At 44.1% G+C, this 67,901-nt stretch overlaps 7 protein-coding genes and 1 long non-coding RNA gene across 12 annotated transcripts in view; 4 read left to right on the top strand and 4 right to left on the bottom strand.

The window, feature by feature from the left end:
• Positions 1–23,345, bottom strand: part of exoc6b (exocyst complex component 6B) — a 76,543-nt gene extending 53,198 nt beyond the window's left edge. The window contains 8 exon segments of the mRNA XM_034568830.1: positions 3,775–3,843; positions 6,162–6,350; positions 13,438–13,642; positions 15,091–15,136; positions 15,398–15,488; positions 15,566–15,613; positions 15,743–15,908; positions 23,122–23,345. Coding sequence (XP_034424721.1) covers positions 3,775–3,843; positions 6,162–6,350; positions 13,438–13,642; positions 15,091–15,136; positions 15,398–15,488; positions 15,566–15,613; positions 15,743–15,908; positions 23,122–23,210 — 903 coding nt within the window. The 5' untranslated portion in view covers positions 23,211–23,345.
• A 569-nt stretch (positions 23,346–23,914) lies between these two features.
• On the top strand, positions 23,915–28,240 carry tkfc (triokinase/FMN cyclase). Its single transcript, XM_034568866.1, has 18 exons — positions 23,915–23,995; positions 24,472–24,661; positions 24,732–24,836; positions 25,034–25,221; positions 25,303–25,381; positions 25,471–25,560; positions 25,753–25,787; positions 25,884–25,968; positions 26,152–26,241; positions 26,360–26,476; positions 26,566–26,685; positions 26,789–26,926; positions 27,026–27,132; positions 27,208–27,314; positions 27,559–27,592; positions 27,738–27,830; positions 27,931–28,140; positions 28,223–28,240. Exons 1-17 carry the CDS (start codon positions 23,990–23,992, stop codon positions 28,087–28,089), a joined length of 1,743 nt encoding a protein of 580 aa, XP_034424757.1. The 5' UTR covers positions 23,915–23,989; the 3' UTR covers positions 28,090–28,140; positions 28,223–28,240.
• On the bottom strand, positions 25,071–28,515 carry LOC117751941. Its single transcript, XR_004611941.1, has 3 exons — positions 28,388–28,515; positions 28,160–28,175; positions 25,071–25,080 (listed from the first exon to the last, which is right to left on the bottom strand). It is a non-coding gene; the product is annotated as an uncharacterized LOC117751941 (long non-coding RNA).
• A 423-nt stretch (positions 28,516–28,938) lies between these two features.
• si:dkey-9k7.3 (circularly permutated Ras protein 1) lies at positions 28,939–36,384 on the top strand. 3 transcript variants are annotated; one of them, XM_034568862.1, is made up of 19 exons: positions 28,939–29,034; positions 29,974–30,025; positions 30,248–30,301; positions 30,875–31,006; positions 31,079–31,251; positions 31,414–31,611; positions 32,052–32,096; positions 32,187–32,276; positions 32,738–32,889; positions 32,988–33,069; positions 33,290–33,417; positions 33,498–33,582; positions 34,224–34,330; positions 34,484–34,596; positions 34,827–34,938; positions 35,174–35,314; positions 35,416–35,509; positions 35,961–36,131; positions 36,192–36,384. In XM_034568862.1, exons 2-18 carry the CDS (start codon positions 29,974–29,976, stop codon positions 36,087–36,089), a joined length of 1,887 nt encoding a protein of 628 aa, XP_034424753.1. In that variant the 5' UTR covers positions 28,939–29,034; the 3' UTR covers positions 36,090–36,131; positions 36,192–36,384. The 3 variants fall into 3 exon arrangements, with proteins under 3 accessions (XP_034424753.1, XP_034424751.1, XP_034424752.1); XM_034568860.1 differs by lacking the exon at positions 36,192–36,384 and adding an exon at positions 29,274–29,482 and having other exon boundaries at positions 28,954–29,034; XM_034568861.1 differs by lacking the exon at positions 36,192–36,384 and adding an exon at positions 29,274–29,355 and having other exon boundaries at positions 28,961–29,034.
• A 372-nt stretch (positions 36,385–36,756) lies between these two features.
• Positions 36,757–38,026, bottom strand: LOC117751923 (ladderlectin-like). Its single transcript, XM_034568976.1, has 4 exons — positions 37,918–38,026; positions 37,708–37,838; positions 37,511–37,616; positions 36,757–37,116 (listed from the first exon to the last, which is right to left on the bottom strand). The coding sequence occupies exons 1-4, from the start codon at positions 38,009–38,011 to the stop codon at positions 37,031–37,033; spliced, it is 417 nt and encodes a 138-aa protein (XP_034424867.1). The 5' UTR covers positions 38,012–38,026; the 3' UTR covers positions 36,757–37,030.
• A 1,792-nt stretch (positions 38,027–39,818) lies between these two features.
• Positions 39,819–46,382, top strand: LOC117751861 (E3 ubiquitin-protein ligase TRIM68). Of its 2 annotated transcripts, XM_034568863.1 has the most exons (16): positions 39,819–39,980; positions 40,975–41,116; positions 41,427–41,676; positions 42,323–42,471; positions 42,595–42,699; positions 42,818–42,913; positions 43,075–43,308; positions 43,413–43,560; positions 43,766–43,813; positions 43,981–44,007; positions 44,085–44,149; positions 44,316–44,426; positions 44,917–45,035; positions 45,588–45,684; positions 45,805–46,033; positions 46,066–46,382. In XM_034568863.1, exons 2-15 carry the CDS (start codon positions 40,976–40,978, stop codon positions 45,955–45,957), a joined length of 1,743 nt encoding a protein of 580 aa, XP_034424754.1. In that variant the 5' UTR covers positions 39,819–39,980; position 40,975; the 3' UTR covers positions 45,958–46,033; positions 46,066–46,382. The 2 variants fall into 2 exon arrangements, with proteins under 2 accessions (XP_034424754.1, XP_034424755.1); XM_034568864.1 differs by lacking the exons at positions 44,917–45,035; positions 45,588–45,684; positions 45,805–46,033; positions 46,066–46,382 and adding an exon at positions 44,510–44,658 and having other exon boundaries at positions 44,316–44,453.
• A 2,496-nt stretch (positions 46,383–48,878) lies between these two features.
• On the bottom strand, positions 48,879–52,616 carry cmasa (cytidine monophosphate N-acetylneuraminic acid synthetase a). Of its 2 annotated transcripts, XM_034568892.1 has the most exons (8): positions 52,291–52,616; positions 51,339–51,481; positions 51,034–51,189; positions 50,668–50,804; positions 50,377–50,471; positions 49,980–50,151; positions 49,498–49,663; positions 48,879–49,212 (listed from the first exon to the last, which is right to left on the bottom strand). In XM_034568892.1, the coding sequence occupies exons 1-8, from the start codon at positions 52,518–52,520 to the stop codon at positions 48,998–49,000; spliced, it is 1,314 nt and encodes a 437-aa protein (XP_034424783.1). In that variant the 5' UTR covers positions 52,521–52,616; the 3' UTR covers positions 48,879–48,997. The 2 variants fall into 2 exon arrangements, with proteins under 2 accessions (XP_034424783.1, XP_034424784.1); XM_034568893.1 differs by lacking the exons at positions 48,879–49,212; positions 49,498–49,663 and adding an exon at positions 49,792–49,892 and having other exon boundaries at positions 49,937–50,151; positions 52,291–52,608.
• Positions 52,617–59,462: 6,846 nt separating this feature from the next.
• On the top strand, positions 59,463–66,068 carry ovol1a (ovo-like zinc finger 1a). The gene is made up of 6 exons (XM_034568975.1): positions 59,463–59,506; positions 59,551–59,697; positions 64,064–64,305; positions 64,406–64,612; positions 65,108–65,252; positions 65,341–66,068. Exons 2-6 carry the CDS (start codon positions 59,598–59,600, stop codon positions 65,673–65,675), a joined length of 1,029 nt encoding a protein of 342 aa, XP_034424866.1. The 5' UTR covers positions 59,463–59,506; positions 59,551–59,597; the 3' UTR covers positions 65,676–66,068.
• Positions 66,069–67,901: the final 1,833 nt, after the last annotated feature.

A 67,901-nucleotide genomic window follows, 5' to 3' on the forward strand; every position in this document is an offset into this window, starting at 1 on the left:
TATCTAGTTGTAGAGTTGTAGGCGACAAAACCTGCATTAATTAAAAGAATCGAAAACTGAATAATCACTGAAACAATCTCTCAAAGGTTTTGATTAATCCATAATGAATTTTAAAACCTTTATTTTCATTATGTAGGTTCATTCTAGGGTCAACATCCTTATTCCTGCAGTGCTTCTCACAAACTACGCCTCTTTGCAAACTCTGCATTTGCCACAAATACAATCAAACAAAGAATAACTATTCATACAAAATAATTACAAACATACAAAGAACAGTGTGTCAAAAAATAAGCATCCGGAGGGATGTTTTTGTATCAGAGTTCAACTCCACTCTTTAATATTTTTAATCGTACCCTTGGCCGAACAATGTGCATTGAAAACCCATCAATAAAATGTTAAAATGTGAGCTACGCAGTGTTTTTAGAGCAGCGTGGAGTTTGTTGTTGTGAGGCGACAAAACCTGTGTTCTTTAATTCCCAGTTTGACCCTCAGCTGAACAATGTGTATTCAACAAACGAGCTGCATCAAACGGCCATGAACTCTTCATTACACAGAGCTCACTCTCCCCGAGAGCCTCTCACAGAGGTGAAACTCAGGACTGTGTGTGTGTGTCTGTGTGTGTGTTGTGTGTGTGTGTGTTGTGCGAGAGAGCGATCTCGGCAACGCCACATAAACGGCGGAGGAACGGGGACATGAAGAAAGAGAGAGAAACACAGACGAAGCCGAGAAGAGGCAGAAACAGAAAAACATGCAGCCCAAAAATAAAAGAAACGAAGGGATGGAAATAAAGAAACAAATGACCGCACTGTGGTTGTACGCCTCCGCCAACCAGTGCAGTCTGTGTATATGATTCTACATAAGTTTTTTTCCAGATTCATATAAAGTTCGCTGTGACCTTTGACAACTGAAACATATTCACTTTATCTTTGAGCTCAAGTGACGACTGATCAAAAGTTGAAGAAACTCCAAATTCAAGAGGTCAACATGTTTTTGAAGCCACCGTGACTTTGACCTTTGACGACTGAAATCGAATCAATTTATCAGCGAGTCCAAGTGAATTGAGCCAGATGTAATGGAATTCCCCACGGGCAGTTCTAATATGTCATAATCACAGGAACATGAGGTCACTGTGATCTTGACCTTTGACCTCCAGGCCCCCAAATTCTAATCAGTTCATCATTGAGTCCAAGCGAAAGTTGAATTTGAAGACATTCCCTCAAGCTGATCTTAAGATATCATGTTCAAGGAAAACATAAGCATACGTTGTGAGGTCACAGTGACCTTGACCTTTGACCTTTGACCACCAAATTCTACTCAGCTCATCCTTGAGTCCGGGTGAATATTTGAACCAAATTTCAGGGAATTCCATCACAGCATTGTTGAGATATTGCGTTCACGAGAATGGGACGGACGGGCAACCCCAAAAACATAGTGCCTCCATGTCCCTCTTAATATGAGGTCTGTGGTCAGACCAGTGCGATGAACCAGCTGCTGTTTCCCTCCTCGGCTCAGCAGGCCGGGCCTCGAGCCCGTGTTTACACTCATAACATCTCCGTCCACACATCAGCGTGCCGTCCGTGTGCCGGCAACACAAAGGGGTATTGTTCGGGCCCCGAAAGCCGCTCGACTACGGCTGGAAAACTGTGGACTTTAAACATGGAAAAAGAGAAGGATCCACAGAGGCAGAGATGGAGGAGGAGAAGAAAACGAGGAGGCCTTGATTGCAAATGCGATTCCACATCCAGGTTCACGAGAAAAATAAATGGAGCCGGTACGTGCACGTGCCAATGTGAGTACGAGTCATTCTCGACATTTAACAATCCCACTGTGTCGGACTGGGATTTTCCAGTCGTACCCTCGGATCAGTGCAGACGACGGCGGTGGACTTTTCTTTCTAATGGTAAATCACGTTCTCTGCCCAATGAGCTGTCAATCACACCGCCGCTGCAACACTCTAATGGATAAAACAGTTCTGTGTGCGTGTGTGTGTGTAGGCATACATGTTAGTGTGTGTATGTGTGTATTAGCATGTATGTTTGGTTGTGTGTGTGTGTGTGGGTAATCTCGCCTGTCTGTGTCTGTGCATGTTTGTGTAAGTGTGTGTCTGACCTCAGAGTTCAGACCTTTCAACACCTTACTGAGACAGAACACACTCCTTTCCCTTCTCCTCCGTCTCTCATCCTTTCTTCTTCCTCCCTCCCTTTCATTTCTCCCTCACCCTCTCTCTCTCTCTCTCTCTCCGTGTTGTTTTCATCCTCTTCTTCCTGTTTTTGCCCCTTTAACCTCCCTGTGACCTCCCCCACCCTCACCCCTCTACTCCTTATCGCGCTCTCTCTCTCCCTCCCCCCCCCGAACGCCAAACGTTACACTTTTGTCCTCAAGTAATCTCTCTCACATCTTTGTGAGCGATTGCACTGAGCAACGATAGTAAAACGTCTCTTATAGCCAGTCGACTTAAACTGCAATTTTCTCATCTTCTCATAATCATCTGACAGTGTAACAGTGTTTTGGCTGCAGAACAAAATCTCAGTTTGTTTGGTCGTCTGCGAGTCCGCTCACTGACTCACTCTCTTTCCTCTTGCATAATTATTTTCCCTGACATTTAGTAAAAAGACATTTTTAACTTGTCACGATTTCAGAAAGTCCTGCAGGTTAAACTGAAATAACCTTAGACTGCATTTTCGAGGAGGCTAAACGTGTGCGGAACCACGTGAAGCACATACAGAGATTCTCAGACTCACTTCAAAATCACTGCGTGCAATCTGCAGACGTACACGAGGAATCTTCAAAAGAGTTTAGTTTTCGTCGACGACAAAATCTGTGTGTGCGATCTAGACACCTGCACAGCGGAAAATCTTTTAAAAATCTTTTCTGTTGAGGTATGACGGGTGGAAACGTTAAATATCAAACATCCCTCAGAACTTCAGAACCATCTGATAAGAAGCCAAGGAAACGTTCTTTAGCACTTCATCTGAAACCAAAGGCATGAAACTCGTCGCTTTTCTTCTGCCTCTCGTCTTAACTTTATTTCTCGACCTTCGTGGTTGTTCCCCACCATGAAATGTTCCCTGTTGTCGCCCGTCTAAACCTTTTCTGACCCGTCTCTTCTCCTCCATCATTAACGCCTTGCTCTCTTTTCCCCTCCTCCCTCCCTTCGCTCTCTCCATCATATCACCCCCTTTTACCCTTTCTGTAACCCTCCCTCCCTCTATCGCTCTTATGCCGTTCACTTTCTCCTTCCTGTCAAAGTTCATGCACTTCCTGTCCCAACCCCCTCAGACACACACACACACTGAACAGACACAGTCGACCCTTTGGCCGCATTGGCCCGGTCACAACCTGGACATGCCTGCAGGCACACGCACACGCACACGCGCACACACACACACACACACACACACCCCATATGTGCAACTAACCCAGTCATGGCCCAGTCAACACTTACACCCATGTCGCTTTCGCTCCATCTGAGATGAGACACGCACACGTTCCCCTCATTCTCTCTCTCAAACGCAGACACACACACGCACACACACACATATACACACACATACACACACAGTCCCGGTTGGAGTGAAGCCAGTCTCAGGCTGGAGGCCTCTTCTTACAGCATCAGGTACCTCTACTCGTTGTATTTACCGGGGCTGGTTACTATGGAGACATACCGCTGCGTGTGCGCGGTGGGAGCGGCGGTATTAAGACGTGATCACAGTTTAATACGGAGGAAAGTTAAAGGAGGTGAGGAGGAGAAAGAAAGAGAAGTGATTTACTCACCAGCACAGTGTAGATATGCAGACAGCTGTAAACTGGAGAGAAATCCACCAAGTCCTGAGCTCCTGGGACCTGAAGACACAATTTATACAGTTACAAACATACGAGAGAGAGAGAGAGAGAGAAAGAGAGAGAGAGAAAGGAGAAGAGAGCTTGTCCCAAAACTTTCTGGGACAAATTTTATAGATATAGACATGCCAACTCTCGTGAAAGGTTCACTGTTGGTGGTACGATGTCATAATGATATTCCACAGATCGTTTTCTCTGTGTGTTTTACTGTGAAACTCTCGCGGAGACAATAGACGAGACCCCCGTGTCTCTAGAGGAGCAGCTGTTTACATGGTTCATGGTAATATCAGGCATGAAATTCAAAATGGAATTATAGAGGAAGATGATGATGCTTCGGTCACGATGTTTCGAGGTCAAAATGTTTGACCAAACAAAGCTTTACTGAAGTCAGGTGGTCAGAGAAGTGGTGAGTGAGGTGAAAGAACCAGATAAAAACATCCGAACCTTTTCACACCGACTGTTTTTTGGCGTAGATTTTAAACACATGACGAATGTTACGAATCCAAAACTAAACTGAGCTGTAATCGACATCCATCCATCCCTGAATCCATTCCTTTCTCCTTACCCGTTTCCTCTAACTTCCACAGAACAACAGTGGCAATTTAACACACACACACACACACACACACACACACACACACACACACACACACACACACACACACACACACACACACACACTAACACACAAAGCAACAACAACCATGTGCCCTCTTGCCCTCTGGAAAGTTTTCTTTCTGTAAAAATCATCGGAGGCACAACACAATGCCAGCTTTGATGTGTGACCTCACACAGACACGGTCCTGAAAAACAATAAGCGCAAACAAAGGGTCGTATCACTGACAGACAGGGGTGGAGGGAGAGCAGGGGTGGAGGGAGGAAGAGAGAGAGCTGGAGGTACGCGGGGTCTGAACTTTAGAAGAGAGGCGGGGAAGGGATGAGAGCGCAACAGGAAGTGGAAGAGAACCAGATGAGGAAGAAACCAACAATAAATGGACGTATAGACGACAAAAATGTTTGGAAAAGAAACACAAACAGGAGGGAAACAGGAAGTGTGAAGAAGAGGAGGAGGAGGAGAAGTCAAAAATAAATGGATTTAAAGAAAAGGGAAAAGAAAACCAAAAGATGGAAAGCACAGGGAGGGAGAAGAGGAAGAAGACGAGGAGGTGTAGGTCAGGTAAGAAAAGAGGAGAACAAAGGGAGCAGAGAAAAATAGGATGCAGTGGCACAGGGGAGACAACTGTAAATGAAGGGAAGGGGAAGAGTGGGAGAGACGTGGCAGAGGCAGGATGGCGTGAGGAGACGGGACGCCGATGGTTGGCAACGCCGCGGCCATGGGCGCCAACGCGGTCGTAACCCTGCCGACCGCCGGGTCAGGCCTTTGTTCGAGCCAAGGTCTTCCCGTGAAGAAGGTTGAGTTGAGTTTACAGGACGTAAATAAGCCAAAGGGACGACAGGGACCTGAAAACAGAATGGTGGCACGGGACGAGGCAGGGCGGTGTGACAAGTTCAGCTCTATTCTCTTCCACTTCATTGTGCTGCGCTTTTCCTTGAGCGCGAAACAACAAAGAGGAACTTTGATCCCGCGAGGGACGACTCGAGGAGTTCAATGTCATGTGACGACAGACGAGTTCATCTTCTGGACAGACTGTGACTGACGGAGATAAATCCATCTCCTGTTCTTCACACTGCGCTCAAGGTCATTTCATTGACAATGCTGCGCGAGACAACTTCAAACAAAGGACGTGTTGATTCCTCAAGTTCCAGCAACAGTCTGTCAAACTGTGAAGACGGTGGAGCTCACACCTCCGCCAACAATCACGTGACTCTCTAGTTCTGACACGAGAAATATTAAAGAAAGAATTATGACTTAGAGTTCAGGAAACACAGTCCTTTTCTTTTTACTCTGTTTGTGACTTTCCCACTGGTTGTTGTCCGTTACTTGCATTGAAAAGTGCTCTACCAATAAAGGTATTATTATTATTATTGAAAACGCTCCATGTTGTTAAAGAAAGTGACAAAAGGTTCCTGGATCTGTCTCTTAATCCGCATCAAACTTGAGGAAGTTCTTCCCAGACCAAGGCCCCGATCCCGCCACCAGGTTTGGTGGAAATCGGTTTAATAGTTTTTGCGTAATCAAGCTTACAAACAAACCAACTAGAAAGTCCCTCAGTGGAGCACATGCCTCCACAGTCCCCCTCTGAAACCACGTCTTAAATTACACACGCTCAAAAATATCAGTTCCTTTAAATCAGAGAAAGTTTTTTATGAATGTTCTGTTTAATTTTCACGTGTCTTGTGTGTGTTTGTGTTTTCCTCACTTCATCCTCCTCCCCTTCCTCCTCCACATCCAGAATACCCGAGTCCTGTTCCGACGCCGGACTGCCACCTGGTCCCCCGCTGTCGGTCCCCGCTCCTGTCAACGCCGCCGCCTCCTTCCTTCCACGTCGGCCAATCAGGGCCCTCGGCTGTGTGGAGATGGAGCTGTCCAGCGAGCGCTGGAGCTGGGCCTGAAGCACAAAACAGAAATATACATCAGAAATTCATCCAGGTCAAATTCAAACCTTTTTAGATTTCCCAGAACAGCTTCGAGGAGATTTTTATTTAATTGATAATACTTTTACAGAGCAGCAGCGCCCTCTGCAGCCACACGTGGTAAATAATTCGATGAAGTGGTTTTTATGCGGAGAAAAAACCCAACTGAACGGTGGATATTACCCATGATCCTCTGCTTCCTGAAGCAGAAGAGCTGCTGCTGTAACAAATCCACCAAACTCTGTTCAGGATTCTTCATATTTTAACAGTTTCCTGCTGAATATTGGAGATAAACTCTGGTTTTTTAATAACTTCTGAGTCTTTTTAACTGATCTACACTCTTCAACTTGCTGGAGCTGATTGTGTCAGTTGAAGCTGTGACTCTCAGTCAGTTCTTCTCACAGGAGATCGAACCCACTCACCAGAGTTACACAGAACAGACGTTCAGGGAGCGAAGGAGGAAACTTTCTCCTGCTTCACAGCCACTGAACCATCAAACTCAGTTTAATGAAGCTGCTGCTTTGAGGTAAAGGTTGCGTAGTGTTGCTTTAATCCTTGTAGTCGCGCGTGAGCAACAATGCCTCACATTTGTGTGATTTTTCGGGGAGTTTCAGGAAAAGCTTAAAATCTGCTTCTGTTGTGACGAGGTTGAGCCCTTTGACTGAGACCTGCCACACCTCGTCCCATGATGGTGGAAATGAGCTAATAAAAGTGATTTACCACAGAGCAGCTAAGAATAAAGCAGAGGGGACAGGAAGGGTAGAACAGGAAGGATGAAGAGTCAATGAAACCAAAAAACAACGGGCAGAAAATAAGTGGTAAAGACCTGAAAGCAGAGAAAGGGACGACTTCACTGTTTGATCTATAGTTCTGCTTGGTAGAAACTTCATTTTAGTCGCATTAGAAGCAATTAGGCAAAGTTAAACATTGATTATCAAATCCAATATGAGACTAATGTTACAGTAGGTTTCTTATTTGCTCTTTGGGTGATGCAGCAACGATCCTACGAGGAACAATTCCCAAAATAATCAGACATAAATGAGGTGGAGCAAAGACAGAAGGAAATGGAAAAGATTCACAGAACAATGGAATGTGCAATATGTCCTGTCTGGGTCTATATTTTGGGGGGGGGGGGGTGTCAAGGGACATGATGCTTTTTTTTCCTGCCACTGCATTGGATGAAGAATACTAAAAATAAAAATAATCAAACAGCAGGAAGTCTTGGTTAGAAAAGTAATGGAAGCTTGTATCCAAAACAAAATGAAAACAAAGTCTGGAGACGACCAGGCACACGTCTGAACCTCCATTTGTACGAATGAGTCGTTTTTTCTCCTGTTGCACACGACACAGTTCACGTTTGCCTCCGTAATGTGACAGCATTTTTAGTTTTGTAATGTTTTTCAAAAAGCTGCAAATATCAGATAATGGAAATGGCCGTTGCTTGGGGACATACATCCATCAATCTTTATTCCCACGCTGAGTGTTCTGTGGGAAAACCTTGTTGTGTCGGACTGCATCTTTCCATCCACTCCCAAAAAAGGGCTGAGAACGCCACGGCTTCCTTTGCTCGCCGGCGCCAGCACGTTCCCTACCTCTGCCGCTTAAATCTGTCGATAAGGACGTCAGAGGCTCGGAGTGGCTCGATTTCAGCGGTTAATGACGACGATAATGAGAAAAGCTGGTGTTCTGGAGAGGGTGGATATGCACAAATACGGAAGCTGACAATATCAGTGATGTTGGGAGAATACAATGCCATCTTTGATCTGATGCCCACACATGCACTCGCGCACACATGAGTCATAGCGGACAATACAAAATTAGTGGAAAGGCCCATTCCTCTGCAAACGAGATGAGGGGAAAGCCAGCGGGGACAGAATTGAACCAACACGGGCCCTCGCTAACAAACAATCTCCCAAAATATTCTCACCACATCACGAGTGTTTTCACCGCTACTCTTCAAAAGTACCTGGAAGAGGCTAGAGCGGCCGACCACTTCCAGAAGTCTCCGTTCATCTTATCGGCTTCACAACTTTCGCGTGTGTGTTGTTAAGGGACCAAAGAAATGCAGTGTGGAATTTGGTGTGATTTGTACATGTGATACATTCAATATTAATTAAATTTGAATAAACGGGCAAATGGCCCCTTGCTGCGATGTTAGAAAACACAAAGTTTTCTAAGATCGCTCTGCACCAAAGAGTGTTTTATAAAAAGCTCTTGACACAAAGTCCAGCACAAAAATAACAAAAAGTGACGCTATATCGTAGAAGTGTTGGAGGAGGACTCACTAATGACACGGACGTAGCTCCAGAGCATCAACGCATGACAAGAGAACACACACACGTTTACAACGCACACTGCACTAGTTGCTAAAAGGATGGGCATAGACCTTCCAAAACGAGAAGAGCGCCGCTTTTCCCTGCATGGCATTCCTTTCCGATCTTTCAAAGGCTTGTTTTTTTCTTTCTTTCCACGTATAAATGGACGGGGGCATTACGCCGCCGATACGGACGTCAGCACCTACGTCAAATAATTCCACTTTAGCATTCGTCAACAGGTGTGCGTGTGTCTCGGGGGCATCTACGGGCGTACTCTATACACACTCACCCCGCCATTCACTCTCACTCGTCGCACAATATCACCTTCTGTTGGGAACAGGAGCCTTTTTAACTCCCGTCTTTTGTCGGGGTCGAAATTCCATGCGGCACTTGGACCTCAAGTGCGGGAACGTGCGTCATATCCTGCGCAAGTGACCCGTGAGAAAAGAGGGAGCGGAGGATGAAGGGAGGGAATAGAGGATGAGAAGGAAGAAGAAGAAAGTGATGATGATGAAATGGGAGGGAGAAGATGGAAGGAGAGCGAGAACAAACTGCTGGAGGATAAGAATCAGAATCTATTAGGAAATTAGAACCAAAAAGTACTTTTGAAATTTGTTTATTCTTTAAACTAACAATGTTTATATCTGCAATGCTCGATTCAAAATGTTCGTGAAAGGCTCGTATCGACTTTGTTTTGTCGTTAATTAAGTATTAAAAATGTTATTGTTTTAGATCTGGAACCAAGGTTCAAGTATAAGATTTGCACCTCTACTGAAAAACAATCTGCCGTTTACTTAAAGTACATCTTACTGCACTTTACTGCTGGATTATGTCGTATGACTCGGATCAGGATCAGGGGGGAACCTGACCGGACATCCCTTCTGTGGATCACTTTTTGGCAGCCAGACCACAAGCCAGAAATAATGGTGCGCATTGCCAGTGAGCTGTGGAGCCTTATTCTGCAGACACACACAGACACACACATGCAGAGTGACTGACACAACGACCTATAACCGTCTATTTTGGTTTTCACCGTGATGGTTCCATACACGGACGCAGCGTGCGCCCTGTGCCACCCTCGCAGCACGCGCACGCATGTGTGTGTTCAGTAACTAGATACAGGTAATCAATCTTCTTCCACTTCACAGGCCCAGCAATCTGTTTCCCATTAGTGTGTGTGGGTGGGTGTGTGTGTGTGTGTGTGTGTGTGTGTGTGTGTGTGGGTCTGAGTGTGTGTAGTAACTACTGAATACACATCAGAAGCTCTGAGCTCGTCCTTTGCGGGGCATTAATAGAAGAAACGGGAGGGGAAAAAAAGAGGTGGAAAGATGAGGAGATGGAAAGAGGGAGAGGAGACGGACGTCTTGAGAGAGAGGGGGGGGGGGGGGAAATGTGATGTGACAGAGCGAGAGAACGAGGGAAATGACAAATGACAGAGGAGAGTCCCGAAACAATGACAGAGACATTTGGACCAAGTCTGGTTCAAGATTCCTCCACTATTTCCTTTTTTTTTTTTTTAATCCTTCTACTGTTTCTTCAGCCACTGATCCATGTTTTCATCGGTTCTTCTTCTGCTCCCTCTCTCTCTTTCGTCCCCCTCTTTTCAACAGTGGTTGCTTTGGGTACGATTTGGATGAAATACGATCCAGGACAGCCAGTCGGAGTAATAAAATCAGTTTGAAGGAGTTAAAGGGCTTAGTAGATGCCAGAACTCTTTTTTTTTTTTTTACAAAGAGCATTGACAAATTGTTTTGTCCTGAGACTGTCCTCTGAAGAAGGACGACCATCAAGTGGCCCGAGAAGAAATAGGCCCTGAAGAGGCTGTTTTAACAACCAGAGCTACGAACAACCCACAGCGAGCTCGCAGTGTCTCTGGATCCAAAGGGGGGGGGGATCCAAGGTCACGCACACCACCTGGGAAACACCCTGTCCAAGAAGCACCATAATGTTTGAGATTATTGTCATGATGCTGAAACTATGTGAGACCTTGTATTTCCTGTTGGATAAGAACCAAAAACAGTTTCACCCTCAGGAGACTGAAATCAGGCCAGATCATGTGATGTCATCTTTTCTTAGTTTGGGTTTTTTCCCCCCGTTTTGCCTTGATCCTCGTCTTTGTCTCCATTTTCCTCCTGGTATCCTTACTCCTTTACTTCCACCTCCTCCTCGCACATTAAATCTCCTCTTCTAGTCACTGTCTCCACTGTCCTCCTCCTTCCCTTTCTCCTTTTCTCTGTCTTGTTCCTCCTCTTCGTTCCCCCTTTCCCGTTTCATCTTCCTTTTCCCACTTTTGTCATTTTACCCATCTTCCTCCCTCATCCCTCTTCCTCCTCCTCCTCCTCTTCTTCTTCTACGGGCACGTGCCAGCACACAATAGCTCCATTGTGCTCCCTGTGCTCTCCTCCATCTCCTCCCTCCGTCTCCTCCCTCCATCCCCTCTCTCTACAATCTATTTATTTTCACATCCTTGGTCACGGGGGCTGTAACGACAGCTGGGTACAGAAAGTTGGAGCTAATTTGGAACAGAGCAGGCAAGAGAGACACAGTGTCTGAGAGGGCGAGATGGAGAGACGGAGAGAAACGAGGCAGACGGAGGAAGAGAAGAGTGAAGGAGGGTTTAAGGAAAGGAAAGGAAGGAAGGAAGGAAGAACTTCTAATTTTTTTTGTCCACACACACATTTACAAGGCTTCCGACTGGGCGCTCTGAGCCAAACATTTGATACAACAACATAATCCCAGTATCGGTATCAGGGCTGCCGGACCACTGGGGTTTCCATAAACTCCCTCGTAATTAGTGGTTAGAGGAGTTAGCGGTTAGTTTCTTCAGCGACTGCAAGTGGATTTTCTACACCAGTGATTCTCAAATTGCGGCCCGAGGACCCCCCAACCCGAAGGGTCACTGGAGGGTTTCCAGCGTGTGGCTGTGGAGTGATACGTGGAGAAAGTATCCCTCTGCGTTTTCGTCATTGGGGTTTCATATGATCATAATTATCTCCTTGCTTACGGCAAATTAATGCTTTAATCATCACATGAGGGAAAAGAATATCGGGAAAAGGCAACGTCATGAGCGTCCAGAACAGTTTCAACGCTCTGAAAACACCAAGCTGAGTTCAGGAGCTTGTTGTTTGCATTGGTTCTGTTTAAATCGATCTAAAATAACAACAGTAAGGGCTAGAACCTTCTTTAACTTTGCAACAGAAAGCTTATGGCCTCTGTTTTCTGCCTCTGACTTCATTGCGTTTCATTACGTGTGGTGGAGATCGTACTGATGAAACACAGTCGCACCAGATATTAGTTAGAGAGGAGCAGGGAAAAAATATGGAGATTCTGTTCAGTCCTCTGGAACAATATGTTTTACATGTTTATTAAGACGAATTTGATGAAAAACGTAATGTCAGATTGTTGACCTGAGTCCATGGAGAACATCCATCAAACCATCTGGTGACCTCCATGACCTGCACTGCTTCTGTTCCTCTGTCTGCTCAACTATCAGCTGTGGTCCTGGTAAAAAACTGGGTCTCTAGTGACATCTAGAGGACAAATATGACTTGACATGGATAACCTGCTGGATAAAGAGATTGTGCTGGAAACTAGTGTTGAGTTACAAATGAGTGAGAGAGAGAGAGAGAGAGAGATTAATTATATAGACCTAAACTTTTCATGATAAATCACCAGGCCACTCAATATTCTTATTTTCTGGAAATCAAAATCTCCATTTACTAACGAAGGAAGTCGTGTCCCGCTCCTTCCTCGTCCCCGTCCCACCCTTCGTCCTCACACTCCGTGGAGCAACATTCCCCAAAGTGATTGAGTCACACGAATAAACAAGAGGCCTCACTTTGAGCTGAGGATCCCACAAGAGAACACAACACACACACACACACACACACACACACACACACACACACACACACACACACACACACACACACACACACACACACACACAGAGAACTTCCTTGGAAAAACACAAAAAGCTGCTTCTCGTACCTTTGTGTGTGTGTGTGTGTGTGTGTGTGTGTGTGTGTGTGTGTGTGTGTGTGTGTGTGTGTGTGTATATTCATCAACAAGACGTCTCCAGCAACGACTACATGCCTGTTTACTGGCAGCAGAACCACAAAGCGACACACACACACACACACACACAGACACACAAGCTGCTTCTGATTAACAGAGACAAAGATGGAGGATAAAAGTCATCTGTGGCGTGAGAACAGATGATAAAGAAGAAAGTCACACTGTTCAGTCCAGATCAACAAACACACACACAATAAATAAAGATCCACAACAGTTCTATTCCAACCGGATACATCTTAACGACCGGACTGATCACATTAGAATTTCGCACAGACACTGAGCTTCCGACGTTTCGGGCTGACGTCTGTGTTCTTGTGAAATAACTCAACGGTTACAGATTGTTTTGTACAGAAGTTCACGAGCTCCACGGGATTAATCATAAAACTGTCCGACTTTATATCTTCCTCAATCATCGGGTCAGAACTGAATGTTTTCTTTGGTTTCTGGGGTTCATACCTGCAATAATAATGATATTCCCATCAAGCTCAGCTGCGCTCTTATGTGTGGATTTATTACGAGTTGCGAAATTCCATCACATATTGTTCAGCTGGGATGAGTGTGATGGGATCAGGGGTCTGGCACGAGCTGACGGACATCTTTCAAAAGAGGCTTCCAGACTGTTTGACAACTGGAAACTGAGTGTGTTTATGTTAGTGTGTGATTTGTGTACCTGTCGGATGGCGGTCTCTCCGATCTTTTCGGAGTGCTTCCGGATGCTCTCCAGGAAGTCCCTCAGCTGCGTCATGGCAGTGTCCCGGATCTGTGTCCTCAGCTTGGGGATGTTTTCGGCCATGATGGAGCAGAACCGGTACTGACCCGCCCGCGGAAGACATGTGTGCTCCAGCTGCTCCAATGTCCGCAGCGCCGGGTAGTACCTAACACACGTATATGAATATGAGGCATTTGAAAACAGTTTCCAGTTTATTGATCAAACCTTTTTGGTTGTTACCTCAGCCAAGGAACGTTATTTATTTTTCTTCTAAAAGTTGGTTTGTCAGCAGTTTAACACGAAAACTACTAAACCTGTTTCCACAATATTTGGTGGAAGGATGGAACATGGGTCAAGGAACAATCCGTCAAATTTTGGGGCAGTTCTGGACAAAGGGGCAGATCTAGAAATCTGGTTTCATAAGGGGTGTAGTGTTTTCTTCAGTTGCTGTACATTAACAAATAAGGCTAGAAAGTAGAACTTGGCTTAGGCTGAACCCCACTGGCATTGTTTTTTGTGTCCGAGCAGTGAGTTTGTGTTACTGTGTTACTGATACACATGGTTATTACTTGTTTTCCCTGATTACACAAATATCATTTCAAAATGTGGGTCCAAATCAAATCTGAACGGAGTGAATTTAAATGTGGTTTTCATACGGAGACTGTTGGGCCTTGGCGGAGGTAGAAGTTCTTCTCCTTCTAGTTCTTTAACTCTTGTTTAACCAGGAAAAATCCCACTGAGATTAAAAATATCTTTTACAAGAAGCGTCCCGGCCACGTCAGGGAGAAACGGGAAGAGAAACTTTAGGCAAACTAACAAGACACGCAACAGTAAAACCTTGTCCTGGCTGCCTGATGCATGACTAAAAGCAAGCAGAAAACACACAAAGATAAACAAGTCGACAAGCACCAGCGTACACACAGAGGGAGAAATAAACACACACAGACACACCTCAGGGACCCCGGGCAATACAATATCCCCAAAACACTTCACTCCACTTCACTGCGTCTCTCACGCACACACGCACACGCACACACACACACACACACACACACACACACACTCTCTCTCTCTCTCGAGGAGCAGTCGTCGCTGGCTGACCTCTCGCTGCTCTCTGCTGAGCCCGGCAGCCGCAGGACAGAGAGAAGTAGAAAAACACACAAACAAACGACAAATTTATGACCCAACCAGACTCCTGTCTGCAGGTCAGGCTGAGGGCAGAGAGAGAGAAACAGAGACGGGCTGTATGCGTGTCTCCGTCCAGGAGCTCTGCCTCCATCTAGTGGCTGAGACTCAACAGTCAGATAAAAAGTCACACTGCACAAGTTACATGTTCATCAGACTTAAAACCCAACTTACATCATATGTGCTAATTGATTTCACATTCATCCCTGTTGCTTCCTGTCACTGTGAGAACTTTTAATGACCAGTCAACGCCACAAGGGCCTGAGCCAAGAGATGACAAATGACAGACCTGACCTTCAAAAGTACAAGAGATAGTCTCCATCTTGTCCTATGTTATAAAATTATATCAAAATTATTTGGGTAAAAGTTCAGGAATAAATCAGAAGGCACACGATGTCTCAAACCTGTAAAGCAGAATAAATAACGTACCTTTTCGCTCTCATCTGCTCCTGAAGTCTGCTGTACATCTCCAGGACTGGTGAAGTCAAAAAGGGACAAAGCAAACAACCAGTAATCAGGCTGAGAACACGACTATACATTCGGCAATAAAAGATATTTTGATATTTTGTGCATACTGTCTGAAAATAGGCCTTAAAAACTTAAAATTTAAGATTTTCAATAGAAAAATAACATTTCAGGGATTTCTCTCTGTTAAATGAGTCAAGAGAAAAGAAAGACACCAACACAACATGTCTCTATGTGTAAATCCACAGTATTCACACTGTGGGTGTGTTACCTGGGAGGCAGTGGGTCAGTTTGTCGATGGTGGTGGCGATGTTTCTCTGCTGGACTCGACATTGTTGCAGTTCCTCCATGGAGGTGATGAGCTGAAAACAGGAAAAACATGAGGAGGAGGAGGAGTAGAAAAGAGGTGAAGAAGGTAAGACATTGAAAAGGGATGTACCTCTTTGCCGTCATCCTGAAGGTGCTTGTTGGTCTCAGTCACCTGACTCTGAAACGGGACAAATGAAGAACAAATGAGGAAAAAAAAACTTCAAGAATCATCTTTTAAATCTACTTTTACCATCTTTAACTCTTTTGTCTCATCCATCCCCCCCCCCACCTCTCCATCCCTCCTCACCTTCAGCTTCTGCGCCTCCCCTCGTACTTTGAGCAGCTCTGTGATGGAGTCGACGAACCCCTGGAAGTGATGGTTGCACATCTTCTCGATCTCCCTGTCGTGGTTCCGGATCCGCATGTCCAGCTTCTCCACGAAGAGGCCATGTTCCTGTCCATCGTACACCGACCTGGAGGAAAACAAGAGGGCAACGGGTGAGAAGGGTCATTTTTGTTATATATACACATGAGCAGTGACAGCAGAGACCGTGAGGACAGAGAGACAGAGGTGTCCAGTTGAGGAAATAGGTGCATGTGCCACGTAAGTCCACTAGGGGGCGTTACAGCAGTGCTCTTCAGCAACACTGTGCTCAAAACTTTCCAGACATCCACAGCCTGCTTTTATTTTAGTCCACTAGGAAAGTTTCCAGTTCAAAGTGTTGCTGGAGGCCATAATAAATAAAGGTGACTATATTTAATCATACACAGGTTAAATTTAATATAATTAAATTAAAATTCATCACGTCTTTATATAATGATCGACTATGTTTGCAAGAGATCTCGATACTGTACCAAAGAGTTGTGTCTTTTATATATTTAATACATTTTTAATACATATATTTATAATTTTAAATTGTCATTGTCATTGATAAATATTGTTCTTCTGTGAACTTCTGCACACTCCAGACAGTTAAACCAGCTACTGCCTCCTCCTGGATGTACATTTTATTGTTTTTTTGTGTTGCAGCCATTAGACAAACAAAGCAACATTGAACAGAGAGAGAGGTTTTATCAGGACTTCCCCTGCAAACACAGATTTCACCACAGTGCTGCTTTCACCTGAGTGAAAACAAAGTGTAGAGTTTAGTGAGTATAAGTGTTGCTGAGAGCGAGACACGAGCAAACAAACACCCTAATGCTGCTGTTGACTTAAAGGTCAATTATGATCAATTATCATAAATATTTATCAACAATTTGGACGACGCGTCTCCACTTTCTCCCACTAAGTCAAATATGTCCCAGATACGAACAAGGACAAAACCATCTTGCTCAACTGGAGCCACAGTATGAGGAGAAGCAATTTGGGGACAGAGTTGCCATCTTTCAGAAACATCTATTTGACGTGTACTTTATTTTATTTTATGGACTACAACGCTACTCAGTTGCTAAAAACTTAAACTAAAGAAAAGAACCCTGAATAATGTCTCCGTAGAATGAAAGTGGATCCAATAAAAAACTGTATGTAGGGTTACTGAGTCTGTAAGTGAAGAAGCTCGAGATACAGGAAAAACATTTATCTGTTTAAACAATTGATTGTAGTGGTGACATAAATTGTCTCTGTCTTAGAAATAACAGCTTTTCCTGTGTTCCCTCGCTTCTAAAAACAGCACGCACACACACACACACACACACACACACACACACACACACACACACACACACACACACACACACACACACACACACACACACACACACACCTGTGTATGGATATGAATCCCCCACCCTTCTTCCTGTTGACCAGGAAATGCCCGACTTGTACAATAGAGCGCAGGTCTGACGCTACACACTGCTTTCTTTAGACACACAAACACCAAGGAATGAATGTCAAAGAACCAAGTGCAGGAATGGTTGTGTTTCTGTCTGTGTGTGTCTGTGTGTGTGTGTCCGACGTCCAAAGACTGTTCAACCGCTGCTCTCGACAAACACTGAGCCACGTTACAAGCCACAGACTGATAAAAGTAAATATCGAAATTACACAATGAACCCCAGAGTGAAAGTGTCACGGAAGAAGTGAATGAAAAAGAAAGAACGAGAAAAGTTAAGAAACTGTGCGTTAAATCAATCCCTTTGTTATTTGAATGAGCAGATGGTCGTTAAAACGATCAGGAGATAATCCTGATTACTGTCATGCAGTGACATCATGTTCAGGATAATAAAAACAAGGTTGTTCAAAGTTATAAATGATTCGCTCCTCTCCCCTGTGAAGTCTACACACAATAGCTTGTTTCCGGACAACGTGCACTAGCGTGTATGAGCTAAGATTAGCTTGTGTGCGTTAGCAGGGACTGGTTTTGATTAATAACCGTGCACACGCCTATAAGTGTCCCAGTGCCTGGTACACTGAGAGCAGAGGAAAGAAGAGGATCACAGGAATAAAGAAGAAATAGCAGCTAGATCATTTATTCTTTCTTATTTCTCCCTGAAGATTGTTTTATATGAGCTCCTGGGGCCTTTCAAAACCTTTAAATATTACCCTTTAATCCTTAGAATGAATGAAATACTGGATACTTTTGCCTCTTCATTGCAGAATCTGTTGGACAGACCTCGTACAATCCTTTAGAAGATATTTTTACACATCTATACATCTGCAAAGTTAGAATAAACCGAATGTTCGATTAATTCACTTCTTTGGGCCTTAAAATAGGTGGAATATTAGATAATTTACCATTTACAGGCATCAAGAAATCCTTTAAATGGATGAAATCAAGATTTTGTTTACATCATCTCCCATTTTAGTCCTTAAATACATTTTAATGACTCTAAAAATTGTTGGAAAACAATCTGGACACACATAGATTAAGAAGAAGGAGCTGTAAGAGGAAGTGATGACAAGATCAAGGGAGAGGAGGAGAAGGAGGAGGAGGAGGAAAAGATCGTGGGTTGGACGACTTAACTACACAAACTATAAAAGTTTCACAATGAGGAGCATTGACACAAGGAGTGTGTGTGTGTGTGTGTGTGTGTGTGTGTGTTTGTGTGTGTGACAGCTGGCTCAATAGGATCTTAACCCAAGACGAGCACAAAAACCTCTGAGTGTGTCAGAATGGATGTGTCCCCTCCCACATACAGACCGATGAGTCAGCGGGGAGTGTGTGTGTGTGTGTCTGTGTGTGTGTATGTGAGTGTGTGTGAGTCTGTGTGTAGGGACTGGTTTTAATTTATAACCGTGCACACGCCTATTGCTCTCACAGAGCCTGGTACCGTCAGCCACACAGTTGTGTTGAATTTCTCAGACCATGATGACAGTCAGTGTTCCACCCTGAGCTGCACGACTCATATGAACAGCGTAATGTTATGTTATGTACGCAATGTTCACTCCACACACGTGTAAAACAATAACTTGTGTGGAACCTGGAGAAACTAAATCTCAGATCACATCACAGGGAGATATTGTATTAATAGAGGTCACATAGAAACTGTTTTCATGTCCGTCTACAGATTGTTTGCAGCTCCATATTTTACCGAAACTAAAATGCCAGCACATAAAAACTGTATCGAGGTCCCACCGGCGGCCCGACCAATCAGGAGGCAGTTGTCAATCAAGTTTTTATATCATCAAATAACTAATGAAAACCGAACTTATCAGAAACATGGAGGAGCTCTCGTGTCTTTATATACATCTTTATTATGTTTATATTACGGCAACGACATAAGGAAAAGAATCCAGACGTAGACTCAACATTTAGAGCTAAGTGGTGGCAAATACCGTTGCTATGGTTACCTGCTGTTTAATAAAGCCAGCGCACCGATTTAGACCTGTGGTTAAACCGTCTGCACTGGCATCCTGAAAAAAAACTGTGTCCTTGATGGACACATGCCGACCAATCAGGAAAGGCCAGTTTCCATGACGATGTAGTAGGAAACCACATAATAAGCAAATGCATAAACGGTTCCCTGTTATTAATGACACATCAATGGCCGCTGCACAGGGTTAAACACAGGGTGGAGCTCAGAACACACACACACACACACACACACACACACACACACACACACACACACACACACACACACACACACACACACACACACACACACACACACACACACACACACACACACACACACACACACACACACACACTTCTCCTGACTTGTAGCAGCATGACTGAAGTTGACGGATGAGGTTTGCATACGCAAAAAAATTGCAACGCGCTTGGAATAATCTGCGTTTACAAACAAACAAAGAAAAGTGCGAGGTTGTGACACACTCAGCTGTTTCTGAGGCAAACACACACATGAGCGACAAAATCAGTCAGCAACAGACAGAAAATAACACAAATTCACTGCAACATCTGAAAATACAAAGTACAACATCACAAAAGCCACTGATGGAACTACAGCCTTCCTCAAACTGATTTCTATTAATCCATTGCTGCATCCAAACTGTTCCATTCATATGAGCAAGCAGACAGACTCAGGTCTTTCCTGTGTTTGGGTGGATGTGTGTAACCTGTGGGAGTTGCCCACAGATCAGTCGTGCTCCTGTCACATAGATCCTGAGTTATGCTGCTGTCAGGGAGACGTGTTGCAGCCGGACTCGACCTGCAAGCTGCTGCTGCACCAGAGCACAGACAAACCTGAAGAAACCACACACCGACAACTCACTTAGGGTTTAAAATGGTGATATTGTTGCTCAATTAAAGGACAAGCAAAATTAAGAAAACTTTAAAAATCCTTAAAAAGACTATTATATATGAACTTTTACATAAACAAGTAAGAAGCATGTACAGAAATATATATTTCCATACAATTTAATTTGTTTACTTATTTAGACATTTTTTTATTGATGTTTGTATTTTTACTTTCCCCTTTGTTGGAAAGAAAATTTGGAAATTTCAAACAATTCCATGTGTTTGGTGTTGAACTGTTTCTTATCCTCGGCCCCACATGACGCCGTCGAACAAAAGGAAAGACAACCAGGGACTTCTCGTCCCACACGCGTTTATCTCTGTAGAGCACGTGTGTAACAAAACAGGAATTGGAAAACATGTAAAGTCGCTGGTGGTTGATAAGGAATAAAAACAACCATGCTGATAACTGCTTGTATTGCTCTGGTAGGGATTCAGCAGAAAACTAAAACGGTGTCTCTTTCAGCTGACACTTGCCTCCTTCATCATCTAATGCGTTCGCCTCTGAAATCTCTCTCTTCAACCTCCCTCTGGGCTAAAAATAGAAAATGACCTGACAGCTACAAACATAGACTCTGCTATTATATTTTAAGTGTGTGAGTGTGTGCACTGGCTCAAGTGGAAACACTGGAGGAGATAAAACATCACTCTGGAGGCACACGAGACAAAAGAAGAATAACAGTACAGGTTGCCAGCCTGAATCAATCGCCGTGGCTCTGACGTGCACGCACACACTCTCAGAGGAGGAGAGTATGGCAGCCAGAGGTGTCACACAAAGCTCATGATGTTATATGGCGACTGGGACCGCCAGCGAACACACACACACACACACACACACACACACACACACACACACACACACACACACACACACACACACACACACACACACACACACACACACACACACACACACACACACACACACACACACACACTTATCATGGCTTGATAAACTCCCATCAGGCACAGCGACTGGCCTACATAGCGAGGAGAAAGTGACCAATACGGAGGGACAAGAGGAAAACACACTGGCACTTATAAACACACACACACACCCTGTTCATTCACTCACTGCCTATTTCCTCTTTGGACAATCAGCTCAGACACAGTTTCTACTGAGAGGCCACAACAGAACCTGTTGAAGATATACCTGAATGAAACTTGCTCTTTACAGTGGAACGGACTGAGAGTCACAGCTTCAACTGTCACAATCAGCTCCAGCAAGTTGAAGAGTGAAGCTGAACTGTGGATCAGTTACAAAGACTCAGAAGTTATTAAAAAAACAGAGTTTATCTCCAATATTCAGCAGGAAACTGTTAAAATATGAAGAATTCTGAACAGAGTTTGGTGGATTTGTTACAGCAGCAGCTCTTCTGGGTCAGGAAGCAGAGAGAGGATCATCATATTCAAACTGTAATGACCTGATCGAATTCACAACATACAGTCTAGTCACTGTCACCTTGACCGATCGGTGTGGTAAGTCTGTAATGTGACGTTGTTTTGCTACGAAAATGGAGGACGCTAGAAAGCGAAGCCAGTCCGAGCGAGCAATCACGACCCCAAAGCATCTGAGACGTAGGAGTAGTGAGAATACAGCAGGAAAATTTATAGAAAACGAGAAGACGAGCGAGTGGACGTGTTGATGGCATCTCTAACGAAGAATACAAATATCTTTATTTAAGTGAAATTAGAAAGATGACGAGATTCGAGTGCTTTCAGCGATTTGAGCTGACACTGGTGTCAAAGTGCTGTAAACTAAAATGTGATTTCCACAGCAGAATTTATTCGCTCCGGACCATTTCCTGTTGTCGTGAACACGTCTGACCAGGACAATCTCCTGCTGCTTCTTCACATGTGAAAGACAAACTCCAGAAGACGTCTGCGCCCAATCCACCGGAGTTCATGTCAGAAAACAGCTCTAGTGCTGCTCTAGAGTAAAGGATTGAGACAAAAAACAATCAGGGTTCAATTTCAAAATAAACTGTGTTGTCTCCGTGTCTCCACATGCATGTCAGCAGGGACAGAGGACTGGGGCCCATTTCACATCCGAACACAGCTGCGTGGAGAACAGACTGGAGGGATGTGAAACCATGAAGCTGGCACTGGCACTGACACACACACACACACACACACACACTGACACACACACACTAAAAGACGAACAGAAAAGTCATTCAGCCCTGCAAGGGAAGTTTCCTCTGAATTATTGAGCAACAGCAACAACACTCATGAGCATTTACAAGCAGTGTGTGTCTCTGTGTCTGTGTGTGTGTGTCTGTGTCTCTGTGTGTGTGTGTGTGTGTGTGTGTGTGTGTATAATGCTGAATTATCCCTGGGGGGGGGGGGGGGGGGGGGGGGGGTGGTGAACTGTCTCATTCAGTGCACACAGGCTGCTGCACTTGACACTCCTTGGTAGAAATGCATCCCAGCTGATGCTAACCACCTAGCAGGCTAGCTGCCCCTGATCCTGCCGGAGCTCCTCCAGGTGACAGTGACCGACATTAGGCACAGACGCTGCCTGAGGAGCAGAGAGAAGCTTCGCCACCACAGACAGCCTCGACTCCCCCTGCAGCCTCTGCCACCACTGAGCAGAATGTCAATGAGTTAGCCGAGGTAGCTAGCGTTAGCATGAGTTACTGAAATCCCCCCCCCCCCACCCCCGGACAAGTTGATAACAAATAAAAGTGTAATAAGCAGAAAGGTAAATAGAAGAGAAGCTAAAGACGAAGTCCGATGATTAAACTCAGTCTGAACGTTTACACGCTGCGTCATTTTTTAATGAGCTAGATTTAGTGTTTGCTAAAGTTAGCAGGTTAGCTGTCCGACAATGGGCGCATGCTTGTTAAAGTTTGGACCCAGCCTCAGGGGCGTCGGGGGAGTTGCTAACTCGGAGCTAGTCGCGGCTGCGGGGGTCCAGCTGCTCTCCCCGGGGAGGGGGACCGGGGAGCAGCCGGGGGAGAGGCTCCCGGTGCGGGCTCTCACTCACCGGAGGGTCGGTCCGATGCAGTTGGAGTCGGTGCTCTCTATCTCCCGCAGGATGCGTTCATGTTCGGCGGCGGTCTCCATGCTCGCCATCCTGCATGTTGCTGTGGACGGTTCCGAGCCGAGCTGAACCGAACCGAGCCGAGCGGACTGGCCGTGCACGCTGCGTGTGAGGGTTGGTTCGCTGTGGTTACAGAGCAGCGGGAGTGAGCGGTGTTAACTTGTGGGGGGAAAGGGGGCGGGGTCATGTGTCGATGGGCGGAACAACCGGAAGTGCAAACACCTGAACAACGTGTAATGTTATGATAAATAAATATGAATATTGTAATAATAAAACTATATAATACATGAACCCCTCTATCTAAATTAATATGTGTTTATATATATATATATATAGTATAATTATGTACATATAGAGTACAATGCTATTTAGTTTACTACACTGAATTTATAACCATTTATACTATGTAAATATATGTTGTACTTTATTACACTCACATTATTTTTGATATTTTGACAGTTATTAATTTACCGGAAACAATAAAGTGGGAGTAAGAGCCCACCTGCATCTAACGTTCGTACGTTCAGAGTTTCCTCTATTTCTTTTCAAAATAGAGAGACTAAGTATGAACATGGCCTCAGTTTACGCTAATTTTTGCATTTTTATGTAGCATTTATCTGTGTATTCAATAAATCTCCACTATTCTAAGCCTTAGTGGTATAATCATACCAATAAATTGACATTTCATACGTTTAGATAAATTGCATGCTTTTATTTTGCAGACAACACGCACTACGTCCGGCGTCCCGCTAGCTTAACTTGGTGAACCTGACGCTGCTGGTTCCGGCTCGAGAGAGAAAAGAAGGAAGAAATGGAGGTAAAATAACAATAATAATGACTTTGAAAGACATTAGAGTAAAAGAGTGAACAGATTAAAGGAGTAACGTGTGTGTGAGACTGTGAATCGTCGCCGCCATGATGGAGGACAGTGTGTTTACAGCAGGACTGTGTTAGCTTTGATCATTCAAAGAGATCAAAGTCCACAACAGTGAAGTCTCATTCTGTGGTAATGTTGCTGCACATGAAACTTTATTGTTTTATTATTTATATTTGTTCAGCTTAAGTAAACTTGGATTTATGTGTGTGTGTGTTTCTGTAGAATGAGCAGTGTCTATATCACACACACACACACACTGACACATTATTATTACTGTTGCATTTACATGTTAACAGTTAAATCTTAGTTCATAAAACACTTTGTGTACTTTAAGGTATATTAAACCACCACAATAAATCATGAACTGTCAGTGTATGATATGACTTGTGAGTGTGTTCTTTATTTCTGTCCGTCAGCCCCAGAAGAAGTTGATAAACTCGGTGGACAGCTGCGTGGACGAGGCTCTGTGCGGCCTGGTCAGGGCCAGCGGGGGCCTGTCGCTGCTGGGGGGCCACAGGGTCGTGCTTCGGTCCGACCTGGAGAGTCTGAGGGGCAAAGTGGCCCTGCTGTCGGGGGGAGGGTCAGGACATGAGCCGGCACACGGGGGTAGGTCCTCTTTAATCGTCTTATCAGCATTTATCTCTCACACTTTAATCTCCCTGCCTCGTGTCTGCAGGTTATGTTGGTGCAGGAATGTTGTCGGCAGCAGTCGCAGGTGGAGTGTTTGCATCACCACCACCGGCCAGCATCCTGGCAGCCATCATGTCTTTGCATAATGCAGGTGATGTACGCCTAATGTACGAGCTGGTTGTAACTTTACTTCTATGTCTTTTTATTTACCAAATGAATGTCCAAGTGAGTCCATGTGAGAACACAACAAGTAAATGTCACGTATCTAACACACGGCGGACGTGAAACTGGAAGAATACAAACATAACCTCATGGGCTGAGGTAATAACAACCCTCCTCCCTCCACAGGAGCTGCCGGGGTCCTTCTCATCGTGAAGAACTACACCGGCGACCGCCTCAACTTCGGGTTGGCTGCAGAGCAGGCCCGTAACCACGGCGTCACTGTCGACATGGTGATCGTTGCCGAGGACTGCGCCTTTGACCGGCCCAGTAAGGCCGGGAGGAGAGGCCTGTGTGGAACCGTCTTTATACACAAGGTAAACGAAAACCACAAAAGTTAACCAAACAAAGAATAACTTAAACAAATTAAAATCTTACCGTCCCTCACTTCCTGTCAGCTGGCAGGTGCGTTGGCAGAGGAAGGCTCCTCATTGGACCACATCGTTGCCAGGGTGACAGAGGTTTTAAAGGGGGTCGGTGAGTTTCACCTCTTCATTCCCTCACTGCTCCGTCTTTATCGGGAGGCTTTTCACAAGTAAAACATTCTGTCGATGTTTGTTCTGCAGGTTCACTCGGGGTGAGTCTGTCTCCGTGCAGCGTCCCCGGCTCCCTGCCTTCATTCGACCTGTCCCCGGGAGACATGGAGCTGGGTCTGGGTAAGAGACAGAGGGAGCAGGATCAATACTGGATTACAGATCTGATACGAACTGTTTAGGTTCATTTTGTTGATCAGCAAGATGATGAAATGAGGCAAATATAGCAAACTGTGAACTAAATGTTTACTCAAATATCACATTTAAATGTATCTGTCTCTTAATGTTCACCACCATCTTCCATCTTGTTTTCAGGTATCCATGGTGAACCTGGGATCAAAAGGTCAAAGGTGATCCAACGTTAGTCGACACAAACCGACATCTACTTTGTGTTTGATTCCATTGACTCTGTTTCTCTAAAGTTATCAGTTTTTACTGTTAATCAGGTGACGTCAGCAGACGAGGTGGTAAAAACCATGATCGATCACATGACCAACCCTGACAGCCAATCGTGTCTGCCGCTGAAACCAGGTTCGCTCAACTTTAACGTATTATTACAGTTAGTGAGTTTTAGTTTCTGCGGACAGTGTTTATTTGACCTGTGTGTTTGTGTGTGTGTGTGTGTGTGTGTGTGTGTGTGTGTGTGTGTGTGTGTGTGTGTGTGTGTGTGTGTGTGTGTGTGTGTGTGTGTGTGTGTGTCCTTCTATCGTACAGGAGACAATGTGGTCGTGTGTGTGAACAACCTCGGAGCTCTGTCTTGTCTGGAGATGGCCATTGTTACTCGAGCTGCCATCACCTGTCTGGGTAAGTGGTGTGTGTGTGTGTGTGTGTGTGTGTGTGTGTGTGTGTGTGTGTGTGTGTGTGAGTGTGCGTGTGACACATTCCATTGAGGATGCTGTGGAATGTGTCTCTGTGGTTACAGAGAGTCGCGGCGTGGCGGTTGCCAGGGTGATGTCCGGTTCATTCATGACGTCACTGGAGATGGCGGGCGTGTCACTGACCCTGATGCGAGCCAACGAGGAAACACTGAGACTGTTTGGTGAGCGTACTCACACAAAGTTTGTTTGTCTATACTTGTGAGGACCCTCCCTTCTCCAGCCTTAATGAAAAGTCCCTTATCCCACACAGACGCTACGACTAGCGCCCCCGCCTGGCCAAATCTCAGCAGTGTGCATGTGAGCGGACACAGCTACGTCGTAGCTCCTCCCACCATGGATACACCGCCGCAGGACGATATACACACTGAAGGTTGGTTTCCATGGTTACAAGATGACGGGACACTACCTGAGTGTTGTCAGTTATAATATTATTTGATACAACCGTTTGTGTTGCTTTATTTTTTCCCGTCCAGGTTCACTGAGTCCTGTGATGCACAAAGCGTTAGAGTCAGTTTGTTCCACACTGTTGGAAAAACAGGAGGAACTCAACTCGCTGGACCGAGCCGCTGGGGACGGAGATTGCGGTAACACTCATGCGCAGGCTGCCAGAGGTAAGAGTAGAAAAGTTAAACTGCAGATAATGATAAAAGACCCCAAAAAAACATGTTTGATTGATAACGATTTTTGTAATTGTAAAAATGTTCATTCAGCCATTCAGGAGTGGCTCCGGGGTCATGTGGTCCCTGGTTGCCCCGGGAAACTCCTCTCAGTCCTCGCTGGATTGGTGCAGGAGAAGATGGGCGGGTCATCAGGGGCGGTAGGTTTAAAGTAGTAGATATAAAAAAGTCGTTCACAGCGAACGGCGTCTAACTAGCCTCCTTGTGTCTCTCAGTTGTACAGCCTGTTCCTGACGGCAGCGGCTGGTCATGTGGCCGAGGGGCGGAGCGACGCTGCAGCCTGGGCGAGTGCAGTGCATGCTGGGACACAGGCGATGAGGAGGTGCGAGGGTGTTTGACACGTGCAGAAACTGTCAATCAATTAATTTGATTAATTTTCATCCATTGATCCAATGCATTTACAATAATAACTGAAGAAGTTTCTGCAGTGAATTCCTAGAAGAATTGTAGGCTTCAACTTTTCAAAATAAAATAAAGTAAATACCTGATAGTTTGTAAATCAAACTATTAGTTCTCAATACAGGTAATTTACAGATTTAAAATCGTATTATTTGAATGTCTTCCAGATATGGTGGAGCTGATCCTGGAGACAGAACAATGGTGAGAGTTTTCTATACAACTTTTCATGCATCTCTTTTATTTTGAAAGGGTATTTCCTGGTTGATGATATTGTTATTTGGGCTCCGCAGCCTCATTTGTAAAACAACAGTTTTATCTTTAAACATCTGCTTCTCTTCCTCTACAGCTGGATGCTTTGTTTCCTGCTGTGGATGAGCTGATGAAACTGACCACAGCTCCACCTGGTGGACAGATGGTCATACTGCAGGCTGCAGTGCAGGTATAGTAACTCATTGTAAACTAGAGATTATCAGATAACAACCGTCTTTGAGTTTCATATATTCCCTGAATTGCCGTCCTTCTTCCCTGTGTCATCCTAGAAAGCGGCCTCGGGGGCGGAGGCCACCCGGAACCTCACGGCGAGGGCGGGGCGGGCCAGCTACATCGCGGCCGAGCGGGTCACCCTGCCCGACCCTGGTGCCGTGGCCGTAGCCGCCATCTTGAGAGCTGTGTTGGAGTCACTGGAGGGGCGGAAGTAAAACAGCCACATGATTACAAACAGAACAACACTATCACGTCTCAGAAACCTTAATGAATGGGACGTAACACTCACTGTGATGTTAACCTCTTTTTTACTCTATATTCAAACCTCCACGACCATCACACACACACACACACACACACACACACACAAACATGAATACATTCTGGTCTCTAACTGAACTCTGCTTTTGGCTGAGAGCTCGTATCATGCGGCCTCATTATGCTGTTTCCGACAGCTACAGCCAGCTGTACGTAGCCGATCGTAGAGTTTAGGTGGTCACGGGTCATGGGCACTGGTTTAAAAGAAGCCACAGCAGGTTTTCCCCTGAACGACGGTGGGTGCAGTCCCCTCATTCTCCGGCGCTGACATGGTGCCGTGGTCATGAGGTGTAACCTGTTTCACTGAGGTGCATTTTTATCTCAGTCACATTGGAGCCAGGTTACGTGTGAACTCGCGAACAGCTGGTGAAACCGGTTCCAGTGTTGAAGCTAAACCAACTTTTTGAATGATGTGTTTTGATAAAAAATGAAACTGTGAATGGATTAAAAAACACTTTCTTGATGGAACAGTGTGAATTCTGACTAATAAATCAATTGTTTTTACACAAATGTGAGTTTTGTGGATGTGGTTTTTACACCTTTTCATTCTACACACGTGAATTTCCCCCCGAGAAGGTCAGAGGTCAGCGTCTGGCTCGTTCAAGACAGCTGAGGTCGGCGTTTTTTTCTTCTGATCAAAACAGCAGCAGCTTCTTTTTCCTCCTTCTTTCAACTGTCATTTCTCATAAGTACGACTTCCTGACACGCAAATCACACACACACACTCGGCGCTGCTTGCTCGACATTAAACACACCCACACATTCACACAAGAACCACCGAGCAGTAGACACACTTGCTTTCAGTTTGTGCGAAACACAACCGCACACAGATCAACACAAAGGTAATTCTCTTCTTGATGTAACTGTGGGTTTACGTTTACAAAACATAAAAAGGTTGTAACTGGTGGTTGAGGTTGTAACTTATGATTTTATATATTAAAAACTGAGCAGCTGTGGCGTGTGACGGGGAAGAATCTCAGAAACATTTACCGAAAAGCTTTTGAATATACAGCAGAAAGTCCGAAGTCACCATTCGACTGACAGCTGCTGTTATCAGTTATTTTCTCAATGATTGATTCAGTGTTGAATGGAACGTCATGGAAAAGGATGTGAGACGACTCAGAGGAAAACGGAACAGGACCTGAGCCACTGAACGGGGAAAAGTGTGAACATTTAAAATACAAATACACAACAAGTACAATGTAAATGTCCAGATTTAGTCCGGCTGTATGTTTAAGCTCCTGAGGGAAAAGAAAGTCATCACATTTGAGAAGCTGCAACAAAGTCAATGTTTGGTAAATTTGGTTGAAATCGACTAAAACGATGAATCAAATGTTTCTGCTGATTAAATCTCTGTCCCTCCATTAACTTAATTAATTAATTAAGGTGGAAAATCTGATTTCTTTGCAATAAACTCAGTGGTGTCGCCTCTGTGCTGCTTAAGGATTTTATAAAAATCAAATGTTGTTTTCCACGTAGAGCCGTTCAAACAGGAAGCGTCTGCTCTCACGTTTTTACTCAGACATCTGTTCGCAAAGGACAATAACAAAATTAAGGCTGCAGTTGCCACGGGGATAATATAAACTGCCCCAAAGCCAGAAAGCTGATCTGCAGTCGTCATAGTGCTGATGTGTCGTATTTCTTCATCCTACGGTCAGCACCACTAAACGTCAGGGTCATAGGAATGTAAATAAATCTGAACGTACATTTAATTAACATAATAATACACAAAGATGATGTTGACAATGAAACGGATGCTCGTGTGTGTTGCTGCCTCTCAGATGGAGTTCGCCTGCAGCCATGTTGTGTGTAACTGGAGATCTGATGAAGCAGGTGACAGCATTCAAATCATTTTCTCACTAATGTCACGAGAGTTTCACAAAATGACAAAATCTCTGGAACATTTCTGACTAAAACTTTCCTCTTTGCCTTAAACCTTGTTTTTTTCATATTTCTTTTGCAGCATAAATACATTTTTACCTTTTTACTCAGTTACAATCTGTTACTCATTGAGGCGATCACGTCTTTGACGCTCATCATATTTCATATTTTCAGCATCGACAGGTTTTCCTCTTATGAATCATGAATATGACAACGTAGTGAAAGAAGGTAATTGTGTCACACACACACACACACACACAGACACACACACACACAGACACAGACAGGATTCATAAAGGTCAATGCATCGAAAATGATGTTTTTCTGTTAATCATGTTCTCAAGAGTTCTGGGGTAAAATAACAGGAAAGCAGTAACGGCTAATGTGTGTGTGTGTGTGTGTGTGTGTGTGTGTGTGTGTGTGTGTGTGTGTGTGTGTGTGGGTGTGTGTGTGTGTGTGTGTGTGTGTGGGTGGGTATGCTTGCAAGTGCAAAAGACAGAGAAGCACAAGTAACACTTCAGCAGGGGAAAGTCCACACAGACACACACACACACACACACACACACACACACACACACACACACAGATCTCACTATCGGCTTCATTTTAATTATTCTGTCGTTAACGTTCATTAAAAAGTTCAAAAGTGAAGCAGATAAAAAGTTTATTATATCCACTTTTCTTTTTACTTCCACGATTTTGTGTTTAATGTTCCAGGTGATTAGATAATATAGATTAAAAAAAATACTAAAAAATAATTAGAACTTTGATTGATATTAAAATGCGTTGTTCTGTCTCCAGCTCCTCCTCGTCCTCCTCCGGTGCCTCCTCCTCGTCTCAGACCTCGACCTCCTCTCCTCTCTCTCCCCCATCTTCCCTCCTTCAAGCCCAGACAAGCTCCTGCCTCGCTGCCCCCTCCCCTCCCACCCAGAGGTGAGTTTACCCCTCTCCCCCTCTTCTTCTTCTCTCTCTCTGTTTCTTCATCCCTCTGTTCTGCTCCATCAGTTGACAAGATGGAGGCGGATTACAGGTTGAAAGCCAACGTCAACGTCGTGTCCCTCAGTGTTGGACAACTGGTCAACATCCAACCAGACACAGACCAGGAGGCCATTCAGAGCCCAGTGCTTTGTGGGAAATGTAGTGCTGCCTTGTCATGTCTGACTTCTCTACCGAGGAACGTGAGTCAGACTTGATTTCACTTATTCATCAACTTTTCTGTTTTTCCTTTTCTTTCTTTCGTTTTTTGGCATTTTTCTCTAATAGTCGTGTTTATTGTGTTGAAGGCGCTTTTAAATAAAATGAGACATAAAGTCTCTCTTGCTCTTCTTCTCCTCGTCCAGATGTGGGTGTGCGAGTTTTGTGGAAGTGTAAACGGCGTGCACGTGGATGTGACGGGAACGTGCACGGGTCTGTGCACAGGTGAGCACAGTGACGACCTTTACCTGCTGAGCCTGAGCGACGACGACTACCAGAACCTGGAGGACTCGCTGGTGGTTTTCTGTGTGGACATATCTGGCAGCATGAGCGTCACCACAGAGGTGTGTGTGTGTGTGTGTGTGTGTGTGTGTGTGTGTGTGTGTGTGTGTGTGTCTGTGTACAAAACAACTCGACAACGCAGCATCGGATTTTCACGCAACTCGCTGTTAGTCATTTTTTTCCGGATGATTAACTTTTGGAGATGATGGGTCAAAGGTCAAAGGTCACGGCGGACAAACATTTTCCAAGATATCCCAAATAATGAGAGACAATCTAAAGTTTATGTTGATTGACTGATTGAACGTTCCAGTAACAGCTGGTTTCATTTAGTTTATTTTATCACTTTAGCGTTAACTCTGCAAAGTTTAAATTGAGGAGAAAAGGACATCATGAGTTACTAAATTAATTCAATATAATAATAAGTGTATGTTGGAAGTTAAAGTTGTTTCATGTGAGTCTCAAATCATCTTCCTCTTCCTCTTCCTCTTCCTCTTCCCCTCAGGTCCCATCGGGCTCTGCACTCCCAGTGTACGTATCCAGGCTGGAGGTGAGATGCCTGCAGGAAGTTCTCAGCGGACGTGTTGTTCACGTGTTGCAGTTTAAAACATCTTTATCTCTTTCTCTTGTGTCGTCACAGGGTATCCAGGACGCCCTCCAGAGGGCGCTGTCGTCCATGCTGCAGGATTCCCCACGCAGGAGAGTGGCACTGGTGACGTTCAGTGATGAGGCAGGGAAATAAAACTTCTCCATTTTCAAATTAACTTAAATAACTTTAAATGTAATTAAATCATTGTTTTTTTTATGCAGCATTTTATATATATATATATATATATATAGTGGTTATAGTGAATTTATAGTGAATAATGGTGATGTCATTATTCCATTGGCTCAGTCATGAAAGGTTCACATGACGGAAGAGAAATAAGAGAAATCACAACAACACAAACAAATAACTCTACAAACTATTTAAAAGAAGAAAGAACCAACAGATGGTTTCTTATGAAGGGAGATAAACGTTTTAACTGATTTATTATCGTGTCCAATCTTATCTTAACCTGCTCTTTATATTCAATTCTAATTTTCCTTTTAGTTTTTATCACACATGTTTGAACTGCTTTTATGCTCATTATGTGGAAACACAAATGAAACGTTCGCTCTACTTCTAACTCCTCATCGCTCTCTGAACAGGTGGTGATCTACGGTGATGGCACCAGTGTTCCTCTAACGCTCAGGGACTGGGCGTTGGTGGACTACGACCATATTTGGGAACAGGGTGCGGCCTACAGCGTCCCACACTGCATCGCTGAAACCTACATCCAACTGGTTCAAAGAGTTAAAGAGTCAGTGTCGACGCTGTGTTTGTATTTCTTATCTCAAATCGCTGCCTCCCTGTGCTGCATGTCTGTAATCCCAGTTAATATTAACGTGTGTAATCCAGCCTCAGGGAACACGGGGCCACGTGTCTCGGCCCTGCGGCGTTAGCCTCGGTTGCCATGGCGTCAAGGCACCCCGGGTCAAAGGTGAGCAGGTCTCCAGGCCTTTAATAGAAAAGTGTAAAAAGTCGTGTAAAGAGTTTTTATTTTAAGACGCTCGTGTAGGATTGTTTGTCCTTAACGACGTTAACGAATAAGAATTAGACGTCAATCAACCGTGATGAATGACTGACTGAAAGATCCCTGGTCCCATCGTGACAATGACGCCGTGTGAACCGCTGCTGACGGAAGCTGCTGATCGTTGCAGGTGATTTTATGCACTGACGGCAGAGCCAACATCGGACTGGGGGAGATGGAGCAGACGTCTTCTCCAGCCTCTTCTCCGCTGACACCACATTTCTACAGACAGCTGGCTGTGCAGGCTGTGGACAGTGGGTGAGGACATTAACATTAAATCTATTAAAATCCTATAAATAAAGAAAGTAAATCACGTTTTCTTTCTGTTCATCTCCAAGAGTCATAATATCAGTGATGAGCTTTGAAGGGACGGACTGTCGCTTGGCGGATGTCGGGAGACTGGCAGACACGACAGGAGGAAGGGTGAGCACATACAGTACATATACATACAGTACATATACATACAGTACATAAACATACAGTACATATACATATACATATAGTACATGCTTGTGCAGTACAGCTGGCACTAAGAAACAAGCTTTAACAATTACTGGACTTAAAGGACTGGTTGTAGTTAAAGCAACACTGTGTAACTTTTGCTGGGCAGTGGCAACAGCGCCCCCTGGAGCCACAAGTCTTACAGGATCCCTCTGTTGAAGCCGTCACTGCAAACAGACACGTTAGCCGCACTGCTGTGACGCTGGTGTTGGGACGCCGCTATAGCACGGTGGTTTTATCCCCTCAACCTGTTAGTGCAGGAGGAAAGCGCTCGTCTCCCTGCTACAAGTCAGCAAACCATCAGAAAATGGTGAAAAGTTGCTATAACAACAACAACAACACGCAGTCAGCAAACAAACCAGAGGGCGTGATCATGATCTGTAAACAAGGAGTCCGGCTGCACGGCAGCCAAAACCAACACACTGATGCTTCTGGGTATTCTAATGATTTAAGGGACATTCTAAAGGTTACGGTTCGTCCACTAACAAACATCAACTTGCAAAAGACTCAATTTAAAACAAATACTGATAGTGGATCATTTATGAACTTCCTCTCCTGCACAGGTGAACATCGTGTCTATTGGTACCATAGCAACGGAGATCCAGTCAGCCTCCATGGACAACGTGCTGGCGACAGGAGTCACAGCAACACTGGTTGCTTGTGATGGAATGTGGGTGGTGACTGACACTGACGTTACACTAAACAAAACAAAATACAAATTCATTTCCTTTCTATTTCCTCCCTTTTCACCTCCATCCATTCATCTGTTTCCTCTTTATCTGCATGAATACTTGAGATTTCTAATTCTCTCTCTTCTCTCTAGTTATTTCCCCTACGAGGATGAAAACGACCACAAGCTGGTGAGAGAGATAGGGAACGTGACCACTGGGCTGCAGATCACGTCCCAGTTCGCCGTCAAACCAGAGTTCATGGAAGGTGAGGCCCCTGATAACCTCCACAAACACAATCTGCATTTACTGGAAGTGCGTTACGTCTGTTTACACTACGGGACTGTGAGCTGGCAGCGATCCTGCAGAGACGACAGGTCGAGAGGGTTTGTTCTGTCGAGCATAAAAATAAACTTTGGAATAAAAAGTGTGTAAAGGTGGAAAAAGAGCTGTTGTTAAAAGATATTGTGTGTCTGTGTGTGTTTGTGCGTTTGTCAGTCTTCCTTCAGAGGGACACTCTCCCTTTCCAACTCCAGCTGAGCTTCAAGACCAGAGATCAACAACGAGTCACTCGCATCATAACCGAGCGACGACCAGTGACCTCCTGCAGGTGAAGGAAACAGATCAACGCTGATCCAGACCAGAGTTTAAGCTCCTTATCAGTAATATAATATATAAGTATCCGCTTCCATGTGTTTTCAAAATAAAACAGAAGTATGGATGTAGCAATCTACAGAAAAAGTATCATTTTGAGATTAATGTCGTAATATTATAAGACTAAAGTTTTAATTTCCATCATTCCGATAATTTCCTTTGTCTTTATCTCGTCTCCTGTCGGCCTGAAGTCGGATTGGTGCCGGTAGTTTCAACATGGCGGTGCTCGGCGTGCACGGTGCTCAGCTCTGTGCCAGTTTAACCATGGAGGGTCGAGTGCAGGACGCACAGAAGCAACTGAAAGCTCAGCAAGACCTGCTGACACAGATCAGGTACGAGGGTCTGACCTCTGAACTAACTAATATGTTTGTGTGTCTGTCTGTGTGTTGATGTTGTGTTTCTTGGGGACAAACTTCCTCTTTCTGCCCCGAAGTGAGCAAAGGCCGATCGCAACGCAAGAGAGGATCTACGGCAACTGGATGGACACCATGACGACGATCTGTGACGACATCACGGCAGAGTCCCAGGTAAACAATGAAGTCACATGATTCACATTTCAGATTCCAGGTTTTCATTCCATAAAGGGAAGATTTATAGATTATCGTCCTTAAAATGACTTAAAATATGTTAATTTGGAACTACAGTCAGCAGCTGGTCAGTGTAGCTCAGGATGAAACATGGGGAACATCTGGATAAAACAGCTGTTACAATGTTTACTTGCAAAAAAAACAGTCCAGCTGTTTGCCCCAGCTGTTTCCAGTCCTAATGCTAAGCTACACTAGCTGGCTATTGTCTTTAGTTGAACAATATTTAACAAATTATAATTTCTATCTGTAGGTGGGGATGTCCGTAGATATAACTTCTGCACACTTTATTCTCTTGCAAATATTTCCAGAATGGGTTTATCTTTCCTCTCAGATTTAAAACAACGTGTCGTTCGTCACGCGTGAATATTCAAAAACAGTTTTTTTGCTGCAGACGCTCTCAGATGAAGCAGCCGAGCTCGTGTACCAGATGAAGAGAGCGACCAGCGTCTACAGCAGCAACACAACTCAGACCCAGCAGAAGCCCGCGAAGAAGAAAAAGACCTTCATGAACAGAAAGTAAAACCAGAACCGAACTGAAAACTATTTGAGTGAAAACGTTTTGTAAAGACGAGCAGTTGAATGAGACGTGACTAAAGTGCAAAGGGGAATGAGATTGATTGAATGATTGAAAACCTCGACGCCTCATTTTTCGCTCAATACAAAGTTAGAAAATCTCTTGAAGTTACAGATCTACACGTTAGAGATGAAAGCATCAGCGCTGGATGTTCGTGGAACCAATAATATGTCAGACCAGGGACGAAAGGGAGTTCGATTTCCCTCTTGAGTCACAAGGAACGACGACGTCGTGGCAGAGAAATCAGCCTGTGTTATATTTATATGGATTTCTGTTTTCCAGGAACAATTTGTTTCACGTGAAATAAAATAATTTATTCATCGTGTTAAATCTTCCTGCTTTTGTGATGTTTTCATTACATTTAGCTTGATCCAAATATGGGACATTTAGTTGTGTCTGACCACTGCAGGTCAGGAAATATGATAAAATATGATTTCAAGTATCAACCCACTGTGACCAACATGCAGTATGTATCTGCCTGCCTGAAAAGGCCGGCAGTGGAAATCAAATCCAAATGACCCCTGACACTTGGACATTGTTTATTTGTATAAAACCAGAGTGCTAAACTTCTACCAACAGCAGATTGAACACAGATGCACACAACAGCTTGTTTCATTGCTTGAAGCTTTTATTTGCATTTGTTTATGAAGAAAAGCGGCTCCCTCGCCAGTATAAGGGCGAGTTAGAAGCGTCAATTTAGTTTCCTCTTATTAAAGACACAAAACCTACAGACACAACCCAGCAGCTCCTGTTGATGTCGACTAGTTCCTCTAATTTAGAAATTGTTGCAGCGACTGTAAAGAGGTGAAGGAGTCAAACGAGATGGCAAAAAGCAAACACAAAGCAGTGTGTGTGCCTGTTTGTGTGTCTGTGTGTGTGTGTGCGCTTCATCCTCTCCAAGGAAAATATCTGTTTGTGGCGCAGACAGACGGAAATTCTTCGGAACATTTCTCGTCATCCCAGCACTTGTTGTCTGTAAGAGAAAAAAAGACGTCACTAAATGCAACAGAACACAACAGCATATCTTTGCATAGATCGTGATTAAAGATGGACGTGATGACAGCTCCCAAAGTGAAGCCAAAATATCTTGATCGCCCTCTGGTGGCTGGCTGCAGTATAGGTCATCAACCCTGCCTCGTCCATATGTTACCTCCATACTTCTCGCTGCTATTATCACGACGCTAATTGCGATAAACTCTATATGCATAGCATCACAGATCATCAAAACAGTATACTGTACAATCATTAGCATAAATAATAAATATTTGAATACTGTTAAAACCTAGGAATATTTAAACTGCACGTTTCCTCTAAAGTTTCCATATACGTGTGCGTTTATTAGAAACACTGTGTTTACTGTGACTTACCTCCGTAGTTCATGAGAGCACAGTGCTGCTTCGAATGTCTGTTGTCAAATACGCCACAGTGCCGATAGTCAAAAGCAGTGCCGTCGCTCCACAGCCAAATTCCCTCCTGAGCAAGAAATAACAATTGCAAACAGTGTAAATAAATATATATATATGAATAAATAACGTTTGAATGACTGTATGGTGTAAAAATATACAATTTGGCAGTCAGTTCCTCCAATCCAGGTCCTTCCGGACACCTTGGACCCCTTCGTGATCACCCTCTGAATGGAGCGATACTCGGAGCTGCTGTGCACAGACGCGAGGTTTGCATTCATGGTCAGGCAGTGGAGATATTTGCGATATATAAAAATTGACGTAAAAAGTTACAGAACACAACACAATTTTAAACTTTATTCCAGATCCGATTACCTCAGCTTCAGCCCAGTTCAGCTTAGCTGAAACGTAGTAGTAACAGCGACCGCTGATATAAGTCCAACCGTTGGGACACCGTAGTGGCATGGCCCTGAAAGCTGAAGGGAAATAGAAAAGACAGAAAGGAGGGATCAGCCCGAGCATCTGCGAAAAAACCTAAAGCTTCGGGATGGAAACTTACGAGCAACTCCGGTCAGAGCCATCGCGGCACAAAGAAGCAGAAACACAGCCTTCATGGTGGAGCTGATGCTGCAGCTACTGAAGATGATGATCACCTTCTAATACTAATACTCGTGAAGAGAGGGAGGAGGGAGGAGATAGAGGAAACGAGTCGTCTCATCGTCTCGTGTTCAGACTGTGGTTCGGACTCAACACAGAAAAATGACCAGCACGTTTTTAATTTGTTATCTGTGCATCCATGACACAGAAGTTTACGTGTGTTGAAACGTCTGTGTGAGTCTGTGGGAGTCATCGTGAAACCACCACGTTAACACACACATACACCACGTTAACACAACTACTCTTGTACTTGGGTTTTTAATCATCATGCGACATTATTACTGTGGATTTAATTTGTATTCAAGATTTCTGACTGTTGACGATGTGTTTACTTAGTATAATGTCGTCATGACTGAATAAACAAAGATTTGACATCATAGATAGGACTATCCTGTAAAATATAAAGTATCTGAAATTATCTTCACTGTGACGAGCCGTAAAATAAAAAGCATTGATATACTTATATACTATTATATCACACTGCTGCAAGATACTGTCAAAAGTATCATGATTACAAGACAATACTATTACTGGAAATAAAGCATGGAAGCACAATCTGTATTTTAATGATTGACAGGTGTAAGAGATGTGACGTGATGCTACAAATGAAATGCAAACAGGTTCAGTTCAAATCTTTTCAATTTACTCTTTAACGATTAAGAGCTGGGATTGGCTGCAGCCAACCGGGACCTACAAAGGATTACGGGCAGCTACAGCTACATAACGGATGGATGGATTTAATTCTCTCTTACGAGCTAAAACACGATAATACTACTTCTTCCTAAACTGAGTAAAACATTTGAAAAGTTTGTGCATTGGTTGTGTAACGTTTTCTAAAACCATTTAGACATTTTAGAGGCAACCACAGAATTAGCCCTCGTCAACCACAACTTGCTGCTTCCCCTGCAAATCGCTTTCCACACGATTTGCATCTCGGTTGGAGAAGTTTCGTAACAACATCCTGTTTGGGTACACGATGTCTGCGAGCTCGGCTTATCTCGCTCTGGCCGCAGCGCTTCGCTGGTCGGAAGGAATTAGAAACGAGGACACCGAACACAACAGACACACAAAAACGCACACAACGAGCTCGGAGTTGAAAGGGAATGACACAAAAGGCGAAAACACATTTTTCACAGATGGTGGAGACGATAAAGAGCAAATTTTTGTCGTTATTGTCCTTAAACTGCAGATTGTGATGAATTAACAAAGGACACTTATCAATAAAGAGCTGAACTTTGTGCCTGAGTAGCTAAAAGCGTCTCGGGGCAGCTAGCTTGACTCACACACATTCGAAGAAATTATCTCCTCAATTTTTTAAATAGACATTTTGATTAAAGCAGCTTTAGTACAATGCGCATTGGTCTTGAAAAAGTAAAAAGTAGAAAAACAGATTTGCACGTTGATCCCATGAAACTCCATTCGACCCAATTTGAGCAAAGTTGAGCACAAAACAAAAAAAAGGCGTTTGGCCGTTTTTGGGAAATATAGGTTGCAGATATAGAGACGTGGCCCTTTGACCTACTTTGTGAGTATGTGTGTGTCATTCCTCCACCTTGGTGAGGCGTGGTGAGGCGTGGAGCGACTTTTGATTGGAAACTCACAACCCCTTACACACACACACACACCTATATATGACAGCCTGAGAAGCAGACACACTTCATAAGTGAGAGTTTGAGTCTAAAGATCAAGACACAATATTGAGAAAATTAATAAAAAGGAGCTTTTTGGATTCACCTGAAAACACCAACGACGATCATCATCATCATCAGCTGCACAGGTATCAGCTTCTAAGATCTTATTTCATATTTAAAGTATCTCAACATCGTTCTTTGTCCAACTGACTGTTCACAACCCAAATATATTGAGTTACACGAACACACTTTTTGAGAAGCGCGCGACAGAAATGATAGAAAACGTTAAATGATTTTTTCATGGTTGTTTCAGCTATAAATTGGGAAATTGAACTCACGACAACTCACGAATCACAATTATCCCGAGGAACCAAGGTAAAGGAGGTCTAAAGTGTTTTTAGAGCCGAACTTCTAATATGAGAAAGAACCTGGGAAGCATTTTCAATCTGTAGTTTACCACAGACATCGTGTCCAGGCTCGGTTTTATCGAGTTGTTTATTCGATTAACGTGTTTATTTTAATGATCGGTATCGACGCTTTGTTGGATCTCTTACCTGCAAACACTTCAGGGACGCCGTGTTCAGGGAGCGTGTGGTTTATTCAGTTATCTAGAAAGATGGAGAAAATTATATTATTAAATTAACACGTGTGACTTTTTATTCAAAACATCACCTAACCCTTTTTAGATTATTAAAACTGCACTTAAAAGCGTAGGTGATAATCCACGGCAAAATCTCTGCGCTCTTCATTCCTCACATCTTCTGACTTCCTAATCTGATCTGTGACAACAGCAGAGATACGAGCCAGTTATATAATGTCTCCATTTATTTCCCCTGCCACGGAGGTTATGTTTCCACCCCCCCCCCCGTACGCTGGTTGGTTTGTTTGTGAGCAGGATTATGAATAAAGTTGGTGGAAGGATGTGACGCATGTTGAGGAAATTCATGAATCTTAATGTAAAAACCTGCATATTCAGGGGACTGGTATCTATGAGTGTGTGTAGTTTGGTTCAGATCCAGATATAACCCTGGATCCAGCAGATTTAAACGTGGTTTCAAATGGGTTTAGACATTTTCAGCTGCTGTGCGATGAACAAACTGAGCGATAAACCTGTAAATACTGTGGATTCTCCCCCTACAGGATGTCTTTATACGGCAGCTTTCTGTCCGACGAGCAGTTCCTGTGCTCCATCTGCCTCGATGTGTTCAACAGCCCTTCGTCCACGCCGTGCGGCCACAGCTTCTGTATGGCCTGCATCAGCAGATACTGGGATGGATGCAAGGTGCGTGTCCATCTTTTTACTTTCCTTCCTTCCTTCTCTGTGTCCCCTTGTTTCCTTCTTATCCATCCTTCCATCCTTCCTTCCTTCCTTCCTTCCTTTCTTTCTTTCTTCCTCCATTCCCTCAGTTTAAACTAATACTTTTCTTTCTTTTCTTTCACTCGCCTGCCTCCCTCTTTCATTTCTTTGTGTCTCTCATGTGCACTCTTTACATTATAAGACTCTATATCATCATTTAACCTTCAGTGTATCAGTACAGATCCTCTCCTCTTCCTCATCCTCTCCCTCTCATCTTCCTCTCCTCTCCTCTCAGGTTTGCCAGTGTCCTCTGTGTAAGAAAACCTTCCCGAAGCGACCGGACCTGCAGATCAACCGGACGCTGCGGGAGATCACCGAGCAGTTCAGATACATGAAGGGAGGAGGAGGAGGAGGAGGAGTGGGGACGGAGAAGAAGAGAGGAGGAAGAGGAGATGGAAACGTACCTGATTATTTATTTGATGAACTGAAGAAGAAGTTTCCTCGAGCGCTGCCAGAGCCGCTGACGTGTGAGACTCGGTCACTGGGTAAGACAGAGACACGAGATCACATCAGTACATGGAGGCAGTATTGACATTTTCTGTAAGTGTCAGTAATCAGTCAGATACGTTTACATGGACGTTAATATTCGTAAGCTCTCAATTTCCACAAAGCTGATGTTGATGCTGGAAAACGTTAACCGGGGGGGAACAGGTGGTGCATTCAGGTGAGGGACAGCAGCTCTGACAGACGATCTCCTGTCAGCTGCAGTGATACATGACGGACCTCACGCAGATATGTTGCACAGCAGCAATCTTCACATGCACACGCAGATTTCACACGTGTGCAACACAGAGAACAGTGGAGGGTCATGGGAACGCCATTCCATTGAGTTTGAGGTCACGTTTGAACTTCGACCTTTAACCAAATCAGATCCAAAAGTTGATCCTCTGGAGATAAACTACCAAATTTTATTCTCAACAAGTTTGGTGAAAGTCCGTCTGTGCTTTGTGGAGTTATTTTGTACATGCACACACAGAAAAGTGAAGCCAAAGCATCTTGATTGCCCCCTGGTGGCTGGCTGCAGTATAGGTCACAAACAGCACAAGTCCACATCAGATAAATGTTTGTCAAAGATGGCTTCTGTCATCACTTCAGCTTGATTTTTCCTCTCGATCCCCGTACCCCCCTCAGTAAACGACCCCATCCCACAGCTGCTGGCCTCTTCGGCGCCGCCCCCCCCGCAGCTCTGCCCCTCCAGCAGCCGCAGACGCTTCACCATGAGCGGGGCGGTGAGCAGCCAGAGCATCGCTATCTGTGGGATCCACAGCAGGGGCATCATGGTACAACTATGTGGTTCTTTCTGATATTGATTGAACAAACTCGTACTTTTTGTTGATCTGGATTTTAAGTTGAGATAAAAGGTTTGACAGCACGACCCCCCCCCCCCCCCTCCTCGACTACAGGTTTACTGTCGGACCGACCGAGTGTGCATCTGTCCCGAGTGCGAGGCCGAGCAGCATCAGGATCACGACACAGTGTCTGTGGAGGACGAGTGGAGGGAAACTAGGGTAGGAGGAGAGAGAGAGGGAGAGAGCGAGAGAGAGCGAGAGAGAGAGAGAGAGAGAGAGAGAGAGAGAGAGAGAGAGAAGGTTTAATATAATAATAATGAAATGTGTGTGTGTGCAGTCGCAGCTCAGTGTGTCGTCGCAGGAGATCCAGGAGATGATCAGAGAGAGAATCAGGAAGATTGAAGAGATCAGAATGTCAGTGAGTGAACTGGAGGTGAGACACACACGTAATATCAATCATGTTGATATTATTATAATTAATATTGAATAGCTCCATCTGTTTTGGTGGTAAAACCTCATAAAGGAGTCTTAATGCAGCTGAAATAAGCTTGTGTATGAAAAGATGGAACCTCTCACACGTTTGTCTTTACCCAGTTGGCGGTGGAGCGAGAGACGGCCGGCAGCGTCTGCCTCTTCTCCGCCCTGGCGTCGGCCATCGAGCGCTCGCAGGCGGAGCTGATGGAGGTGATGGAGATGAGCCGGAGGTCGGCCGAGCACCAGGCCGACGCCATGGTAAGACAACTGGAGCTGGAGGTCCAGGAGCTGCGGAGGAGAGCCAGCGCCCTGGCCGAGCTCGCCCAGTCAAACGACCCCAGCCACTGCGTCAAGGTCGGTGAGAAGTTTGACATTTGAATCTGATGATGAACAGATAAAAACATTAGGAGCCGCTGAGTGATGATCGGAGATATTATTTATTTCCACCTACTTCCCAGACGTTCCACGTGCTCTCCAGTCCTCCTCCCACCAAGAACTGGTCCGGGGTGTCGGTGACCACTGACCTGGGATCAGGGACCATCTACAGGTCGCTGGCCGCTCTGCTGGAGAAGTTCCAGGAGGAGCTGAGGAACTTCGCAGAAAAAGGTCAGTGAGTGAAACACAGGGACGGATTCCAACCGGAGATTTGAGCTAATGAGCCTCAGCTTTTACTCTCAAGCCTTAAATACAGAAACACAACTAATACAACCTGTAATGAGGCAGATGAAAACTTTTCTCTCAAACTTCTTTTAGATTAATTTTGTTTTATAGATATTTTTGAATCTATGTCGTAAATCTTGTTCCTGTCCAGGTTTTCCCGCCTCGGTGCTGGAGCCCAGTCCCGTCCGAACGCAGCCACGTGAGTGAGACTGAAATCTCAGACACACACTATCCCACCTTAAACGGATTATACACACACTTGACTCTAATGTGAGGATTCCACCTTAAATCAATGAATCTAGAGAATTTATCTTTAGATCTTTATTTAATCTGTTAACATGTGAAACGTGGTCTGTGTTTCTGCAGGAATGAGGCGGGTGCAGGAGTATGCACGTAAGTTACATTCTCACAAACTCAACTCGCGTCATGTCGTGACTAAAAGTGTAATTCTGCACATTTCTCTTCACCAGTGGACGTAACTCTGGACGGCAACTCCGCTCATCCACGACTGATTGTGACGGACGACATGAAGAGTGTGAGACGCTCGTTAGATCTTTGCAACTCGTGATAATTGACACTTGTGAGCTGGTGTTTAAAAGGGAGATGTAAATAATCCACGGATGCATCAGTTTGACGTCAACGGTAAAATTGTGTTGTCGGTTTGTGCGAAGCGAGGTTTTGATCGAGTCGTCGCTCTGCAGGTGAGATGTGGCGAGCGACACCAGCTGCTCCCTGACAACCCGGAGAGGTTCGACAGAGTCGTGTGTGTCCTGGGGAGCGAGGTCATCTCCTCCGGGAGACACTACTGGGAGGTGAGTCCAGCTCTGAACAGGAAATGACCCTGTTTGACAATAAATTCACGTTTCTACTGCTAAAATAAAAAAGGAGGAAATGTGTGTTTTCAAGCCTCTGCTCCGGCGACACCTAGTGGCCGGAGGAATTATGTTCTCTGGCCATACTTTTCATTTGAACACGATATCTCATGGACGTCTTGAGGGAATTTCTTCAAATTTTGGTACAGATGTTCATTTACAACTCACAGATGAACTGAAAGGTCAAAGGTCACAGTGGCCTCACTTATGTTTTTGGCATCTTGAACATGAATCTCAAATCCGCCTTTAGGGAATTTCTTCAAATTTTGTTTAGTTGTCACTTAGACAAAGATTAACTGATGAGATTTCAGTGGTTGAAGGTCAAAGGTCACAGAGCTTTAGTGTTTTCCCGAACCAATCAACATTTATGATCACAAGCACGTGTCACATGATTAAATGACACGTTTGATGATAATTATGATGCGCGCAGGTGGAGGTGGGCGGGAAGACGGACTGGGATATGGGCGTGGCCAGAAAATCCATCAGCAGGAAGGGGAAGATCGACGTGACCCCGGAGAACGGATACTGGTTCCTCAGCCTCAGAAACAAGTGAGTCCCCATCAGCCATTGGTCATTTACACAAGAACCCACTGGAGTGCAGAGGATGAGGCGAATGGTGGAATATTTACCCACAGTTCAGTTTGTCGTACACGAGTCGTCGGTCCAGGAAAGACGATCACATCCAGGAACAGTAGTGAAGGTCACACATGAAGAAGAAGAAGAAGAAGAACTCAGGAACATGTGCACGAGGACACAACACTGGGACCGACTGCAGGGGGTTTCCTGGTGGGAAACGCAGGGGCAGGAAACTGATCAGGTCACAGGTGTGCTGTTGTAAAAAAGACAGGAAATGTAAGAACTGACAAAATAAAACAGGAAATGGAACCTGGACGTCACCAAGTGATGTTGAAAACTGTCTTTGTCATGAAATTGTAAAAAAAAAAGTGCATATGCAGCCGATTGGATATTAAATATTGTTGGAAAAATATAAAAAGACATAATATAGAATTAAATATGGTTATAGAAATACAAATTTTCATTTAATTTAATTTATTTAATTCCCTTTAACGTGTTTAACTTTTCTATACTTTCTCTCCTCAGGAACAAATACGCCTTTCGCACTGAACCCTCCACAGACGTGTGCCTGACCCTCCGGCCTCAGAAGATCGGCGTATTTGTGGACTTTGAGAAAGGACAGGTGCACTATGGGGAAATGTTTTTGTAAAACTTATCATAACAGTATTTTCTCTTCAGCTATAACTCCTCTCTCTCTCTCTCTCTCTCTCTCTCTCTCTCTCTCTCTTTCTCCACCGTGCAGGTGTCGTTCTACAACGTTGATGCCAAGATCCACATCTACACTTTCAGTGACCCCTTCACCGAGTGCATCCTCCCGTTCTTCAGCCCGTGCACGAATAAATCCGGGAAGAACGAGGCGCCGCTGGTCATCACCCCAGTGAACACCACAGAGTGACAGGAGAGACACTGCTGGTTATCTGTTGTTCTTCTTCACCGCCTGTGCACTGAACTTTCCCTGTAGGAACATTTACATCCTGGCAGATGTTGTCATCTGACTGAGAATTCAGGTTTAACATCTGGATGTGTTTTAAATTATTCACTGATAAAAAAAAATCTAATGCTCCACATATCTGCATGTTTGTATTCAAATATTATTTTCCTGTGGATTTGAGCCTCAGAGGAAAGATTTGCTGATAATTTGCTGAGACCAGATTTAATATTAAAAGCCAGTTTAGCTCAGCTCAGCATAAAGACTGTAGAAAGACTGTGAAATGTCCTCATACATAAACACAAACTATAGTATAAACTGTATAGACAATGCATTAGCAAGTTATATAACATTACATCAAACTAATAAATGTTTATTTCTGTGTAAAATATGTTTTTTTTCTCCTCCAGTGTAAAATTCATATTCCTCCCAAATCTGTCTCTGCTTTACTTCAGTAGGTTGACCACCAGGGGGCAGATTTGTCTGACGTTTCTCTGCAGATTCTCAAACACACAAGTTTCATTTCTTCGTTTAAATCTTCCAAATGAAGCCAAATCAATTTTAATTTCTCCAACTATTACAAATGTGCATTACTTTCTACTTCTACTCCACTACATTTCACCTGGAAATATAAACGAAATACTATTTGTTTCACTCTATTTAAATGTAATAAGATTTTACACAAAAAAACATGAGTTTATAAAATTGTTAAAAGTTTTTTTTGTTCTTTATTTCCTGTTTGATTTCTGTCTCCACCTGCGTACGTAAGTCCACCGACGCGTTTAAAATATGCACCTTATCTCGACTTCATCTCCACAGGATGACGTCTCTTATCACCAGGTGTGGTTGAACCTGTTTTTATGGCCCCGGGTCAAACATTCACCTCCTGTAAAATGCGGAGCTCACAACAAACTGTTTCATCATGTTTCCAAACCCCGGTGCATCTCTACTTTCTCCTGTTCTGCCCTCTCCGGCTCCTTCAGCCCGGCTCACACTCACACTGGAGACCTCAAACTCCCACTGTCACATTTGCAAGAAATCAAATCAATCAAATGAACGGTGTGTGTGTCTGTGTCTGTGTGTGTCTGTGTGTGTGTGTGTGTGTGTGTGTATCTGGAGTTTTTAGGGCCCTCAGGCTCCACTTCTTCTGCAGCTCAGTCGTCTCTTCCTGCTCATCCACTTTTCACAGGGAATGCAAAGAATTCACTTCCTCGAGAGATATAATCACAAGTTTGATGTCAAAGCGAGAAGCTGTGGGATGAGGCACGTTTATTTAGAACTGCTGTCAGTGTACGTCAATGCTGTTTTTCTCTTTACTGTGTATTTCAGGAATTCTAATCCTATGTGAAGTGTCTTTCACTTCCTTGAACAGCGCTATACAAATATTATTTATTATTATAGTAGAAATGTATCTGGTCACCTTTAATTTGAAGTGTGCAGTGAAAAAACAAATACACATGTATACTCCCCCACTTAATAAGTCCTTACATCTCATGCTTTTATCTATTCAGGAGTTTAACCTTCCTACCGGGTGATTAGTGACCCCCAAGACGACAGGAATAGTTTGAAAAGGTGATGAAAACACTTATTCACTTTCCTGCAAAGAGACACTTCAGTGACTCTGTCTAAGAATGAACTAAAGGCATCGAGCGACGTCTCTAAAGCTTCCCTGTGTTTTCTCTTATTAGTGTAAGCTTTATACAAACACTGACGTTAAGGCCACACCCAGAGCGGCTTCTTGGCAGGGCCTCTGAGTTCCTGTTGTCACAATGGTCAAACCCGGGTTCCGCTGGAGAAGATAACGCCCTGTCACACCACAACTTGTCGCTTTAAAACGTTTCTAATTAAACAGATTGAACAAAGCGACTTAATGTCTCTCGGCTCCAGTTTCCTATTTATCGTCCCGTTCGAACCAAAACGTCGAACTACCTCCCGGGTTCTGTTCTGGATTAAAAAACACACGACAGAGATTTTAAATCCTTTTTCATTTTTCAAATTCACTGAAATTATTCACAAAAAAAGGAAAATCACTTGAAATATTGTCATTAAATGAAAAAGAGTGACACAGAACCACATGACAAGCAAACCACAGCAATCATCCAAGCCCCTTGTGAGCAGATTACAGTAAATTAAAAAGTAACATGAATCACACATAGAGGTACATATATTATTATTATTCACTGACTGGATAAAAGTGCAAATGCTGGATCTGCATCCTACGAGTTCATCTAAATAAAAATCAGATTTTTCTCTTGGGAAGTTACAAACTAATCAGAAATCTTTCTTACATGTCGGACGTTTTAGTGAAACACCTTCTTTACTATGAAAAAGGCGAAACACGACTTATGTGCATGCGTCTGGTAACATATGGCAAGCTACCGCTAGCTAGCTCCAGTTAGCTTAAAGCCTGGTGACAGAAGGAGCGTGCTAGCATAAAGCACGTGAAGTACCAGGTTGCATGACGTTTGTTTGGTTGGAACAAAACCCCCATTTTAACAGGACGAAGGATTTTACTTCTTGAAACGCTTCCCCTCAAATATAAAGGCCCAAGTTATTTAAAAATATTTAAAAGCAGTATCTTCGTACCCTGAGGAGTTTAAGTTTTCAGGAAAATCCACATTTTAAAAAGTCTTACTTTCTGTTTTACACTTTTTTCACAACTAACAAACCTAAACTTAATTCATGTTTAGTGTTTTATTCTGTTTTTCAGTCTAGTGTTTTTTAGATTTTGTTGATCCCGGTGTTTGCATCAGAGTTCGGTTTCTCCGACTACGACAATAAACCGAGGTTGGTTAACTTTGGAACATTAAGTACCTAAGAGCCGGAAAGTTTCCATTGAGACTTGAGCTAAAGGTTTTTATGAACTCTGTAACTCCTACTCTAAAATTAGATAACCATTTTGTACAATCTCTTAATACTTATCATGCATATACGTATTGTTTGATTACTTCTATAACATGTGCATAAGCTGCACTGACCCTTTCAGTACTAAGTGATTTTAAACTTCTCATTTCTTGCTGCAGTCGATACGATCCTGCTCCATCTTCGACTTTGCTTTTTCTCTCTGAAGGAGAATGTGTTCAGCAAACTCCCGGACGGATCCCATCCCCCCGGCTGCGTGGCAGGTGTACTTCGCAGCGTTGATGGCCACCGTTGGGGCGTTTCCAGGTACCGCACTCAAACCCGCCAGGTTCAGACAGTTGACGTCTGCTTTGTCGTTACCTGAGGAGAGGAGAAAAAAGGGAGATGAGGAGGGAGGAAACAAGTAGGGTCCATTTACATAAACATATAATAATAATAACAACATCCACCTCTACAAAGGTGTTCCACAAGGCTCTGTGCTGGGGCCTTCTACTACTACTAGTGAATGGAGTTCCAAACGAAGTTGTGAAATTGGCCAAAGAAGAACCCATTCAATTTGTGTACAGATCCAGTAATTTTTCTTTAACACTGCAAGATGGATGTCAATAGAGAACCACGCTATAATAAAAGGTAAGACGGGTTTACCCATGTACGCCACGTCTTTCCACTCCAGCTTCCTCTGCTCCACGATCACTTTCAAATCGTTCAGCGGCTCCTCTCCCACCTGGAGGACTTTGCAGCCTGTCCTCTTGGACAACTGGTCAACCAACTTCTGGGTCACGGGGTCCTCGCTGGACATCAACAGCATCACCTGGAGAAGAAGGACAGAACTTAACACAAGCGATAAGGGAGGATATGAGTCACCTGCATTACTGCTGATAACACACCAATCCTCCTTTCCTTCTCCTACTTGATCTTCCCCTCTCTTGCAAACAAGACCAGACCCTGAGATACTTAAACTTCACTTGGGGCAGCATCACACCCCCAACCCAGAGAGAGCAATCCACCAGGCCTCGGACTGCAGGTGCTTTTCATTCTGACGGATCTGATAAAGCCAACAGAACCACATCGTCCGCAGCCACCTTGGTGGAGTTCAAGGTTTTTAAGTACAATGTTAAAATTCGAACCTCCACTTCCTCCTTCTGGAGCATCCGGATGCCCGCGGTGTCTCTGGTATTAATAGACACCATCTCGTCTCCGGATACAGACAGAAAGATCCTCCCTTCTGTTAAACATCCGGACACGTTGCAGAACATCAGACTAACCACCTCCGGCGTGACCCGACCGAAGTAACCATACCTGTGGGAGAAGAAGGAAATGGATGACCAGATACAGAGAATGCAAAACACAGGGCACCAGACAAAGACTTACAATAATAAACCAGCCGGATGATTGTTTGGTTCAGATCTAACAGACGTGATCATCTAGATAACAGACATACGTCCTTTGTCCAGCTTTAGTGGGAAGAAGGGGTATTTTGATAGCTACTTTGTTGGCGGAGTTGGTTTTTTAGGATCCTCTCACCTGAGAACTCGCTGTTCTGCCACAGGCCAGTCGATGTCCACGTCGATGTCCACGCTGTACTCTGGCAGCATCTCATAGTAGCCGACCTTCCCACCCTGCAGACACAAGGCAGCGGGGAAAAAGAGACCAGTTCATTTAAAAGATGTTAAAGTACAAAAAACAGCCTCTGTAGCCACATGTACAAATACACAAACTTTTTCAAATCAAGACATAAGGTAAACGGCGAAGCTTATTATCTTATCTTCTTAACTAAAAACGAATCCTGAAGAATAAACTGTGCGGCCCAGTTACCTGGAGAAGTCCGTCCTTCATGATCCGCTCTCTCGTGGTGAAATAAATGGAACCATTCTCACACAGCTCTCCGTTCCAGTCCTGACGCCGTGGCCGGTTGGCTGGGTCCAGGTTGAGCGGCTTGGTCAACTCACCAGCTGCAGGGAAGCAGGGAGAAGGTTAATAAGCACTTTTTACAATGCACGGCTTCACCAAACATCAATATGGCTGTTACGTTAAGGGGTAAATTAAACCAGCAGCTCTGTGAGACTGTGCAAACCAAAACTAGACAAATTATGTTACTGTGTTTTAGAATTAATCAGTTTTTTTTTTTGTCCTGTAGGGGGAGCTATTTTCGGCGAACTGCAGCAACGTCCGTTGACTTACATTCTTTCTTGACCTCCTGCCAGCGGAACTGGTGTCTCCTGACCACGGAGAAGACCGAGTCGTAGTCCTGCTGCGTGATCATCTCCAGGGCCTCCTTCACGTGGAACGGATGGAGACACGGGGACGTAGCCTGAATGTTGCATATCACGTCCACCTCTGCGAAAACAAGAAGGACAAGCTCTAAATCTCAACGGCTGCTTCGTCTCGTCCTCCGTGCTCAGACTCTGCGCAGTTACTAAATCAAACAGACAGTGGATTTACAACCTGAACAGACACCAAAGTTTGCACAGTAGTTCGTGGTTCACCTGGGTTCTGCCTCACAAACTCCTGAATGGTCTCCAACGACGTGGAAGAGTCCCTGGAGACTTCCGGACTCCGGCGATGCACCTTCGCACCCCAGGATTTGGCCACTTTCTCGATCTCGTCGTGGTCCGTCGACACCCACACACTGAGAAAGACAACTTTTTATTAGTTCACATTGTTTTCTACTTGTCATTTTCTTTCAAAAATATGGATAAATAAATAATAAATATATGTTGACACACACACACACACACACACACACACACACACACACACACACACACACACAGTTTGGTCCTGCTTCCTCGTGTACAATGACAATACAGACTTTCTTTCTATATCATTTCTGATACTATGATATTGACGGAGCATGCATATATTGAAAATACATTCTGGCAGCGATTCCTCAGATGTCGTTATCAAAAGAAATATAATTCAGGTTTTAAATTCAGTAAAAAAAAAAAAATCGACTTGGAAGAAACAATATTGTGACGTTTATCATATTTATCAACGTGAACATTTGTATCTTATAAAAGTGTTTGGTCACATTGTCCAGCTCTAGATAAAAAACAATACGCAGATTAGCAATGATTCAAAACCAGAGGAAAGGTTTTGAATCCTGACTTCAACTCATCTTCCTCCTTCTTAATTTGAACTATAACACAGCTTTTCATGCTCACACACGCTCAGTGATTCATTCACGTGATGAAATCATCTCCAGGAGGAAAAGTTAGACTGATTCAACCAGTTTGAATCAGTTGAATGAAAACTCCTAAAAGTAGTTTGTACACACAAGGACATACAAGTTAAAACTCTAACGGCAATGAGCTGCATATGGAAAACACTATGCATGTCAGTGTTTGATGAAGTCTGGAGCAGATGTGAGGTTTTACACTTTGATATTAAAGTCTATTAAAGATGTTTTTTAAAATCAGATGATAAAGAGGAGTGTACCTGTGGAACACCGCGGAGTCTCCGGCGGCTCGCAGCACCCAGTTGAGCAGCGGGACCCCGGCCAGGGTCTTGATGTTCTTCAGCTGGATCCCTTTGCTTCCACCCCTCGCGAGGATCAGCGCGGCGACGTGTCTCTCTCCGCCGGCCCGGATCTTCTGCTTGCGGGCGGGCGGCGGCGGGACGTCCGGCGCCCCGTTGGCGGCCGGGAGGCATCGCTTCCGGGCGGCCATCGCGACTGTAACGGTTCAGCGGAGGAGGAGAAGGAGCCGGAGAAGGAGCGGCACCATCACAATAAACCTCTGCGGTCACGTGGTCACATCCGGGTCGGAGCCTCACGCCGCCTGCCTGTCCGAGGCACGACGGAGGTCACCAGCGCCACCTGCTGCCGAGGAGGTCAAACTGTCGGCCCAGAAAACATGAATAAGTAGATAAATACATAAAGAAATAAACACACAAATACATACATAAATAAACAAGTAGATAAATACATAAAGAAGTAAACACACAAATACATACATAAATAAACAAGTAGATAAATACATAAAGAAATAAACACACAAATACATAAAGAAATAAACACACAAATACATAAAGAAATAAACACACAAATACATACATAAATAAACAAGTAGATAAATACATAAAGAAATAAACACACAAATACATACATAAATAAACAAGTAGATAAATACATAAAGAAGTAAACACACAAATACATACATAAATAAACAAGTAGATAAATACATAAATAAATAAATAGATGGATAAATAAATGGCTCTTATTTGTTGTACTAAAAATTCTTGATGCAAGTGAAGAAGAAAACCCTCCAGAAAAGCTGCTGAACTTTATTGATGCCGTAGATATTATCAGAAACCCCTTCTACTATTGAATCTGATAAAAATCTTTCTTAGATTCAGTGCGAAAAAGTGTCAATGCCTAAGCTCGGTGTTCCTCTTGAATTTAAAAGGTGAATAATTAAGTGTTCCATTCATTGATGAATCATTTATCGAGGGATGTGACGCTGGCTGATTCCACAGAAGCCGTCCAACCTGCTGATCTCGACTTACTACGTCATCTCAAATTAATATTTCACAGTTGGTCAACACAGACAGAGCACAGCAGGGAAAACAATAAAAACTGTATTTACTGCACAGTGTTGTGCAGCATTCACCTGCTCTGCTCATGTTAATATAAAATAGAAAATATATGACAGCCAAAACACGATAAGTCAAAAACACGTCCTTATCAATGTTGTTTATCTGACAACCATTGATCTTTAAACTGTGAACAGTGATGACTAATAACTGGAGCAGCAAGTGAACAGCCAGTGAATTTGCTGCACGTTCACCTTCTTTCCTTTAGCTGATCAACAGCGCCACCCTCTGGATATTTACACCAGGTGAGCTGTTTTTTTTCCAATGTTTAGCAGGACTGATGGAGGAGATGAAAGGAGGAGAGTTTCCTGGACGACTGTGTTGACGTGACAATTTCAGGTCAGTGTTGCGTGTGTTGAACTGTTGTTTCTGCTGCCCCCAAGTGGCCAAAACCAGTGAAAGTACCTTTAACACCTGTAATTGACACAACGTGAACGGTGCCGTCTGTTTGTTACATAACTGCAAACTCACTCCTGGAATTTAGATTGTAGAGTCTGACTGACGTGCTCGGACATTTTCTTCTCGTCGACACCTTGTTTATCTTCAGTTTGTTCCTCCTCATCATTCCGCTCTCATGTTGCTCTTTACGTCCTTTACCTCTTTCTTTTATTGCTGCTCCCTCGGCCTGTTCTTGCTTTCGTTTCTTCACCTGACAAACACATCACCTCACCTGACACAAATTGAACTATTACATGAGCTTTTCTCAGTGTAAAACACACAGAGACACACACAGGTATGTCACCTGACCGGTGCTCCCACCGGGTGCTGAGAAAACAAAAACCTATGAACTGACCGACTCTGATCACATGACTCTGACAGAAGCAGCTGAGGAGAAGCTTGAGGCAAAATAACAGGAATAAGTAGGTCAGCAAAAATATCTGCACTCCTTTGGTGATCAAATGAGTCTACATAGTGCACAACCAAATACTGACGACTGTTTGTGCTGTCGTTGACCTGTAACTTATTCCGATCTTTGCTGTTCACGATACGACACTGGAGAGAAATAAAATGGTCGCACTTTACAAGAATAACGTTATGTTGATGACTTTGTGAATAGTCTTTTGTGGCTGCTTCCATTTCCTTTGTTTATGATCACATTGCGATGCAGCGTAGTCAAACAAGCAGGGGATGGTTCTCGCCTATCCGTGTGTGTATGTGTACAAAATATCTCAACTATACACGAGCCGATTTTCACCAAACTTGGTGTAAATATTACTCGGCAGATTATCTACAGATGATTATATTTTAGAGTTGATCGGTTAAAGGTCAAAGGTCAAGATCAACAAAGATATGGTTGGAAAAAAACATTTTCCAAGATATCTCCTCAAAGCTTATGTTGATCGGAAAATTATTCCCAATCATATGATGCCATATGATCAAGAGGAAGTCAGAAATTGAATAGTTAAACTATTCCAGATGTGAACGCCAGCATCTCATTGCGTTCATATGGAGTCTGCAGTATCGATGGTGGGATGGAGGGAGGTCCCGCCCATACATATACTTGAACAATCATGACTTTCACCACGTTTTTATATCATCAAATAACCAAACTTATCAGAAACATGAACTCTTATACGTTACACATGAAAATTATATAACGTGTATTTTGAGTTTTTAAAGTTTGGTCCATGTCCCATTTGGTAACATGGAGGAGGCAGGGTTTGTGACCTTTGCTGCAGCCAGCCACTAGGGGGAAATTGATTTGGCTTCACTTTTTGGTAGCAGCTTTGTCGTCCATCTTTGAATACAGAGTATGAGTGATATTATTTCCAAATACAGTAACTCTACACTAAATCTTTTCCTTATCCCTCATTTGCATATCAGGTATTTCAGGTCACAGGACACGTCGGTGTATCATCATCATCAAGAAGAAAGGAATGTGTGTGGCTTTAAATATGGAAACACCGAGAACAGAGACACAGGAATAACAGTCGAGTGGAGATGAGGTTGTGGATCAGGTTGAACCGGTGTGAAGTTCCCGCTCCTGTTGCCTCTGCTCGCTCTCTTCTTCTGCAGCTTCACAGTCGGACAGGGAGAAAGAAAATGACCCTACGAGAGCTTTTCCTCGACCTCGGTGGAAAACGTCACGAGGAAAAGAGACAAACCCACCAGCAGACTAATAACAACAACTTTACTTACAGAGAACTTTTTAACACAAAGCACAAAGTGGTTAAAACACAGTATATATGCAGTACAAGTACACAAATTATAACCCCTAAGTAAATTCAGGAATGTGCCTCCTGAGAAAAAGTATGTTTTTAGACAAGATTCAAAAGAGGACATCGTCTCAGACAGACTTCTTTCCTCTGGGCCCTGATGGCAAACGTCCCCCCCGAGTTTTCAGGACAGCAGACGCTCGCAAATCAATAATATCAAACCTGTGATGTGATCATATATCTAAGTTCCACTTTAAAGCCGAGCTGCTGAATTTTGCAGCACAAATAAATGCTGCTGCTGCAAGGAATTGTGGGATGGCAATACCTCCAGGGTGTCCTATAATGAAGGAAGTGTTCAGAGAATTTAACCAGGAACCAGCAACCCTCCAATTACACAACTATTCATCCTCTGCCCTCTCTTCTTTAACTCAGTTCTATCTGCGGTTGGATGCAAAAGTTTTTATAGCAGCTTTTTAATAATCAGATGATGATAGTATCGATGACAGTTAGGAGGGAGCAGAGCTGCTGATCTGCCCAAACTCCTCCAACAGCCCGGGCGACATACCGTTCATTCACTGCTCCGGCACCACGCCTCTCCTCAGACACCTCTCCTCTCCACCAGCCTGTCACCTCAAATACGTGAGGTTCCATTCCAAGGCCCTTTGAAGAAGAATCATGTTTCAGTCATTAAAGCGATAAAAGGCACGTCAGTGTTATCGCCGATGTTATTGATGAATTATTGGGATTAAATGAAATGAAAATACGACTGAACACTATATTTGGATCTTTATTTAGCTTTGTCAGCAGTTATTCTATTATATTTTCAGGACATTTTCACAGAGTAACACAAATATACAACTAAACAACACGTTAATGTCAAATAAGAGATATAGAAAAGTATCTTGGAGTATTTTGGAGCCAATAAAACAAGCAGTGATTCCAAATTAGTTTTAAAAACATGACATGAAGTCGAAAAAACATTTGCGTTCTCACACGCTGACCCTCTGGAAAATTTCTGGAAACTATCTGGACTTCGGTGCAGGTCTGAAAGCAACGTAGAGAAATGAATCAGCAGATCAGAATTGGGGTTTATTTCCAAGTAGGATACACAAGTATCAATCAAACCTTATACAGCTCATATTAGTTAATCTACTAGTCACGATGTCCGTCCGTCCATCATCTATTCTGCAGACCTGTCCAGGGTCGGAGGACGAGCTGGAGCCAATCACCTGCTGACGTTAGATCCAGGACAGGTCTCCAGTCCATCAGGGCCGTGGATAACAGTTTCATGGACTCAGTGTCCCAGTGATGCTTTGGTTAATTTAACATATCAGCTTTAAAGGCCTGTAGGTGTGTAAATGTAAATGAGTCATTGAGGGATCAGTGTTGCTCCTCCTGCTGTGTGTGTTCACAGCCCCCTCCTGCTCCACCACTGTTCTCTGTAATTAAACCCGCTCCCTCAGACCCTTCCCCTCCGCGGCCTCTCCGAACACCTGAATCCTCAACATGTAATAACCCACAGACACGAGCTCCTGCATCACACTTCATCCTGCTACCTCCACAGGTTTTCCTTCAGGTTCAGGGTTTAAATTCATCAAGACGGACGTGAAAACTGAAAGAACGCAAAACATCTCAGGATGAAGAAGAGGAGCCGTACGCGAAGAAGACGAAGACGTCCACTTGGAGAGTCGAGGAGATTCCAGAGCTTTCTCCTCGTGTCCTGCCTCCTGCTGCTTCTTCATATGTGAAACACAAACTCCACCAGCGCATTTCTCACATATGTTCACGTCTCTTCACCACAGCAGCTACAGAGAATTATGCAACGTTGTGAGGGACCAGAAAACATGTTGTGATGCTGCATTTCAACGTGATGCAGAGAATCCAGAGAATCCAGTCAGCAAAGAAACCCCAGTGGGTGAAGCCTCAAACTCCCTCGATAAAATACATGTAGGAACATTTCAGGGGCCTTTGGGGGCCTCAGGCAAAAGGGACCAGTGGGGAACCTACGCTGAACCAAGCTTCACGTTCTAGTCCTCAACCAAACCTCTAAAATCACAAAGCCTTTGGCAGAAAGTTCGTGGCATTATCTCTCGTTGGGGGGGGGGGGTTTCTGATCTTTCAGTCTCCTGTACGTCGACGATCATAGAATCTCACAAACTGGTGTAATCAGCCGTTTCAGGGGCCCCCCCCTCCGAGCTCGGGGGCCCCTGGCCATCCCCTGCTTTGCATAAAACCCTCTTGTGACACCCCCGGCTGCCAGTTTACAGCGAAACCTGGATCCTACGTTCAGACGGCAGCTGAACGAAATGAACATTGAGCCGAAACAACAGCTTCGACAAAGGTAAAACGTTATAGTCGTCACAAAGGGAGGAAGTAACTGTCATGTGTGACTGTGATCCAGATAAAAAAAAGTTAAACTCTATTTGTACAAGGTGACTCTGCAGAGGCGCCTGATGTGCATTGACGTTACGCTGCTGCACAGAATGCGTGAGATCAACAGCGTCACCGAGGAACCAGGATGTCACTGAGCTCACGCCTCCACCCAACAGTCTCCTTATGAAACCACATTTAGATTCACTAGATTTACAAAGATACACACACACTCATAAATATATCAGTCGGCTGAATACGCCTGATTTGAAAGAAATCAAGATTCGTGAATTATTCCCTGAGAAATCAATGAAAATTTTACATTTGATATATTATATTATAGATAAAATCAAGAGAAATAAACCCGACACACTATTATATAGAATTATATCTGCATCAAACTGTACACACATGTAAATATCAACTGACTAAATATGCCTATATTTTATAAAATCATGCAAATTGCTCTATGTTGCAATGTTAAAGACAAAAATCTTTAAATATGTCCATTAATAATCTTCACCAGAGTTTCATGGGCTCGTTTTGGCAGCTTTAGTTTAATCGTGCTGACGAATCAACGACGGCAAAAACCACAAAGGTTCAGGATGAGAACGGTCAAACAGAAAGTCGTGGTCCAAATATGAAAGATGATCAATTTGAAAATGTCAGCCGTGAAACACCCAGATTATTTTAGTTGTTTTAATATTGTTGTTGTTGTTGTTTCCCTGTTCATGTGTGTGCAGGCCTGTGTGTGTCTGTGTTGTATAACTGGCCTTCACACACACACACACACACACACACACAGACACACTAACACTAACACTCTTCTTGTCATTTCCACCATTCCCCCACACCTTGAAGCGGAATGGAGAGAAGAGGTGGAGGTAGAGAGAGAGCAAAGAAAAGACTGACAGAGAGAGAGAGAGAGAGAGAGAGAGAGAGGAGGGGTAAACCGGTTGAGCAGGTACACACACACACACACACACACAGAGACACACACACACACACACACACACTGAGGCCTAGCCCAGGCTCCTCCAGCAGCTTGTTGTCACCGTTATTTCTGAGGCGCATGCGCGATGCCGCCAGTTTCCTGCTTTTAAATGAGTACCTGTGTTGGACTCACCTCTGTCGTGTGTGTGCGTGCGTGTGTGTGTGTGTGTGTGTTATCTGCTTGGGTCTCTCTCTCTCTCTCTCTCTCTCACACACACTCCCGTTACTCGCGGTGCGCACGAGCTCCTATTCGTCTTTACCTGAGCTCACCTGAGCGGACTCACCTGTCCGCCGACGTCCGGACACTTTCCCGTCGTCCCCGTTGTGTTGTGTTGTTTCATATCTCGACACTGGAAGGAGGGAAAAGTGCGAGGACACCGAGAAAAGGTGTGTTTGAGTGGAGGACAGGAGAAGGAGAGGAAAGGTGCGCGGGGCAGGAAGGAGGAGAAGAAGAAGGAGAAGGAGAAGAAGAAGGAGGAGGAGAAGGAGACACCGACACTTTCCCGGTGAACGTTGGAGTTTCCAACGTTTCCTCAGCTTTTTTTTCCCCAACGTTTTTTTTTGTCCTGCTCCTCCTCTCCTCCTCCTCACCGAACCCCGGCTCCGAACCCGCCGGGCGGGCTGCGAGGGAACATGCCGCGGGCCTTTCTGGTGAAAAAGGCCAGCGTCTCGCCGGGGAAGCGGAACTGGAGCGAGCTGCCCGATCATGAGCGAGGGGACGTTTACATCCCAGGTGAGTCCGCGCTGCTGTGATGAGCCATGTTGGCTTTTTTATTATTATTATGCTTATTATGCTGGAGCTGCGTCATTCTGGGGCTTATTTTTAATGTTTGGAGCCAACCGGGGGGACATCAGTGTGGAGGCTCCGGAGAGGAGAGGGTGGGGGGGGTGGGGGAGTGTAACGGGGCCGGGGCCACCGAATAACGGGAAGCACCCTGAAGTTTTTGCATCCATTTCTAAAAAAAACAAAAAAACAACCGGGCGTCATTTTTGTATGCGTCAAAAAAAAAAATAGTTTCGATCCAACTTGTCACTTGGTCGCGAATCCCAATAAAATTAAAAATAAAACCTGTTTTTAAAAAAAGGACACGAAGTCAACAGGGAAGTGGGGATGTTTCATTTAACAGCCGTGGAGTCGGTCGCGGCCTATGAACGAGCCCAGGGCCCGTTGCTTTCCACACATCGACCTTCAACCTCAGATTGCAGCCTCCTTCCGTGTGCAGCTAAAACCTATAAAGACATTTTTACATACACACTAGATATTCAGCTCCGGCCTGTGAGTCAATATTTAATCTCACTACACTTATTGAAAAAATAATTGTGGGAATGATGGAGGTTTTTTTTTAAAACAGAAGTTCCTCCAGCAAATTTATTCTAAAAACGAAATCTGTTAGTCAAGCGGCTATGGAGAAGGATGAAAGGCCCATTATCCTCCCTCGTGAGTCCCAACTGAAAAAACAGTACTACAAGACCTGACATGTTTTGACTGTCAAATTCTGAGCTTTGACATTTAAATGACAAGTGGCGAGAATCCACCTCCTTCCCAGCGACTCTCTCTCTCTCTCTCTCTCTCTCTCTCTCTCTCTCTCCTCGATAACAATCCCCATTGTTGCCATCGGCGGAGTTTTTATTGTAAGACCACGTCGGTATCAGATAACAAATAACGGACTACACCCTAAACCTCTCTCTCCCTCTCTGCTTCCCTCTCTCTCTCTCTCTCACCCTTCCCCCCCTCTCGCTGTCGTTCCCACCTATTCCCATCACCGTTAACTTTTAATCATTGACTTTCACATCCTCTTCTGAACATTATGGATGAACTGAACTTCCAGAAGCGTTGGTGCCTTCGGGCCTCGTCCGAACCCACACCTGGAGCTTTTCCACGGCTCGTTTCTGACGCAACAAAACACACCGAAAACGAACCTAATTCCCTAAAGAGAAATAACGAATTTAACAACAAGGTGTGATTCTGTAAATCTGACTTAAAAAAATAAATCAGCTGTGAAATAAAAGGGAGGATTCCAGTTCTTCTTCTTTTTAATGAACAGTAGCTTCCGTGCAGAATCACGCACAGTTAACACTCCTCCCCCCCCCCCAAAAAAAACCCGCAACGGTCTCAGCTTCTGTCTGTGGTATGTGCCGTTACTTGATGTACCTGCCCGACGTGTGTTGTTTGTGCGTGTGACGGAGGGACACGCACACACACACAGAGAGAGAGGGAGGTATGATAATTGCCCTTGTCCTCAGAAACAGGAGTGTTTTATTCAGTCTCTCTTTCTCTTTCTCTCTCTCTGTGTGTATCTATCTATCTATCTATCTATCTATCTATAAACGTTTTATTCTATATATTTGAATGGCATGGAGTCCCTACTGTCTCCTTACTTCCAGTCAAGTTGCACCAAATCACCCACACTCATAAGTATCAGTCCACTAAATCTTCTTTCTTCGTCAATATCCATGAATTATTTCCTGTCCAGTAGTTTTTGTGTAAAACTTACAAACGCAGATGTAAACCTAGCTTCCTCAGTGGAGGTATGAGGATCCCTGGTTGTTTGTTTATTAAAGAAAAACCTGTTCATTGGCTTTCTTGACGAGAGTAAAGGGACCGTTCAGTAAATACGCTGCGGCTAACGTAGCTTAGCATCAAGTCCTGGAAACACAGATGGTGTGACTCTGTCCAAAAATACAGAAGGTCCATCTAACAGCACCTGTGAAGCTCCTGAACTGACCAACATGTCACATCCTGTTGGTTCAATCCATGTCAAAGGGTCCGAACGACTTCCTGGTGGCTCGTCGTCACCGATGTTGGTTTTTTTGCATCGATCACAAATAACAGTTTTCTTCTTTTACACCAAAACTAGCAGGTGCACGCAGGTTTACCGGCTAAATACATGTGATTGGCTCCTTTCTGGTTGTTCAATTTAACCCGGGAGTGAATTCAGATTGAATCCGTTCACATTGCAGACAAAAGACAGATGTTAGTGTTTTTTTTAAACAGTGGAAAAGTGGCTTCAGTTTGCTCTTGAGTAGATTCTGACCGATTTATCACAGACGTGTCGGTGTCTGCGTTTATCTTTGCTGATATGAAAACTTGTATTTAACAGAATAAACTGTAGAAAATGTTTTACCTTGATATGTTTGGTCGTATTTGTTTATCTTTGTATTTATAGTTATTTATAATGAAGTTTATAGTTAAACTGTAAAACATCAGACCTCAATTGCATTTCTTTGTCATAAGAGTTCCCAAACATCCATCTGGGTCGGACTCTACTTCTGAGACGCTGTTTAATCCCTTTGAACTCAGGATCTCTGCTCTGGGGTTTTGTCCTGAGGCCGCCGAGAGGTTAATGTTTATTGGATGGAAGGAAATGTAACGGACCTTTCAGGAGACCTACTGCCGCAGAACGCACACCTTTAGCAAACACACACACGCATGCACTTCTACACAAGACACACACAGAGAGTCACACACTGCGTCAGATAAGGTTATCTGCCGATTGTTGACTCGTTCTCTCACCTGAGCGACGTTAAATGGAACCAGGAGAAATTATGAGAGTGTTTTGATCGACACAGTTCACACACACTCCTCTCTGTGTTGACGTAGAAACTTGGGGGCTCCGTATCTTCTACCTTCCAAACACACACATATACCTCAGTACACACACACACTCGCTCATTGTTGAGCGGAGGGGGGGGGGGGGGGGGTGAACAAACAACACAAGATGAGATTAAATGTCCAGCCGGCAGCAGTCACCACAGAAACCATCAGTTCACTGGAACAACAACGAGAGATTTGAAAACTTGTGTAACGGTCCTCTTCTAAAAATACTTTTAATTTTTACAACATGGTTTTCAATCGATCATCTGCTGCACTATCTCTAGTTTACATATTTAACTGCACATTTCTGTTTTGATGTCTGTGAAGCACCTCAAATTTGTTATTATTATGTCAAAGAAATGTAATTCAGGTTTTGACCCGCTAACTAATAAATAGCTATAATTAAAAAGGTAAAGATAAATAAGGCTAAACACGTAGAATTAAGAACATACCTATTGTTTTGCACATCTTTCCTGATGCATTCATTCAGTGAAATAGGTTTTCAAATCAACAAGTATAAACACAGACTCAGATAAACCTCCGATCGGCCAACGCACCGATGAGCGAAGATAAACGCTGATGCCAACACGTCTGGGAAAGATTCATATCTACGCATCTCTATCGCTTCTCGTATTGAGAAGGAATTGTGTGTTTTTAGAAGTGGTGCTGCTCCTTTTACGTTACATCACATTTAGCTTTAATCCAAAGCGACTTACAATAAGTTCATTCGACAGCCAGCTCTCTCCTTTATTAGGAACGTTATACTTGTTAGGATGAAGTGCAGTGAGGTCACTGTCAGGCCTTGGTATCAAACCCCTGCACAACTCATTTAAAATCTTTGTTTAACCAAATTATTATCAATATTTCATCGATATTTCAAAAGCTAAAGTCATGAATTGAAAGCCAACGGAGCTCTGTGAGGGATTTCTTCATTTGCATTTGAGTTTCATCTCACTGAGAGAGTCTTCACTGAGCTGAACCACACCTGCCTCTGGGCGCTACACACACACACACACACACACACACACACACACACCTCTGTGGCGGTGGATTGTTTGAGGAAGGTACAGAGCTTGTGCTGCAAGACTGTCTGGCTGGACGAGTCTGTAATGGTAATGTGCGTGTGGGTGGGTGTGTGTGTGTGTGTGTGTGTCTGTGTGTAGGTGTGTGTGTGTGTGTGTGCATGAAGTTATTCAAAACAAAAGGCCAAACATGCGCACACACCCTCGCATACAAACATGTTTAACTCTGCACGTTTGCTAATTGAGCGATTGTGTAAACATGAAGTGGTGCACGCTGCGACCCGTTGGGAAGTTTTATATTTGAAAAAACAAGTTGCTCAGTTTCTTTCAGCTCTATTGTAATCACCATGAGAATATGAGAATAAATATTATGGTTGTTTTTTAACAGTAAATCTGTGTTTTTAGTTGACATCAAGACACTGTCTGTCGCTCTCTCTCTCTCTCTCTCTCTCTCTCTCTCTCTCTCTCTCTCTCGTTTCTAGTCTCCATCTACCCTTTGTCCGTCCTGATGGAGGCTGAGGCCAGCCCGGCTGAAACGACGCCGCTCTGCCTCACCAAACGCTCTGTATGCGACACACAGACGTACGCCGAGCTGACGTGCGCCGAGCTGCCGTCCAGCACGGTGCTGGGCCGGCCGCGGAGCCCCTCTGCCTTTCTGGGGGAGAGGTCAGACATCAGGAGGAGGGCGCAGAGCGGCTCCACGTACGTCCGGTCCAAAATCAAGGTGAGCGCACGAGCGGCTCAAAGTGTGAGTGGAGTCAAACATAAGTCGACATGAAACAAGTACTCAAGTTTTCTTTCCTCTCTCTCTCTCTCCACCGCAGGTGACCACGGGCGAGTTACCCCCCAGCCCCACCCCTCTACCCCTCTCTCTTCCTCCCATTCCCACCACGCCCTCACTGACCCCACCTGCCACCGTGATGCCCGTTGCCCTGACGACCATCCCTTCCACCCTGGAGGTGGTCTCCATGGTAACCAGATCAACAGGTCAAAGTTCGTCCACGGGGAAAACGGGGGTGTTTGTGTGCCAGGTATGAGCGAGTCTGGAACAACCGTTTTAAACTGGAATCCACATTGTTATATTTCTTATTAATGAGTGTGGTGGTGAATCAGGACATTTAATGGTGGTTGACATTGATTTTGTAAAATTTAGACATGTGTCCTTGAAACAACTGAAATTGGTTCTTTCTTGGACACAATCTTTCAAAAATACCAAATTGTATTCATGGCAACTCAATTTAGAGACACTGTGTGGAGTTTGTGGTTTGAAATACACATTCCTGCAGTTTCTCACAGTTAAAGAATGTAGAGTTGCAGCATATCTGCATTTCTCTGGGAGCTTGTTCCAGATACGTGCAGGATAGAAACTGAACGCTGCTTCTCCATGTTTAGTTTTGACTTTGGATGGTTCACAACGTAGCGGCAGGTCAGAAATATATTCAGGCTGTAAATAAAGTAGCATCAGTAAATTCTTCGACAGACGGGACGTCACTGTGATTTCACTGACTGAGTGTTCCTGCCTGTAGGTTTGCCAGAAGACCTTCCAGCACCAGCGGATGTTAAACCGACACGTCAAGTGTCACAACGACACCAAGAGACACATCTGCACGTTCTGCGGCAAAGGCTTCAACGACACCTTCGACCTCAAGAGACACGTCCGCACGCACACAGGTAACCTCGCTCTTCCACGTCAGACGCAGCCGCTCAATCTTCGACAGATCTGAAGAAGAAGGTGTGACACATTCTGATTTTCCCGCAGGCGTCCGTCCGTACAAGTGCAACCTGTGTGACAAGGCCTTCACCCAGCGCTGCTCCCTGGAGTCGCACATGAAGAAGATCCACAGCGTCACCCTCAAGTACGCCTACAAGGAGCGGCGCAACAAGCTGTACGTGTGCGAGGAGTGCGGCCACACGGCGGGGACGCAGGACGAGCTGGGCATCCACCTCCACTCGCTGCACCCAGACAGCGCCCTGCTGAAGGGGAAGGCTGCCAGGAGAGCGGGAGGAAAAGAGGAAGGGTCGGTCGGAGGGTCGACGCCAGGTTCTCCCCAAGGAGCCGATAGCGATGATACCACGGGATCAGCGGAGCCGTAGAGCGGACGAGAGGCTGGTCGGCACAATAAGCTCAGGGGGATGAAGGATGGATGATGGACAAGAAGGTGGACGACAAGTCAAAGTATACCTCTACAGTTCTAAATGTATATAGTATGTGTGTGTGTATATTTATGAATGTGTGTGTGTATGGATTGTGGGGATCTGTATGTGACTCATGTTAAACGGGGCCAAGTTGGACTTTGACTCACTGTTCATGTTTTTACAGTTCATGGGATTTTGTTGTGGAAAAGAGTATTTACACATCTGACACTATATTTTTCTGCCTTTATATTGCATGTGCATATTTCCTGTTGACTCTTCTGTACAGCATGAAATGTGAGTTTTTCTACTCAAAAACCTGAAAGCATTATATTAAAGGGAGTAATATATGAATCTGAGTCGGATGTATCCCACATTATTGACGTCATATTGATTCTTGTTTTTTGTGTATCTAAAAGCAATGGTGGAGGAAGTACTCAAACATTTTACTTTGGTCAAAGTATGAATAAAAAGACAAAAATGCACTTATATAAAAGTGAAAGTAAGTATTAAGAGTATAAGTACTTGCTGAGTGTATAATATTCCCTAATGCAATTGTCTACTACTTAACTAGATTTATTTTCAGGTACCTTTCAATTTTACGCCACTACATATATTAACAAAGTACTTTTACACTTGATACTTGAAGTACATTCAATAGCAAGTACTTGCTTACTTTTACTGAAGTAGAAAAGTTATTGTGGGACTTTTATTTGAGTAGATATACGAAGTACATTTACTTTGCTGTTGTACATAAGTGCAGATACATGAAAAATGTACTCAAGTACAACAACAAACTAAATATACTTTGTCACGTCCCACCACTGTTTAGAATAGCAACTAAGTCATGACAGAGAAATGTTGCTGAAGGCAGAAGTGAGTTTTCACATCATATTTAATCCAGGTACTTATGGTGTAGAAATACCTTTTGGTTTTTTTTTTGTTTCCTGTATGAACGACACACGAAGAGTCCGTCATCACAGCGTTGTTTCACGTTTTTTAAGGCGTTGTCAGCCACCTGGTTTCACTTCAGTACAACAGAACAGGCAAGGCGAGTTTATTTGTAGAGGTGGTTTCAACAAGGCATTTCAAAGTGCTTTACATAAAATGCAAAAGGCATCAGGACAAATTGTAAAAGCAACACAAGACAACACAAAAAAGCGTTTAAAAAGATCTCTGCAGGGATGTGATCCACTCGAGCTGCAGCGTCTTGAATCAGCTGCAGCTTTAAGAATAAGAATACGATAACAAATCGCTTCAGTGCACAAAACGATGGTTTTACTGTTACGCACTAATTACGCTGCTTATTTTACCCCCAAGCTCTGGAGTGTGTTCTGGAAGAGAGACAGAGAGAGAGAGGGGGCGGGAGAGAGAGAGAGAGGGAGAGGAGGTAGCTGGGAGGGTGAGGTCGGATTCCTGGTGTCTGTCCGGTCTTGTCGGAAGATTCCTGCAAACTCCCTTCAGCCCGAGGAAACCTGGGATCGGCTTCAGGTGACAACCACATAACGGTTTGTGAAGTCAGTGGGCGAAGGTCAATTTCACACTCAGTTACTCAGTTCTCTGTTATATTGATGTTTTGACATCTTAAGGCCACATGGGGTTTTTTTTAATCCTTTTTTTTAGTTGCGAAAGTGAAGCAAATTGATCTCAAACGCCCCCTGGTGGCTGGCTGCAGCATAGGTCACAAACCCTGCCTCCTCCATGTTAGTGAATGAGACATGGACCAATCACGGATAAACAGTCTCTTATGTACAAAAGCACAGCGCTCGTATCTGAGATGTTTTGGCAACATCTGGATGGATCATCATTAAAGTTTGTACAGACATTCATGGTCCCACTAAGGATGAATTATTTTTTTATCAAGCAAAACCTGTTACATGTTGTGGGTCTGTTTTGTGAAATGTGAGGTTTTTCTGCTTTTGCTCATATTATATAGATATGAAATATTTTTTCACAGTGATATTATAGAGCTTACACCAAATAATAAATCGACTAGAGATTAGAATCAAACAAATTGCTAGATGAAGACATAATTATGGGTTTTATTGTCTTGCAAATAAAGTCATAAAGCTATATTTATTCAAACTGGGCAAAAGTTCATGTTAATTAAAAATATTAAAATTCAGTCAGTTCTAGTTCATTATTTTGTTTATAAACTAACTTTCTATTGATGTGTTTGTTTTTATC

Source organism: Hippoglossus hippoglossus, chromosome 18, assembly GCF_009819705.1.
Source record: "Hippoglossus hippoglossus isolate fHipHip1 chromosome 18, fHipHip1.pri, whole genome shotgun sequence".
In the NCBI taxonomy this organism is placed as follows: domain Eukaryota; kingdom Metazoa; phylum Chordata; class Actinopteri; order Pleuronectiformes; family Pleuronectidae; genus Hippoglossus; species Hippoglossus hippoglossus.

What these genes read in the sequence shown, in the direction of transcription:
- tkfc (XM_034568866.1), top strand. An exon ending in CATGTCTTTGCATAATGCAG is followed by an intron (nt 24,837 to 25,033) that starts GTGATGTACGCC and finishes CTCCCTCCACAG; the next exon opens with GAGCTGCCGGGGTCCTTCTC. An exon ending in GGAAACACTGAGACTGTTTG is followed by an intron (nt 26,477 to 26,565) that starts GTGAGCGTACTC and finishes TATCCCACACAG; the next exon opens with ACGCTACGACTAGCGCCCCC.
- ovol1a (XM_034568975.1), top strand. Translation starts at nt 59,598, where the DNA reads ATGCCGCGGGCCTTTCTGGTGAAAAAGGCCAGCGTCTCGCCGGGGAAG. An exon ending in AGGGGACGTTTACATCCCAG is followed by an intron (nt 59,698 to 64,063) that starts GTGAGTCCGCGC and finishes TCTCGTTTCTAG; the next exon opens with TCTCCATCTACCCTTTGTCC. An exon ending in ACGTCCGGTCCAAAATCAAG is followed by an intron (nt 64,306 to 64,405) that starts GTGAGCGCACGA and finishes TCTCCACCGCAG; the next exon opens with GTGACCACGGGCGAGTTACC.
- cmasa (XM_034568892.1), bottom strand. Translation starts at nt 52,520, where the DNA reads ATGGCCGCCCGGAAGCGATGCCTCCCGGCCGCCAACGGGGCGCCGGAC. An exon ending in TGAAGGACGGACTTCTCCAG is followed by an intron (nt 50,472 to 50,667) that starts GTAACTGGGCCG and finishes TTGTGTCTGCAG; the next exon opens with GGTGGGAAGGTCGGCTACTA. An exon ending in GCAGAACAGCGAGTTCTCAG is followed by an intron (nt 50,152 to 50,376) that starts GTGAGAGGATCC and finishes CTTCTCCCACAG; the next exon opens with GTATGGTTACTTCGGTCGGG.
- si:dkey-9k7.3 (XM_034568862.1), top strand. Translation starts at nt 29,974, where the DNA reads ATGGAGTTCGCCTGCAGCCATGTTGTGTGTAACTGGAGATCTGATGAA. An exon ending in GTGCAGGCTGTGGACAGTGG is followed by an intron (nt 33,418 to 33,497) that starts GTGAGGACATTA and finishes TTCATCTCCAAG; the next exon opens with AGTCATAATATCAGTGATGA. An exon ending in CTGGTTGCTTGTGATGGAAT is followed by an intron (nt 34,331 to 34,483) that starts GTGGGTGGTGAC and finishes TCTTCTCTCTAG; the next exon opens with TTATTTCCCCTACGAGGATG.
- LOC117751861 (XM_034568863.1), top strand. Translation starts at nt 40,976, where the DNA reads ATGTCTTTATACGGCAGCTTTCTGTCCGACGAGCAGTTCCTGTGCTCC. An exon ending in TCCCGTCCGAACGCAGCCAC is followed by an intron (nt 43,814 to 43,980) that starts GTGAGTGAGACT and finishes GTGTTTCTGCAG; the next exon opens with GAATGAGGCGGGTGCAGGAG. An exon ending in TTCCTCAGCCTCAGAAACAA is followed by an intron (nt 45,036 to 45,587) that starts GTGAGTCCCCAT and finishes TTCTCTCCTCAG; the next exon opens with GAACAAATACGCCTTTCGCA.
- LOC117751923 (XM_034568976.1), bottom strand. Translation starts at nt 38,011, where the DNA reads ATGCCACTACGGTGTCCCAACGGTTGGACTTATATCAGCGGTCGCTGT. An exon ending in CTGGGCTGAAGCTGAGGTAA is followed by an intron (nt 37,839 to 37,917) that starts TCGGATCTGGAA and finishes GCAAATATCTCC; the next exon opens with ACTGCCTGACCATGAATGCA. An exon ending in GAGGAACTGACTGCCAAATT is followed by an intron (nt 37,617 to 37,707) that starts GTATATTTTTAC and finishes TTTCTTGCTCAG; the next exon opens with GAGGGAATTTGGCTGTGGAG.